The sequence below is a fragment of the Oncorhynchus mykiss genome, chromosome 1, assembly GCF_057628025.1.
Source record: "Oncorhynchus mykiss isolate SJ-2025 chromosome 1, ASM5762802v1, whole genome shotgun sequence".
Taxonomy (NCBI): domain Eukaryota; kingdom Metazoa; phylum Chordata; class Actinopteri; order Salmoniformes; family Salmonidae; genus Oncorhynchus; species Oncorhynchus mykiss.
Window position 1 is genome coordinate 6,914,672 of NC_143022.1, and position 72,089 is coordinate 6,986,760.

The following is a 72,089-nucleotide window of genomic DNA, read 5'->3' on the forward strand; positions in this document are numbered from 1 at the left end:
ATAGTAATACAGTGTTACAGTAATACAGTGTTACAGTTATATAGTAATACAGTGTTACAGTAATACAGTGTTACAGTTATATAGTAATACAGGGGTACAGTAATACAGTGTTACAGTTATATAGTAATACAGTGTTACAGTAATACAGTGTTACAGTTATATAGTAATACAGTGTTACAGTTATATAGTAATACAGTTATATAGTAATACAGTGTTACAGTTATATAGTAATACAGTGTTACAGTAATACAGTGTTACAGTTATATAGTAATACAGTGTTACAGTTATATAGTAATGCAGTGTTACAGTAATACAGTGTTTCCCCCTGTCCTCAACAGTGATTATGACTTGACTGCATTGCTCACCTTCTAACCTTAACCCTTCTCCCATGGCCCTGTCCTGAACCGTGATAATGACTTGACTGCATTGCTCACCTTCTAACCTTTAACCCCTCCCCCCTGACCCTGTCCTCAGCATTGATAATGTCCCCGGGTTTACAAGCCGGCCCAAGATTCCCCGCACGCCGGAGAGTGATGCACCAGGCGTGGATCCTCGGAGGGGTCGCGTTGTCCCGCCACTGGCCCCCCAGTTCTCCCAGTCTGAGCCCCAGCAGAGCAGCAGCCGACCTGGATCAGGGGCCTCCGTCACAGTGGGAGGGCCAGGGGGCGGCAGACAGAGTGAGTGTGAACTGTGAAGTCTTAAACATCACAGCTCTCTTTCTAACTCTCTCTCTCTCTCTCTATTTCTGTCTTTTTCTCTCTCTCTCTCTCTCGCTGTCGCTCTCGCTCTCTCCGAGCCATGGGCAAGCCAAACATTGCCAATAAAAAATACTAAATTCACAATTAATAAGGCCTAAAAAAAGACATTGAATTATTAGAATCAAATATGAAAATGAAACAACTTATTTTGAATAAGCTGTGGCTAATGCCACAAACACAACATAATAGTTATAAGGACTTCAGTTTTAACAGCATTTTACCCTCTCATAAAATGTAGGCATTACTTTTCACAGACAAGATGCAGATGTGTACATGAAATGATCATACAGATTTGGATGCAGTGTGCCCAAACCATGTCTAAATATGTGGGCGCACACAAAACATTACAAACAGTTACCAGCCAAGTAGAGGAGTAACAAAAGTCAGAAATAGCGATAAAATTAATCACTTACCTTTGATGATCTTCATACGGTTGCACTCACAAGACTCCCAGTTACCCAATAAATGTTTATTTTGTTCGAAAAAGTCCCTCTTTATATACAAAAACCTCAGTTTTGTTGGCACGTTTTGTTCAGTAATCCAATGGCTCCAAGGCGGTCACAACAGGCAGACAAAAAATCCCAAAAGTATCAGTAATGTTCGTAGAAACATGTCAAACGATGTTTATATGGAAGCTATAGAAATTGCAATTTGAGTCCTAAGTCATTGGATACTGTAAAGGCAGTCAATGGAAAACTACAAACATAAAAAAGTCCCACTTCCTGGATGGATTTTTCTCAGGTTTTCAACCAACACAATGCAACAGATTTATCAAATGAAGGGAGTGTGCAATTGGCATGCTGACTGCAGAAATTTCTGCCAGAGCTGTTGCCAGAGAATTGAATGTTACGTCCAACCGGCCTCACAACTGCAGACCACGTGTAACCACGCCAGCCCAGAACTTCCACATCCGGCTTCTTCACCTGCGGGATCATCTGAGACCAGCCACCCAGACAGCTGATGAAAATGTGGGTTTGCACAATCGTAGAATTTTTGCACACACTGTCAGAGACTGTCTCAGGGAAACTCATCTGCGTGCTCGTCGTCCTCACCGGGGTCTTGACCTGACTACAGTTCAGCTTTGTAACCGACTTCAGTGGGCAAATGCTCACCTTCAATGGTCACTGGCACACTGGAGAAGTGTGCTCTTCACGGATGAATCCCGGTTTCAACTGTACCGGGCAGATGGTAGACGGTGTGAATGGCGTCGTGTGGGCGAGCGGTTTGCTGATGTCAACATTGTGAACAGGCATAAGCTACGGACAACGAACACAATTGCGTTTTATCTTTGGCAATTTGAACGCACAGAGATACCGTGACAAGATTCTAAGGCCCGTTGTTGTGCCATCACTGTCACCTCATGTTTCAGCATGATAATGCACAGTCCCATGTTGCAAGGATCTGTACACCTGGAATACCTGGAAGCTGAATATGTCCCAGTTCTTCCATGGCTTTCATACTCACCCAGACATGTCACCCAATAGTTTGGGATGCTCTGGATCCACATGTATGACAGCATGTTCCAGTTCCCACCAATATCCTGCAACTTCACACAATTCCACAGGCCACAATCATTAGCCTGATCAGGCAAATGGTGGTCACACCAGATACTGACTGGTTTTCTGATCCACGCCCCTACCTTTGTTTTAAGATATCTGTGACCATCAGATGCATATCTGTATTCCCAGTCATATGTAATCCATAGATTAGGGCCTCATGAATTTATTTTAATTGACCGATTTCCTTTATATAAACTGTAACTCGGTAAAATATTTGAAATTGTGGCATGTTGCATTTATATTTTTGCTCAGTGTACATGCCAAGTGGTTAACTAACGTGTGTTTGACAAGAGCACCTCCTTGGTACCCATAACCCCCTGGGGGATGTTGAATGATTTGTACCAGGACGTTCTGGTGTCATTCACTACGGGCATTTTTTTTTTGCCTCTCATTCGGTGCTGGCGGTTGTAGGCCAAGCTTTTAATTGGTCCTCTTTGGTGGGTGATTTTGTTGTTGTTGTGATCCACCCTAATCACGGGCTACTGTTAACCTGGGTAGACAAGAAGTGGAATGATAACACAAACAGGTCTGCTACCCAGGCTGTTTCCCCAACATTTTGTCATTCTAAGGTGGTGCGCCCCCCAAAAAAGCAGCATCCTGTGCTATAAATGTTACACTTTTCTACTGAAGCCAATCACAGGGAAACGGATTGGGAGAAGAACCTATCGTCTGGCCCCGGTGGACTTTTAGCTGGAGGTCAGGAATCTTACAGTTGCTCCAACACTTAGTGTGTTGTGTTGTGTATTTACGTACACTATTCAGTAAATGAATTGTTCAGATCATTTCTGTGGCTGTTGTATAACACTAAGCATGATGTGACAGAATGGATATTTTAGCTCAAAGTATTCGGAACAGAATAGCTCTTTAATCTTAAAGTATTCTGGACAGAATAGCTCTTTTAACTCAGTGTTCTGGACAGAATGCCTCTTTAAGCTCAAAGTGTTCTGGACAGAATAGCTCTTTAATCTCAAAGTATTCTGGACAGAATAGCTCTTTAATCTCAAAGTGTTCTGGACAGAATAGCTCTTTAATCTCAAAGTGTTCTGGACAGAATAGCTCTTTAATCTCAAAGTGTTCTGGACAGAATAGCTCTTTAATCTCAAAGTGTTCTGGACAGAATAGCTCTTTAATCTCAAAGTGTTCTGGACAGAATAGCTCTTTAATCTCAAAGTATTCTGGACAGAATAGCTCTTTAATCTCAAAGTGTTCTGGACAGAATAGCTCTTTAATCTCAAAGTATTCTGGACAGAATGTCTCTTTTAACTCAGTGTTCTGGACAGAATAGCTCTTTAATCTCAAAGTATTCTGGACAGAATAGCTATTTAATCTCAAAGTGTTCTGGACAGAATAGCTCTTTTAACTCAGTGTTGTGGACAGAATGTCTCTTAACTCAGTGTTGTGGACAGAATAGCTCTTTTAATCTCAGTGTTCTGGACATAATGTCTCTTTTAACTCAGTGTTGTGGACAGAATGTCTCTTTTAACCTTTCTGATCTCCCCATCCCGGATCCGGGTTCGTGAATACAGACTCAAGCTCATTACCATAACGCAACGTTAACTATTCATGAAAATCGCAAATGAAATGAAATAAATATGCTAGCTCTCAAGCTTAGCCTTTTGTTAACAACACTGTCATCTCAGATTTTCAAAATATGCTTCTCAACCATTGCAAAACAAGCATTTGTGTAACAGTATTGATGGCTAACGTAGCATTTAGCATTAGCATTCAGCTGGCAACATTTACACAAAAAAACAGAAAAGCATTCAAAAAAATAATTTACCTTTGAAGAACTTCAGATGTTTTCAATGAGGAGACTCTCAGATAGCAAATGTTCAGTTTTTCCTGAAAGATTATTTGTTTAGGACAAATCGCTCCGTTTTCTGCGTCACGTTTAGCTATGAAAAAACCCCTGTATCCAGGATTGTGTAAATCTATCAGCAAGCTCATTAGCATAACACAACGTTAACTATTTATGAAAATCGCAAATGAAATGAAATAAATATGCCATCTCTCAAGCTTAGCCTTTTGTAAACAACACTGTCATCTCAGATTTTCAAAATATGCTTCTCAACCATAGGAAAACAATCATTTGTGTAAAAGTAGCTAGCTAGAGTTAGCATTTCGCGTTAGCATTTAGCGTTAGCATTAGCGTTAGCATCCAGCACGCAACATTAACAAAAACATAAAAGCCTTCAAATAAAATCATTTACCTTTGAAGAACTTCTGATGTTTTCAATGAGGATACTCTCAGTTAGATAGCAGATGCTCAGTTTTTCCAAAAAGATTCCTTGTGTATTAGAAATAGCTCCGTTTTATACATCACATTTGGCTACCAAAAAAAATCCATAAATTCAGTCCTCAAAACGCAAACTTTTTTCCAAATTAACTCCATAATATCGACTGAAAACATGGCAAACGTTGTTTAGAATCAATCCTCAAGGTGTTTTTCACATATCTCTTCATTGATACATCGTTCTTGGACACATGCTTTCTCTCCTGAATCCCAGGAGAAAATGCCCGCACCTGAAGATTACGCACAAATTTAGACAAAGGACACCGGGCGGACCTCTGGAAAATGTAGTCTCTTATGGCCAATCTTCCAATGATATGCCTACAAATACGTCACAATGCTGCTAAGACCTTGGGCGAACGACAGAAAGTGTAGGCTCATTCCTTGCGCAATCACAGCCATATAAGGAGAGAATGGAAAACAGAGCTTCAGAAATTCTGCTAATTCCTGGGTGATGCATCATCTTGGTTTCGCCTGTAGAATGAGTTCTGGGGCACTTACAGACAAAATCTTTGCAGATTCTGAAACTTCAGAGTGTTTTCTTTCCAAAACTGTCAAGAATATGCATAGTCGAGCATCTTTTCGTGACAAAATATCGTGCTTAAAACGGGAACGTTTTTTATCCAAAAATGAAATAGCGCCCCTAGAGCTCTAAGAGGTTTTAACTCAGTGTTGTGGACAGAATGGCTCAAAGGGCAGGCAGACAGGCAGGCCTATGTGTGCCTGTGGTGTGTGTCGTATTATTACACAAGCCATTGTGTCATGCCTCATCTGTCAAAAGCAAAGCCATTTCAAAACTAACAAAACATGACAGCAATATTGGCTTACGCCTTCAAACCACACACTGATCTTATTGCTAGCACAATGGCTAATGTTGGGAAAGCTTTTATTAGACTTTAAAATAAGCCGTATTGACATAATGGCTACCACGTAGATCTCGTGCTGTCTTCTCAAAGATCAGCGATTGGGCAACGTTTTAGATACTGTGTTAGCTTTATTGCGTGCTTCCTGATAAAGCTATGACACGTCTTAATTGAACATAGAGATAAGATGGATGGACAGTCTCTTGTTTGCAGTGTGATCTCTTAGTCCCGAGATAACATATTGGGTCTTTTCTCTCTCTCTCTCTGGGTCTTTTTCTCTCTCTCTCTGTCTCCTTCACTGTCTTTAATACATTTGGAAGTCATTGTTATGATTCTCTATAGGGGGATGGACCTTCTACACTGTAGTTTAACATGACTCTATAGGGGGATGGACCTTCTACACTGTAGTTTAACATGACTCTATAGGGGGATGGACCTTCTACACTGTAGTTTAACATGACTCTATAGGAGGATAGACCTTCTACACTGTAGTTTAACATGACTCTATAGGGGGAGGGACCTTCTACACTGTAGTTTAAGATGACTCTATAGGGGGAGGGACCTTCTACACTGTAGTTTAACATGACTCTATAGGGGGATGGACCTTCTACACTGTAGTTTAACATGACTCTATAGGAGGATAGACCTTCTACACTGTAGTTTAACATGACTCTATAGGGGATGGACCTTCTACACTGTAGTTTAAGATGACTCTATAGGGGGATGGACCTTCTACACTGTAGTTTAACATGATTCTATAGGAGGATAGACCTTCTACACTGTAGTTTAACATGACTCTATAGGGGATGGACCTTCTACACTGTAGTTTAAGATGACTCTATAGGGGGATGGACCTTCTACACTGTAGTTTAACATGACTCTATAGGAGGATAGACCTTCTACACTGTAGTTTAACATGACTCTATAGGGGATGGACCTTCTACACTGTAGTTTAACATGACTCTATAGGGGGATGGACCTTCTACACTGTAGTTTAACATGACTCTATAGGGGGATGGACCTTCTACACTGTAGTTTAACATGACTCTATAGGGGGATGGACCTTCTACACTGTAGTTTAACATGACTCTATAGGGGGATGGACCTTCTACACTGTAGTTTAACATGACTCTATAGGAGGATAGACCTTCTACACTGTAGTTTAACATGACTCTATAGGGGGATGGACCTTCTACACTGTAGTTTAACATGACTCTATAGGGGGATGGACCTTCTACACTGTAGTTTAAGATGACTCTATAGGGGGAAGGACCTTCTACACTGTAGTTTAACATGACTCTATAGGGGGATGGACCTTCTACACTGTAGTTTAACATGACTCTATAGGGGGATGGACCTTCTACACTGTAGTTTAACATGACTCTATAGGGGGATGGAACGTCTACACTGTAGTTTAACATGACTCTATAGGGGGATGGACCTTCTACACTGTAGTTTAACATGACTCTATAGGGGGAGGGACCTTCTACACTGTAGTTTAACATGACTCTATAGGGGGAAGGACCTTCTACACTGTAGTTTAACATGACTCTATAGGGGGATGGACCTTCTACACTGTAGTTTAACATGACTCTATAGGGGGAAGGACCTTCTACACTGTAGTTTAACATGACTCTATAGGAGGATGGACCTTCTACACTGTAGTTTAACATGACTCTACAGGGGGATGGACCTTCTACACTGTAGTTTAACATGACTCTATAGGAGGATGGACCTTCTACACTGTAGTTTAACATGACTCTATAGGGGGATGGACCTTCTACACTGTAGTTTAACATGACTCTATAGGGGGATGGAACTTCTACACTGTAGTTTAACATGACTCTATAGGGGGATGGACCTTCTACACTGTAGTTTAACATGACTCTATAGGGGGATGGACCTTCTACACTGTAGTTTAAGATGACTCTATAGGGGGATGGACCTTCTACACTGTAGTTTAACATGACTCTATAGGGGGAGGGACCTTCTACACTGTAGTTTAACATGACTCTATAGGGGGAGGGACCTTCTACACTGTAGTTTAACATGACTCTATAGGGGGAGGGACCTTCTACACTGTAGTTTAACATGACTCTATAGGAGGATGGACCTTCTACACTGTAGTTTAACATGACTCTATAGGGGGATGGACCTTCTACACTGTAGTTTAACATGACTCTATAGGGGGATGGACCTTCTACACTGTAGTTTAAGATGACTCTATAGGGGGATGGACCTTCTACACTGTAGTTTAACATGACTCTATAGGGGGATGGACCTTCTACACTGTAGTTTAACATGACTCTATAGGGGGATGGACCTTCTACACTGTAGTTTAACATGACTATAGGGGGATGGACCTTCTACACTGTAGTTTAACATGACTCTATAGGGGGATGGACCTTCTACACTGTAGTTTAACATGACTCTATAGGGGGATGGACCTTCTACACTGTAGTTTTACATGACTCTATAGGGGGATGGACCTTCTACACTGTAGTTTAAGATGACTCTATAGGGGGATGGACCTTCTACACTGTAGTTTAACATGACTCTATAGGGGGATGGATCTTCTACACTGTAGTTTAACATGACTCTATAGGGGGAAGGACCTTCTACACTGTAGTTTAACATGACTCTATAGGGGGATGGAACTTCTACACTGTAGTTTAACATGACTCTATAGGGGGATGGACCTTCTACACTGTAGTTTAACATGACTCTATAGGGGGATGGACCTTCTACACTGTAGTTTAACATGACTCTATAGGGGGAAGGACCTTCTACACTGTAGTTTAACATGACTCTATAGGGGGATGGAACTTCTACACTGTAGTTTAACATGACTCTATAGGGGGATGGACCTTCTACACTGTAGTTTAACATGACTCTATAGGGGGATGGACCTTCTACACTGTAGTTTAACATGACTCTATAGGGGGATGGACCTTCTACACTGTAGTTTAACATGACTCTATAGGGGGATGGACCTTCTACACTGTAGTTTAACATGACTCTATAGGGGGATGGACCTTCTACACTGTAGTTTAACATGACTCTATAGGGGGATGGACCTTCTACACTGTAGTTTAACATGACTCTATAGGGGGATGGACCTTCTACACTGTAGTTTAACATGACTCTATAGGGGGATGGACCTTCTACACTGTAGTTTAACATGACTCTATAGGGGGAGGGACCTTCTACACTGTAGTTTAACATGACTCTATAGGGGGATGGACCTTCTACACTGTAGTTTAACATGACTCTATAGGGGGATGGACCTTCTACACTGTAGTTTAACATGACTCTATAGGGGGATGGACCTTCTACACTGTAGTTTAACATGACTCTATAGGGGGATGGACCTTCTACACTGTAGTTTAACATGACTCTATAGGGGGATGGACCTTCTACACTGTAGTTTAACATGACTCTATAGGGGGAAGGACCTTCTACACTGTAGTTTAACATGACTCTATAGGGGGAAGGACCTTCTACACTGTAGTTTAACATGACTCTATAGGGGGATGGACCTTCTACACTGTAGTTTAACATGACTCTATAGGGGGATGGACCTTCTACACTGTAGTTTAACATGACTCTATAGGGGGATGGACCTTCTACACTGTAGTTTAACATGACTCTATAGGGGGATGGACCTTCTACACTGTAGTTTAACATGACTCTATAGGAGGATAGACCTTCTACACTGTAGTTTAACATGACTCTATAGGGGGATGGACCTTCTACACTGTAGTTTAACATGACTCTATAGGGGGATGGACCTTCTACACTGTAGTTTAACATGACTCTATAGGGGGATGGACCTTCTACACTGTAGTTTAAGATGACTCTATAGGGGGATGGAACTTCTACACTGTAGTTTAACATGACTCTATAGGGGGATGGACCTTCTACACTGTAGTTTAACATGACTCTATAGGGGGAGGGACCTTCTACACTGTAGTTTAAGATGACTCTATAGGGGGATGGACCTTCTACACTGTAGTTTAACATGACTCTATAGGGGGAAGGACCTTCTACACTGTAGTTTAACATGACTCTATAGGGGGAGGGACCTTCTACACTGTAGTTTAACATGACTCTATAGGGGGATGGACCTTCTACACTGTAGTTTAACATGACTCTATAGGGGGAAGGACCTTCTACACTGTAGTTTAACATGACTCTATAGGGGGAAGGACCTTCTACACTGTAGTTTAACATGACTCTATAGGGGGATGGACCTTCTACACTGTAGTTTAACATGACTCTATAGGGGGATGGACCTTCTACACTGTAGTTTAACATGACTCTATAGGGGGATGGACCTTCTACACTGTAGTTTAACATGACTCTATAGGGGGATGGACCTTCTACACTGTAGTTTAACATGACTCTATAGGGGGATGGACCTTCTACACTGTAGTTTAACATGACTCTATAGGGGGAAGGACCTTCTACACTGTAGTTTAACATGACTCTATAGGGCGAAGGACCTTCTACACTGTAGTTTAAGATGACTCTATAGGGGGATGGACCTTCTACACTGTAGTTTAACATGACTCTATAGGGGGAAGGACCTTCTACACTGTAGTTTAACATGACTCTATAGGGGGAAGGACCTTCTACACTGTAGTTTAACATGACTCTATAGGGGGAGGGACCTTCTACACTGTAGTTTAAGATGACTCTATAGGGGGATGGACCTTCTACACTGTAGTTTAACATGACTCTATAGGGGGAAGGACCTTCTACACTGTAGTTTAACATGACTCTATAGGGGGATGGACCTTCTACACTGTAGTTTAACATGACTCTATAGGGGGATGGACCTTCTACACTGTAGTTTAACATGACTCTATAGGGGGATGGACCTTCTACACTGTAGTTTAACATGACTCTATAGGGGGAAGGACCTTCTACACTGTAGTTTAACATGACTCTATAGGGGGATGGACCTTCTACACTGTAGTTTAACATGACTCTATAGGGGGATGGACCTTCTACACTGTAGTTTAAGATGACTCTATAGGAGGAGGGACTTTCTACACTGTAGTTTAACCTGCCTCTATAGGGTGATGGATCGTATGAACTATAGTTTAACTTGGAGTCGTCAGTGGAAGCTAATAATGACCCCTATACATCAACATGATGGTTCATTATAAAGCCTGTCTCAGTCAGCCCAGAGATGGGGATCTCGCTCGTTGTTTGAGTATGCTCATTTGAAGTAAGCTTCAAAGGGTCATGGACGTGATTGTTCCTGAGTAGTCAGGAAATCAGGAATTTCAGCATTTCGGACATACTCCTTTTGTAATTCATTGAATTGACCGTCCCTAAACCAAACTAAGTGTTTGTAAGTTTTATATTGGTTAGAGCCAACCCGGTAAGGAAGTAACGGCTCAAAATGTTTTGTTGGAGAGAGTGGTCATCAAGGACCAGGTTTATAAGGAAACACTGCTGTGACTGACAGAGCTGCTTCAGAAGGTCACTAAGAGGTGTTAGCTAGCCACCCTTGACCGGTCCACCGAGTGATCTGAGCTACAACAGCAAGGGCTGCAACGTTAGTGAGCGGACAGAGACCTGGGTCGTATTCCAGGAATCTTGGATTCCTGATCCAAGATGGCGTAGCAGTGCAAACGTGTTTCGTTCGTCCTCTCGTGTACTTCTCCATTTTAGTTAAATTATACCTTCCGGTAACCTGCCTCACCCAATGTGATACGGAACCACTATTATTTGTCATTTTTAGACCTTATAGCAAGAACCACAGCCATCAGAAGCTAACCAGCTAAATAGCTACAAGCTATATAGTCATTGTTAGCCACTGCTAGCGGCCTTTACCTTCTGCACAGCTAGCTGGCACCCACCGAGGTACCCTGTACAGAAGATATCCCGGAGGCCCACCTCCCGGCCTACTCAGTTGTTCACCCGGACTCCACCCAAAGACGGCTAGAATACACTACTCCACCGGATCCTTGCCGTAAGCTCTGGACCTTGGCACCGGATCACTGCTGCTGCCGAGTGGCTATAGTGGCTAACGCCTCTGTCCCGAAGCTAGAACCAGTTAGCCGTGAGCCAGGCGCATCTCCCGGATAGAAAACTAAATTACTACAACTACAATACTTCTTTCGCCACCTGGCTGGGATCCTTAGTCGACACAGCGCCCCGCCGCACCACCACGACAGCTCTGCCGACGAACACTCCATCCGCTGTGCCTTCAACCGGCCTCCGTCCGTCTACTAGCCCTGGGCTATTCCCACCTCCCACACATGCGGTGAGCTCACCCATTATAACCAGCTTATCCAGAGATACAACCTCTCTTATCATCACTCAGTGCCTGGGCTTACCTCCGCTGTACCTGCACCCCACCATACCCCTGTCTGCACATTATGCTCTGAATCTATTCTACCACGCCCAGAAATCTGCTCCTTTTATTCTTTGTCCCCAACGCTCTAGGCGACCAATTTTGATAGCCTTTAGCCGTTACCTCATCCTACTCCTCCTCTGTTTCTCGGGTGATGTGGAGGTAAACCCAGGCCCCACGTGTCCCCAGGCACCCTCATTTGTTGACTTCTGTGATCGAAAAAACCTTGGCTTCATGCATGTCAACATCAGAAGCCTCCTCCCTAAGTTTGTTTTACTCACTACTCACTGCTTTAGCACACTCTGCCAACCCTGATGTCCTTGCCGTGTCTGAATAGGAAGGCCACCAAAAATTCTGAGATTTCCATACCCAGCTACAACATTTTCTGTCAAGATAGAACTGCCAAAGGGGGAGGAGTTGCAATCTACTGCAGAGAGCCTGCAAAGTTCTGTCATATTTTCCAGGTCTATACCCAAACAGTTTTAACTTCTAATTTTAAAAATGAACCTCTCTAGAAATAAGTCTCTCACTGTTGCCGCCTGCTATCGACCCCCCCCCCCCACACACCCCCTCCGCTCCCAGCTGTGCCCTGGACACCATTTGTGAATTGATCACCCCCCATCTAGCTTCAGAGTTCGTTTTGTTAGGTGACCTAAACTGGGATATGCTTAACACCCCGGCAGTCCTACAATCTAAGCTAGATGCCCTCAATCTCACACAAATCATCAAGGAACCCACCAGGTACAACCCCAAATCCATTAACATGGGCACCCTCATAGACATTATCCTGACCAACTTGCCCTCCAAATACACCTCCGCTGTTTTCAATCAGGATCTCAGAGATCACTGCCTCGTTGCCTGTATCCGCTATGGGTCCGCGGTCAAACGACCACCTCTCATCACTGTCAAACGCTCCCTAAAACACTTCTGCGAGCAGGCCTTTCTAATCGACCTGGCCCAGGTATCCTGGAAGGATATTGACCTCATCCGTCAGTCGAGGATGCCTGGTCATTCTTTAAAAGTAATTTCCTCACCATCTTAGATAAGCATGCCCCGTTCCAAAAAATGCAGAACTAAGAACAGATATAGCCCCTGGTTCACTCCAGACCTGACTGCCCTCGACCAGCACAAAAACATCCTGTGGCGGACTGCAATAGCATCGAATAGTCCCCGCGATATGCAACTGTTCAGGGAAGTCAGGAAACAATACACGCAGTCGTTCAGGAAAGCTAAGGCTAGCTTTTTCAAGCAGAAATTCGCATCCTCTAGCTCTAACTCCAAAAGGTTTTGGGACACTGTAAAGTCCATGGAGAACAAGAGCACCTCCTCCCAGCTACCCACTGCACTGAGGCTAGGTAACACGGTCACCACTGATAAATCCATGATAATCGAAAATTTCAATAAGCATTTCTCAACGGCTGGCCATGCCTTCCTCCTGGCTACTCCAACCCCGGCCAACAGCTCCGCCCCCCGCATCTACTCGCCGAAGCCTCCCCAGCTTCTCCTTCACCCATATCCAGACAGCAGATGTTCTGAAAGAGCTGCAAAACCTGGACAAATCAGCTGGGCTAGACAATCTGGACCCTCTCTTTCTAAAACTATCCGCCGCCATTGTTGCAACCTCTATTACCAGCCTGTTCAACCTCTTTCGTATCGCCCGAGATCCTTAAAGATTGGAAAGCTGCCGCAGTCATCCCCCTCTTCAACGGGGGTGACCTATATCTATCCTGCCCTGCCTATTTAAAGTCTTCGAAAGCCAAGTTAATAAACAGATCACTGACCATTTCGAATCCCACCGTACCTTCTCCGCTGTGCAATCCGGCTTCCGAGCCGGTCACGGGTGCACCTCAGCCACGCTCAATGTACTAAGGTGGATCAGGGAATCTGCTTTGCTTTATCTTGGCCAGGTCGCAGTTGCAAATGAGAACTTGTTCTCAACTAGCCTACCTGGTTAAATAAAAGTGAAATTAATTAATTAATTAATTAATTAATTAGTACAAACCGGGGCAAAACATTTTGCAACAGATTAAAAAAAAAACAGCATTTCTTATTGAAGGTAATTCAAATAGTCCCTCTGTTTCAGTACCATTTTCTTCCGTTTGGTGCCTAAAAAACGTGGACTGAAAAACGTGTTATATTGTCGACCTGCAGAGCGCCCCCTGAAGACAATAACAGATCCCCTGTTGTGTCGCTATGTCGACCAGAGCAGGTGGAAGAATGTGATGATGTGCTTGCATCATATACACACACACACACACACACACACACACACACACTGACCCACTTGCTCATAGATAATCGATTTGATGATGAAATATTACTTAATTTTGCAGAGGGCCTCCATTCTTTTGATAGTCACTAGTGGTATAGAGTTCCAACCTGGTCTCATAGACACACATTAAATGTAAATCCGGGGACACTCAAATGAGTATGATATGTCACATTTGGTATGGTTACGATAGAAGTTTACTTAAGGAAATAGTAAAAAATAGGATGGATTGGTTGGCGAACGTGTAAATCAAATCACATTTTATTTGTCACATTCGCCAAATACAGTGAAATGCTTACTTACCAGCCCTTAACCAACAATGCAGTTTTAAGAAAAATAAGTGTCAAGTAAAGAATAGATACGTGAAATTGTTTCATAAAAATAACAAACAGTTAAAGAGCAGCAGTAAAGTAACAGTAGCGAGGCTATATACAGGTGGTAACGGTACGGGGTAACGGTTCAAAGGTTGCGTGTTCAAATCTCATCACGGACAATTTTTGCTAATTAGCCACTTTGCAATTACTTAACGTGTTAGCGAACTCTTCCGCTAACCTTAATCCTTTAATCTAACTCCTAACCTTAACACTAACCGCTAACACCTAGCCTAGCTAATGTTAGTGTTAGCCACCTAGCTAACATATTATACATTTAACTTTTCTTTTTTTTTTATATATATATTGTACGAATTGCAGTTTGTAATACAGTATATCATACAAAATGGATGCTGGACATCTACAAATTAATGCATAATTCGGAGTATCTCCCGGTTTTACATTTGATTATAACCCCTCGAGTCGTCAAGGTGGAGAGTTCCCAAATCCGGTTTCAGCGAAAAAAGGAAGTTCGTTTGAATTAGTTGTAATCCCTGAAAACCGGATACATCCGATTGTTGGTAACTTCGCTACGGGTGATGTATGGGTAACAGACTTGACGTGTTATGTACAACCAGCTTTTACACTATGATTTGCCTATTAGTTGTTCAATTTTTGTTTGGAAAAAAAAATGTATATTTCAAAAAAGGAACCGTTTCACTGTATTAAAACGACAGTTCATGTAACAGTGATGACCAGTGAGGGATAGATAGAAATGAATCACTAATCACAGTAAATAAATCATCTTCATAAATGACTGTCAAAGCAACACAATAACTAGGGCTTTACAATGATGGTGAAATGCTGGGTTTAAGTGGGTTAAAATCTTCCTAGATGTCACAGCTTGCACAGAGGAATGCATACAAATGCTGAATTTTGGCAATTTAGCAAGTCTTTATTCATAGAACAAAAATCTGATTTATTGAATTCTCCAGCTGGTCTTTATTAAAAAGCACTTCATTTAACATAACAGGCTTTTAAAATTCAATATTGATTCACAATATCTACTTAAAATTTGGAAGATACGCAAAAGGCACTCTTTTTTTTGTGAAATGGCCTTTGTGTGCTGATGAATATGGGAAGTCTTAACCCAATCACACATACGTTCTAACAATACTGTTGGCTATGATAATGCTCCCAGTATAACCACCTAACCCCTCACTCCTTCCCTCTTGCCACGCCCCCCCCCCCCCCCCTCTCTGCTCTCCAGGCAGCCAGTCGTACACAGGAAGTGAAAAGGACCTTTCACCACGGGGCCGCCATATCTCCTGAGGAGCCTCCAGCTTCCTGTAACTCCATCCGCAGGTTGTGATCAGGGTCAGGGCATTAGAGAGGCTAGAGGTCGGTGGAGAGGTGGAGGGAGAGAGCGAGGGGTGGAGGAAGGGGGTAGAGAAGGAGGGAGTGGAGGGAGAGGGGTCGAGAAGGAGGGAGAGAGCGAGGGGTGGAGGAAGGGGGTAGAGAAGGAGGAGGGGTGGAGGGAGAGAGAGGGGGGCAGAAGGAGGGAGAGGTGGAGGAAGGGGGTAGAGAAGGAGGGAGTGGAGGGAGAGCGAAGGCATAGGAAACAATGTGCAGGATTGTAGCTCGGGGAGGGGCCCCTTTCAAACCTCGGTATAGAACACTTTGGTAACACAACACTGCTCTCAAATAAGCACAACAACAATACGCCCTACCTACCTAACCAGCTGGCCAAGGCTTTCTTCTCTTTACCTATTTCTCTCTTTTAACTCTCTCTCCTGGAGAATAAACACCAAAGTACTCGCTCTCCCATGTCATCTTAAACACATTGGACGTTACATAACCAGCTACTGGACAAAATTCATTCATTCCAAATCTATGGTACCGTGAACATCACCAGCTATAATGTAGTAGCACTATTGCTAACCAAAGGCTGTGTCTCATCAAAGATGGTTGAAAGGGTTGATCGAGGGTTCCTTCCACCATGTTGCTTTTCCGCTTGACTGTTAGGAATTTTAAATGAGTGACCCATTGAGGAAGGAGGAAATTATTTAGTATTTATGACTAACACTATGGTTAATGGAGTAGGGCTCTTTTACAGACATCTATTTATGACGAACGCTGTGGTGAGTACATAGTAAAACAAATCAAAAAAATGTCATCAGTGTCTTATAACGTCCCTCCGTTTCCGGTGACGAGGTGGACGTAGTACAGGCTATATAACATGCTCAGGTGAAATAAAGCTGGACTTTGGCCACCTTTTCCTTTTCAGTTTAAAAGGTTTTGATTTTGTTTGGTTTTGACTCGGCCTTCCTAATCCATATCCAGTGGCTCAATGACTGATTCTGCCCTCCTGCTTTCCATCTGAACTTTAACGCCCTCCAGTTTAACGCTTAATCCTTTTAAGCCTATACTTAAATGCTTAACTAATACTTTCGTAGGAACTACATAAAACAGCTGTAGACAGTATTTTTACAACCAACCAATACACGTCACATTATGGACAAGTCTCTGTTTTGTCCAGGAATTAATTTTTCCTTCGTTCTATACGGATGCTCATAAAGAAACCAGGATTTAAATTTTTTGGGGGTCTGTGTGTTTATCGAAATCAAGTTGTTACGCTGGTCTGGATCGTCTCTTGACTTGTAAATAGTTTGTTGGTTGCTCAGCTCTTTGAAGGGAAATGTCAACTAAGTGAATATCAGCTTTGCTTTGATTTGTTATCGTAATTCACTTTGAATAGCTGCTTTCATTGAACTTTTCATTATGTTAAATTATAGTGTTTACAAGAAAGACACAAAGATGATGTACTTCTGTCAGGCTAGTGTAGATTAGACTGTAGATAATCATCTGTCAGGCTAGTGTACATTAGACTGTAGACAATCATCTGTCAGGCTAGTGTACATTAGACTGTAGACAATCATCTGTCAGGCTAGTGTACATTAGACTGTAGACAATAATCTGTCAGGCTAGTGTACATTAGACTGTAGATAATCATCTGTCAGGCTAGTTAGTGTACATTAGACTGTAGGTAATCATCTGTACATTATGAGGTTTTATTCGCGTATAAAATCAATCACATAACGTAGGCTACTTGAATCCGGGTGACATTTAACATTTCCACAGTTTCACCGATGCTTCACTGTACAGTATTTCTGTAATATGTAGCTGCATTTGTGTGATAATGTATTTTGACACAGTAGCAATGAATTGTCATATCTTTGTATACGTGAATTAAATAAACTTTTAAGTGTTATGTATGCTGTCTTACACTTGTAACCGATTTAAACCAAGTCCTCCTGAACTAAAGAGCATGTTCAATGGAGATTCTCTATTGAACATACTTCTTAGTCCAGGACTAAGCTTAATCTGTGTCTGGGAAACTGGTCTAAACCATAACAAATGATTGCAAATGTATTTTCTTAAGCGTACCTTTCAAGAAATGTTGAAAGGGACACAAGTCTTGCCCCTCATCTCAAACAATGCCATTACCATTGAGAGTTATAGACTCAGTGGCCAGTTTATTAGGTGTACCCCCACCCCGTTCACGAAAATGGTTTGCTCCTACAGACAGTGAGTCACATGGCTGTGTCTTGCTATATAAAGCAAGCAGGCAGACAGGCATCAAGACATTCAGTTACTGTTCTATTTAACGTTAGAATGGGCCCAGCGAGTGACCTAAGTGACTGCGTGTGGGTATGATCGTCGGTGCCAGGCGCGTCGGTTCCAGTATCTCAGAAACAGCCGGCTTCCTTTTTACGCACCACGGTGTCTAGTGCAGCGGTTCCCAAACTAGGGGTCGCGACCAGTTGCCTGATATGAAAATGGGGTCGTGGGAGAATTTCCAAACTCAAAAATAAACTCCCCCAGCTTATGCTCTCCAAATGGACGTTAGCTGTGAAGGACTGAGGTGCCCCATGCATTTACTTTTGTTCGCTATACATGTCAGGGGATGCTATTCACGAGGATGTATTCTTCTGTCTCGTGATACCTGAGCATGACACGGCACAGGGGATGTTTAGTGCGCTGTGTGGCTATATTAACAAAAAACGGATTCCATGGGATCGAATTTTATTTTTTATTTCGCCTTTATTTAACCAGGTAGGCTAGTTGAGAACACCTTTATTTAACCAGGTAGGCCAGTTGAGAACACCTTTATTTAACCAGGTAGGCTAGTTGAGAACACCTTTATTTAACCAGGTAGGCTAGTTGAGAACAAGTTCTCATTTACAACTGCGACCTGGCCAAGATAAAGCATAGCAGTGTGAACAGACAACAACACAGAGTTACACATGGAGTAAACAATAAACAAGTCAATAACACAGTAGAGAAAATAAAATAGTCTATATACATTGTGTGCAAAAGGCATGAGGAGGTAGGTGAATAATTACAATTTAGCAGATTAACACTAGAGTGATAAATGATCAAATGGTAATGTACAGGTAGAGATACTGGTGTGCAAAAGGCATGAGGAGGTAGGCGAATAATTACAATTTAGCAGAGAAACACTGGAGTGATAAATGATCAGATGGTCATGTGCAGTTAGAGTGTGCAAAAGAGCAGAAAAGTAAATAAATAAAAACAGTATGGGGATGAGGTAGGTAAAATGGGTGGGCTATTTACAATCATGTTGAGTGGTGAGCTTATGCACAGATGAGACTCCGTCTATGGCGGGCAGGCCTCTGCGCTCTAGTTATGAATGAGTCTCCCTCTGCCAGATGGACGCAAAAGAGAGCAACTGGCTGCAAAAGAGCTGAGCACAGAACTCAGAGATATACTGCAGCAGGTAACTTTGATTGTAAACAACATCAATGCACATCCACTGCACGCCTGTTAGCACAACTGTGTGGAGATATGGGATCAGAGCATGACAATAGTCTATTTTACACTGAGGCTTGGTGGTCGTCAAGGAGGCGTGTTGGAAAGATGTTTTTGCATTGAGAGAGGAACTGTTGTCATTCACAATGGATAGAAAATTAGCCAAGTCTTTCTGTGTGTGTGTGTTTTTTTTTTTACATCCATTGTGAATGACAAGAGTTCGATTAACCCCAGTGTGAAATCGAACTTTGTCATGTTCGGTTTCCCAAATATGTGTGTTACATAGGCAAGGAGGCACATTTTCTTTTCATTGCACAGGAAGTCAACTAAGTCCATTTTTTATTTTTACGTGTAATGAAAGGAAAATGTGTTTCCTTGCCTATGTAACAGACATTATTTGGGAAACTGAATGCAAGCATACAGGGAAAATACAAAAACATTCTACAGATGAGTGACGGAATCAGTGGATTCAGAGGAAATCATTCTTATTGGAGAGTCTTTCAAAAGCGAACCATGCCCCCTTCCCTCTGCTGTGCATGTTTCTAACAGGAAACAGTTGTGATGCCTGCACATCTCCAACGCTTGGAAGAGCACTTTGGGACATACTTCCCAATCCGTTTGGCTGTGATCCCGGCTCGGCTCAGCGGACATGCTGGTAAGTGAAATCGAACAGCTGATCGAGCTGTCATAATACCGAATGCAGACAACATAGTCCTGACTCAAAAGGAATACCCTTGCAGTCTCCCTCTGAGCATTAAAACTCACGGTACCCTTCGCCAGATCATACCTGTGTGAAGCTGTATTCAGGGCTCTTGTCTACATTAAAACCAAACAAACACTGCTCAAAAAAATAAAGGGAACACTAAAATAACACATCCTAGATCTGAATGAATGAAATATTCAGTGTAGATCCAGGTTGGAATGTGATCGCAGGGAAATACTGTTAGCATGTTTATCAATTGACTGACATAGCCCCAAATTTAAAAAAGTAAACATTGGCTGGTCTAGGGTTTACCGGCTATGGTGCGACCAAACAAAAAGCATCCAGTGAGCGGCAGTCCTGCGGGCAAAAACAGCTTGTTGATAAGAGAGGTCGAATGGAGAATGGCAAGAATCCTGCAAGCGAACAGGCAGAGGCCACAAACAGGCAAATAACAGTGGTGAGCAGAACATCATCTTGTCACGGATGGGCTATTGCAGCAGATAACCTCCCTGGGTTCCACTCCTAAAAACAAGAAGAAGCGGCTTCGGTGGGCACGCCATCACCAACACTGGACAATTGAGGAGTGGAAAAACATCCCCTGGTCTGATGAATCCCACTTCCTGTTGCGTCATGCTGATGGCAGAGTCAGGATTTGGCGTAAGCAGCGTGAGCACATGGCCCCATACCGCCAGGTATCAACGATGCGGTGCGGTGGGATGTTTTCCTTGGCGCACGTTAGGTCCCTTGATACCAGTTGAGCAACGTTTGAATGCCACACCTTATAGAATTGATGCCCCGAAGAATTCAGACTGCTCTGTAGGCATAGGTGGGTCCGACATGGTACGAAATGGGTGTACCTAATAAACTGGCAACTGAGTGTATAATACCACATTTCTATATATTAAAATGTATTAGTGGCGCACACATTGTGCAGATATATTGCGGGTGTAGCTAAATGCTTATGGTCCTACCGCCAACAGTGCAGTAATACCTAACAATACACGCAAATCAAATTAAGAAATATTAGAACGAGAAATGTCAAGAGTCCGCAATATAAATATACAGTGAGCTCCAACAGTATTGGAACAGTGACACATTACAATATTCAACGACTTGTATTTTAAAGCAAACGTCTTAATTCTGCATTCCTCCTCAGTGTTGGTGGATGAGAGAGTGTGGCGCTATGCCACACAGCCCTCATAGACGGTCCTCTCAGTGGCACACACACATGTCAAGAAAGCCAGCTATGTTGTGTCGGTGTGACACCTTATGGATGGAGTCCCTAATAAACATGAAGCATTGTTTTGCCAATTGGGGGGGGGGGGGTCTCCAGAAGAACAAAGTCTGTAGGCCAGAAGTTGCTTTGTAAATAGTACCGGTTGAAGCAGGTCTAGTTCTTGGCATTCTAAACAGGTATAGTTCTTGGCATTCTAAGCAGGTCTAGTTCTTGGCATTCTAAACAGGTCTAGTTCTTGCCATTCTAAACAGGTCTAGTTCTTGCCATTCTAAGCAGGTCTAGTTCTTGGCATTCTAAGCAGGTCTAGTTCTTGGAATTCTAAGCAGGTCTAGTTCTTGGCATTCTAAACAGGTCTAGTTCTTGGCATTCTAAACAGGTCTAGTTCTTGCCATTCTAAGCAGGTCTAGTTCTTGGCATTCTAAGCAGGTCTAGTTCTTGGCATTCTAGGCAGGTCTAGTTCTTGCCATTCTAAGCAGGTCTAGTTCTTGGCATTCTAGGCAGATCTAGTTCTTGGCATTCTAAGCAGGTCTAGTTCTTGCCATTCTAAACAGGTCTAGTTCTTGGCATTCTAAGCAGGTCTAGTTATTGGCATTCTAGGCAGGTCTAGTTCTTGGCATTCTAAGCAGGTCTAGTTCTTGCCATTCTAAGCAGGTCTAGTTCTTGGCATTCTAGGCAGGTCTAGTTCTTGGCATTCTAAGCAGGTCCAGTTCTTGGCATTCTAAGCAGGTCTAGTTATTGGCATTCTAAGCAGATCTAGTTATTGGCATTCTAAGCAGGTCTAGTTCTTGGCATTCTAAGCAGGTCTAGTTATTGGCATTTTAAGCAGGTCTAGTTCTTGGCATTCTAAGCAGTTCTAGTTCTTGCCATTCTAAACAGGTCTAGTTCTTGCCATTCTAAACAGGTCTAATTCTTGGAATTCTAAGCAGGTCTAGTTTTTGGCATTCTAAGCAGGTCTAGTTCTTGGCATTCTAAACAGGTCTAGTTCTTGGAATTCTAAGCAGGTCTAGTCTTTGGCATTCTAAGCAGGTCTAGTTCTTGGCATTATAAACCAGTCTAGATTTTGGCATTCTAAGCGGGTCTAGTTCTTGGCATTCTAAACCAGTCTAGATTTTGGCATTCTAAGCGGGTCTAGTTCTTGGCATTCTAAACCAGTCTAGATTTTGGCATTCTAAGCGGGTCTAGTTCTTGGCATTCTAAACCAGTCTAGATTTTGGCATTCTAAGCGGGTCTAGTTCTTGGCATTCTAAACCAGTCTAGATTTTGGCATTCTAAACAGGTCTAGTTCTTGGCATTCTAAGCAGGTCTAGTTCTTGGCATTCTAGGCAGGTCTAGTTCTTGGCATTCTAGGCAGGTCTAGTTCTTGGCATTCTAAGCAGGTCTAGTTCTTGGCATTCTAAGCAGGGCTAGTTCTTGGCATTCTAGGCAGGTCTAGTTCTTGGCATTCTAGGCAGGTCTAGTTCTTGGCATTCTAAGCAGGTCTAGTTCTTGGCATTCTAGGCAGGTCTAGTTCTTGGCATTCTAAGCAGGTCTAGTTCTTGGCATTCTAAGCAGGTCTAGTTCTTGGCATTCTAAGCAGGTCTAGTTCTTGGCATTCTAAACCAGTCTAGATTTTGGCATTCTAAACCAGTCTAGATTTTGGCATTCTAAGCGGGTCAAATTCCAGCTCTGAATTTGGCTTTCCTGGAAATATTTATTTTCAGTGCCCCGTTTTAATGTTGCGCACACGGCCAGCGAGCAACGGCACAATGTGAGGAAACGTACCGCTCGTGACGGTGTGACCCACTCAAGTGGCCGCTTGAACCCAGAGCACGAGCCACGGCGGCATCGCTTAGCAGTCACTGCGACAGAGTAAGTCGGACGCTCCTTATCAAAACAAAAGTGTAGATACAGAGAGAGAGGTAATATGGAGAAAACATGGAACAGTCTTTATTATCAAAACAGCCTAACCATGTCAAACTATCAACAGTGTATCACCGATTTACGTTACCACTCTCTTCTTCTTCAGCATGAGTAGCCTGACTGGACAGGCCTACATTCATTTCTTCAGCATGAGGAACCTGACTGCACAGGCCTATATTAATTCCTTCAGCATGAGTAGCCTGACTGTACAGGCCTATATTAATTCCCGATAACTTGTACACATTTCAACTCGAACAATTAAACCATTAAATCAATCAGTTTATCCAGCCTTGACACTTCCATGTAAATATGTTTATATTACAAATTCATTAGCCTGGTTACTGATCTGTTTGTGCTGTCTTACCAACCTGGAGTGACAATGAGCATAAGAGTTAGAATGACACAGCAAACAGATCTGGGACCAGGCTATACATTCATAGGGCTCCAGAGGACATCTCTTGACATACAGGCCTGCGAGAGTTTGTTATCCTTGTAAGTTTTAACATGAGGGGTCTTTCTGAGTTCTCCCTGCTGTTGCAACAGTTGTTTTGTGAGCTTCAGGTGTTCGCTGAAGAAAGACCCACAGAGATCTCCTGCAGGGTCGCCATCTGAGGGCCCCTCCATGACACGAGGCTCACTAACACTCACTGACACTCGCTGACTCTCCGTCAGCTGTGTTTATCTCTAGACAGCCAAAGTGTTGCACTGATACAAGAGGACGCCAGGCGAGAGCCAGCTTTTCTGTCTCTCCAACTGTTTTACTATCCTAACCCCCCCCCTTTTCCTGGACCCACAGCAGAGAAGTTAGGTTCCAAGACTCCATCCACCCATCCCCAACGTTGCTCGTCTGACTTCACCAACGTTTGAAATTGATCAAGTGGCTGGTTTCTTTAAAGACGCGTTTTCAGTGATTGATTGTCACGTTTACCAACTGAAGATGTGAATAGCAATGCCATGGAATGAATGCCCTGTTTTTGTTTTTTTGTCATTATGTGTTATGTAACTAATTTTACGTGTCATAGGATTTGAAGTGACTTTCAGTCAAAACCAAAACTGAAAAGTTACACTAACACCTTCGACACTTTCAACATTTCACTTCATTTCATTCAACATTTTCTAATAATCCCCAGTTTACAAGTGGCTCATTAATCCCCCTCCTCTCCCCTGTAACTATTCCCCAGGTCGTTGCTGCAAATGAGAACATGTTCTCAGTCAATTTACCTGGTAAAATGACAAATAAATAAATACAAAAATTCCCCTTATCTAATGTACCATTAATGTTGTCGCCAATTAAGGACTTTAATCACAGATTATACAATGTTTAATTTTACAGAAATGTCCTCAGAAAGTCCTCTAAACCTCAGAAAACCACCCTTATATTGTTGAAGGCCATTTTATACTGTGGTTTTAGCCTGGTCTCATATTTTATTTCTTTTTGTTTTACTAGGCAAGTCAGTTAAGAACAAATTCTTATTTACAATGACGGCCTAGGAACACTGCCTTGTTCAGAGGCAGAACGACAGATTTTTACCTTGTCAGCTCGGGGATTCGATCTAGCAACCTTTCGGTTACTGGCCCAATGCTCTAACCACTAGTCTACCTGCTGCCCCTCATAGACTATACGTAACATAGTAAATGTTCATCCGAGACAATCACGTTAGTATATGTTATGTTTGGTATGGTTACATAAACCACTTACGGACTCATCACGGACAACTTTAGTATTTGAGCTGATTAGCGACGCATGTTAGCTAACCCTTCCCATAACCTTAAAACCTTTTGAATTAACTTTTAACCCTAACCCCTAGCCTTGCTAACGTTAGCTACCTAGCTAACATTAGCTACCTAGCTAACGTTAGTCACAACAAATTAGAATTCGCAACTTATCATACGTATTTGAATTCGTAGCGTATCGTACTAAACGGAGTGACCGATTTACGTTGAATATGTTACGCCTACCGCAGGTGGGTGGTTTGGGTGTATGTTTTACTTCATTTACATGTTAGTCATTTAGCAGACGCTCTTATCCAGAGCAACGTATTACTGTCTGTTAGCCCCTTACACACTCACGTTGTACAACTGATGTACAACGCATTTGATTTTTCTTCACAAAGATAATTGCGCAAGCATTGTGGAGATACCGCACAGTTTTGTCAACATTTTTGTGCAGACAAAACTCTCTGTTGTCATTCAAAAATATGAGTTATATCACTGTGTTGGTCATATCATAGTGTTGGTCTAGGGAAGGCAGTTCTCAAACGGTACAGGACCGTAGTGTTGTTCTGGGGGGGATGGTTCTCAAACGGTACAGGACCGTAGTGTTGGTCTGAGGGGGATGGTTCTCAAACGGTACAGAACCGTAGTGTTGTTCTGAGGGGGATGGTTCTCAAACGGTACAGGACCGTAGTGTTGTTCTGGGGGGGATGGTTCTCAAACGGTACAGGACCGTAGTGTTGGTCTGAGGGGGATGGTTCTCAAACGGTACAGAACCGTAGTGTTGTTCTGAGGGGGATGGTTCTCAAACGGTACAGGACCGTAGTGTTGTTCTGGGGGGATGGTTCTCAAACGGTACAGAACCGTAGTGTTGTTCTGAGGGGGATGGTTCTCAAACGGTACAGGACCGTAGTGTTGTTCTGGGGGGGATGGTTCTCAAACGGTACAGGATGGTAGTGTTGTTCTGGGGGGGATGGTTCTCAAACGGTACAGGACCGTAGTGTTGGTCTGAGGGGGATGGTTCTCAAACGGTACAGGACCGTAGTGTTGGTCTGAGGGGGATGGTTCTCAAACGGTACAGGACCGTAGTGTTGGTCTGAGGGGGATGGTTCTCAAACGGTACAGGATGGTAGTGTTGTTCTGAGGGGGGTTGGTCTGAGGGGGATGGTTCTCAAACGGTACAGGACCGTAGTGTTGGTCTAAGGGGGATGGTTCTCAAACGGTACAGGACCGTAGTGTTGGTCTGAGGGGGATGGTTCTCAAACGGTACAGGATGGTAGTGTTGTTCTGGGGGGGATGGTTCTCAACCAGGAAGGTTGAAATTGTGTAACTGCCTTAATTTTGCTGGACCCCTGGCAGCAGCTAATTGGGATCCATAATATATACGAATAGAAATCGGTCTGCATCGTTTGAAAAGTGAGCAACGCTGGGTGCCTGCCTCCGGTCCTTCCTGTCCAGCCTCTGGGTGAAGTCAGCACACACACACACACACACACGCACACACACACAAAGACACACACAGTTACAGGGAGATATCTGTGATCTCTGTGGTAATATCGTCTGCTATTATCTCTGTTAACAGTGCATATCGCATGGTTCTTCTGGCACCTGAAGGACATATCTGTAAATAAGTGGCACCTTAATCTATTATAAAGCTGATGAGGAAGTGACACGCTGAGTTAGAGAAACAGCCAAACACAAAAACACTTACCCGAAACTCAAGAAAGCTAGAAAAAAAAAGACATCTGCAGCTTCCAGTATATTCCAGTCTCAGATTGCTTTTGAAAAACGCTGAGGTCTACGCTTGTGTGTTGATTTATGGTAACCTTAGAGTGATGTTTACTAAACGATGGGCTTTTGAATGGGTATGGGGGAGCTGTTTACCTTGAGCCACAGCTGACAGGTTTCATAGCACACTTTTGTTCCATCTGCATTTTACACAGGAACATCCTCAGTTGACATGTGGAAAAGAGAGAGAGAGAGAGAGAGGCAAAGTTGACCTCGGCCCACCTCCTTCCCCAGCAGTGAATTATTTCATGGTGAGAGTGACGTGTGTTTGACTAACAGGGCCACTCACTTCTCCTAGGAGTGACAAAGGTGTATTCTTGAGAGAGAGAGAGGAAGAAAAAATATATATATATACATATATAGAGAGAGAGAGAGACAGAGAGAGAGGATTATGGCTTCATACCATTTTACGTGTGAAACAAGCTCTCACATTTCCTGGTTTGTAAAGTTAAAATCAGAATTAGCCCAGAATTAGCCCTTTTCAACTTGGAACTGAGTTGACTTTTCGTCATGGACGCTTTTATTCAAGAGTGGAAAAGGGGTTGGTTCATCATTTCCAACCAATGTCTAATCGCTTGGGCGTGGCTACTGACTTAGTTAAACTTCAAAATGAGATAATTGGTCTCCCATGCAAAGGTTAACATTACATAATTTCGCAAATAGTTTAATATTTACTCATTCATTTTATACAAGATTTAGATGCAAGTCTCATAACTGAGGCACCTGTATAAACAGAGTTAGGGTTAATGTGGCTGTATTGTCTTTCATGAGGTCACAAACATGAAATTACACACATTAAAATACAAACAGGATTATGGTTTCCATAACAAAAAAAGATGGAGACAATGGCTGCTAGGTTTCTATTTCTTATTAACAGTCTGTTTCATAGCCCCCCCCACCCCCCAGCTCTCTTTTACTTCCTCATTCCTGAGAGATGACAGAAGGGGGGGGGGTATAGGTACAAGTTGTCAAGGGTGTGTACTGGTGGCGAAGTCAGGTGAAGGAGAGCAGAGTGTAGTGAACAGGCGCACACATTATTCCGGTAAAGTGAAAGTACCAAAAGCACATCCACGTGCCCAAACACGGAACATAGACATATAGCCTGGCGTGTAACAATCACCAATTAACAAAATACAATTTCACACAAAGACATGGGGGGGGGACAGAGGACTAAATACATGCAGTGTGAATAGGGAACAAGACAAAACAAATGGAAATATGGAAAATGGATGGCTAGAAAGCCGGTGACTTCGACCGCCGACCGAACAAGGAGAGGAGCCGACTTCGGCGGAAGTCGTGACACAAGTAGTCTTGGAACAGCAGATTTATGGTACTCAATAAACATAGATAGTGGAATATGGGGGGGGCAATATAATTTCACCTTAGCACATAACTTCACACACTCTCTCTCTCTCATATATACCGAGTGTACAAAACATTAAGAACGCCTGCTCTTGAGACATGGATTGTGCATGTGTGCCATTCAGAGGTAGTAGGTGCCAGGTGTAACAGCATAGCTTCCGTCCCTCTCCTGACACCAACCTGGGCTTGAACCAGGGACCCTCTGCACACATCATCAACAACAGCCACCCACGAAGCATCGTTACCCATCACGCCACAGCCCTTGCAGAGCAAGGAGAACAACTACTTCAAGGCCTCAGAGCGAGTGACGTCACCGATTGAAACGCTATTTAGCGCGCACCACCGCTAACTAGCTAGCCATTTCACATCGGTCACACAGGCGCACCAGTTTGTGTCAAGAACTGCAATGCAGCTGGATTTTTCACACTCAACAGTTTCCCGTGTGTATCAAGAATGGTCCACCACCCAAAGGACATCCAGCCAACTTGACACAACTGTGGGAAGCATTTGGAATCAACGCTTTCGACAACTTGTAGAGTCCATGCCCCGACGAATTGATGCTGTTCTTGAGGGCACAAGGAGGGCGGGGTACAACTCAATAATAGTGCATCATTATTGCCACCCTTGATAACGATGAACAAAAAAGACTATAAAATAAATAATACAAGTACTGAGCTTTATTGCATGCTAAAATGTTTATTTAATATATTTTATACTAATACAATTGTTCAAAGAAATAGATTTTGTTTAACAAGTAATTTTAAAAAGAAAATTGCAAAAAGATAGGATTTGAAATTATTGGCACCCGTTTTCAATACTTCAGCACGCTACTTGTGAGGATAACGACTGTGAGCCTTTTTCTAAAATGCTTTATGTGATCGGAGAACACATTGGGGAGGGATCTCAGATCATTCCTCCATACAGAATCTTCCCAGGTCTTTGATATCTTTCCTCTGCGCTTGTAGACTGACCTCTTCAAATCCAATCGCAGGTTTTCAATGACTATTTGCAACATTTGGATTTTGTGGTAAATTATTTTCTTTGTCAAATCAAATCAAATCAAATTTTATTTGTCACATACACATGGTTAGCAGATGTTAATGCGAGTGTAGCGAAATGCTTGTGCTTCTAGTTCCGACAATGCAGTAATAACAAGTAATCTAACTAACAATTCCAAAACTACTGTCTTATACACAGTGTAAGGGGATAAAGAATATGTACATAAGGATATATGAATGAGTGATGGTACAGAGTGGCATAGGCAAGATACAGTAGATGGTATCGAGTACAGTATAGTATACAGTATACAGTACATATGAGATGAGTATGTAAACAAAGTGGCATAGTTAAAGTGGCTAGTGATACATGTATTACATAAGAATACAGTCGATGATATAGAGTACAGTATATACGTATGCATATGAGATGAATAATGTAGGGTAAGTAACATTATATAAGGTAGCATTGTTTAAAGTGGCTAGTGATATATTTACATCATTTCCCATCTATTCCCGTTATTAAAGTGGCTGGAGTTGAGTCAGTGTCAGTGTGTTGGCAGCAGCCACTCAATGTTAGTCGTGGCTGTTTAACAGTCTGATGGCCTTGAGATAGAAGCTGTTTTTCAGTCTCTCGGTCCCAGCTTTGATGCACCTGTACTGACCTCGCCTTCTGGATGATAGCGGGGTGAACAGGCAGTGGCTCGGGTGGTTGATGTCCTTGATGATCTTTATGGCCTTCCTGTGACATCGGGTGGTGTAGGTGTCCTGGAGGGCAGGTAGTTTGCCCCCGGTGATGCGTTGTGCAGACCTCACTACCCGCTGGAGAGCCTTACGGTTGAGGGCGGAGCAGTTGCCATACCAGGCGGTGATACAGCCCGCCAGGATGCTCTCGATTGTGCATCTGTAGAAGTTTGTGAGTGCTTTTGGTGACAAGCCGAATTTCTTCAGCCTCCTGAGGTTGAAGAGGCGCTGCTGCGCCTTCTTCACAAGGCTGTCTGTGTGAGTGGACCAATTCAGTTTGTCTGTGATGTGTATGCCGAGGAACTTAAAACTTGCTACCCTCTCCACTACTGTTCCATCGATGTGGATAGGGGGGTGTGTTTGTGGATTTTGATGTATGCTTGAGGTTATTGTCCTAACTCTGGGATAAAGTTTTACAAACGTTGATGCCAAAGACACACCAGAATGGCTTTCCAAGAGGTGTTGAGTGTTCCCGAATGGTCTAGTTTCAGTCCTGACTTAAATTTGTTTAAAAATCAGAGACATGGTTTGATTATTGCTGTCCATCATTGATTCCTGACCAAATTTAATGAGCTTGAGCAATTTTGACTAAAACAATTGATATATGCTGCCTCAAGAGTTTAAGAAAGTCGGAAAAATCTTATTCAACATGATTCACATGATTCATTTTTATGCCTTTTCCTCACCTTTCCTCACCTAATTTGCTCACATTGTATATAGACTTATTGTATATAGACTTATTGTATATAGACATTTTTCTACTGTATTATTGACTGTGTTTGTGTTTTATTCCATATGTAACTAACTATATGTTGTTGTTTGTGTCGAAATGCTTTGCTTTATCTTGGCCAGGTCGCAATTGTAAATGAGAACTTGTTCTCAACTTGCCTCACCTGGTTAAATAAAGGTGAAATAAAATAAATAAATCAAATTCACAGCTGTAATGGCATTCCACCAGGTATTAACTCTGGGGTGTGAAGATACTGTATATGAAAACAAGATATCTTCGGTTATTTCTTAAATGTATTATTCCTTTGGAAAGTTTTCTATAATTTTCTTTCACTTTTAAAATGTGAAGTAGGTTGTGTGGATATGTCGTGGGGGTATAGACTTTGACTAGACACTGTATATATCATGCATGCATGCACACACACACACGCACACACTGTCATCATAATCGGTTTGTTTGAAAGGTGGGTCAATTTCTGGTAAGGAAATAAATAACGTAATCAAAGCATATCAGGTTTCCTCATTTTGTTCTCGTTAATGTTTTCTACAGTACACCAAACCTGTTGAGAGTCGACAAGCCTTTTTAACAGCCATGACGAAGAGAGGCAATCCATTTGGGGGAAGAGAGAAAACTGAAAAAATAAAACCAGGAAAACGACAGGATGCACATGGCCCATGGAGAAGGACGGTTGGTTGAATCCAGGAAATGGAACCGAGAAGGAGAGGAAGAGGGGATTTTGGAACACAGCTGGCTTCAGATTTTTAAAAAATCCTGTTTTGGAGCACATCTTTTTTTCTGTTCTTTCTCTATAGGCCGTTCAGGGACGGGGAAGCCTCGGCTTACTGTGGGTTAAGCACGGCTGCAGTGTCATCTGTACTGTTCTGTCAGCATATAAACAATCGTAAAAGAGAGAGACAGCACATCAAAAAACAATCATCAATTATCAATGTACTGCTCTACACGGATACATTTTGACTGCAGCCTTCTTCAGTGTACAGTACACATTGACTGCAGCCTTCTTCAGTGTACATTGATAACAGTCTTCTTCAGTGTACAGTGTACATTGACTACAGTCTTCTTCAGTGTACATTGACTACAGACTTATTCAGTGTACGTCTTCATTTGCTGTTCTTATGCTATTACACATAACATCAATGTGTAAAGGATACTAGAACAGTGGTTTCTGCCCTAACACCTTAGTACCCTATTCAACTATAGTGGTTTCTGCCCTAACACTTTAGTACCCTATTCAACTAGAGTGGCTTCTGCCCAACACCTTAGTCCCCTATTCAAAGCGTGGGTTCTGCCCTAAAACCTTAGTCCCCTATTCAACTAGAGTTGTTTCTGCCCTAAAACCTTAGTCCCCTATTCAACTATAGTGGTTTCTGCCCAACACCTTAGTCCCCTATTCAATGCGTGGGTTCTGCCCTAAAACCTTAGTCCCCTATTCAACTAGAGTTGTTTCTGCCCTAAAACCTTAGTCCCCTATTCAACTATAGTGGTTTCTGCCCTAACACTTTAGTACCCTATTCAACTAGAGTGGCTTCTGCCCAACACCTTAGTCCCCTATTCAAAGCGTGGGTTCTGCCCTAAAACCTTAGTCCCCTATTCAACTAGAGTTGTTTCTGCCCTAAAACCTTAGTCCCCTATTCAACTATAGTGGTTTCTGCCCAACACCTTAGTCCCCTATTCAATGCGTGGGTTCTGCCCTAAAACCTTAGTCCCCTATTCAACTAGAGTTGTTTCTGCCCTAAAACCTTAGTCCCCTATTCAACTAGAGTTGTTTCTGCCCTAACACCTTAGTCCCCTATTCAACTAGAGTTGTTTCTGCCCTAACACCTTAGTCCCCTATTCAACTAGAGTTGTTTCTGCCCTAAAACCTTAGTCCCCTATTCAACTAGAGTTGTTTCTGCCCTAACACCTTAGTCCCCTATTCAACTAGAGTTGTTTCTGCCCTAACACCTTAGTCCCCTATTCAACTAGAGTTGTTTCTGCCCTAAAACCTTAGTCCCCTATTCAACTAGAGTTGTTTCTGCCCTAACACCTTAGTCCCCTATTCAACTAGAGTTGTTTCTGCCCTAAAACCTTAGTCCCCTATTCAACTAGAGTTGTTTCTGCCCTAACACCTTAGTCCCCTATTCAACTAGAGTTGTTTCTGCCCTAACACCTTAGTCCCCTATTCAACTAGAGTGGCTTCTGCCCTAACACCTTAGTCCCCTATTCAACTAGAGTTGTTTCTGCCCTAACACCTTAGTCCCCTATTCAAAGCGTGGGTTCTGCCCTAAAACCTTAGTCCCCTATTCAACTAGAGTTGGTTCTGCCCTAAAACCTTAGTCCCCTATTCAACTAGAGTTGTTTCTGCCCTAAAACCTTAGTCCCCTATTCAACTAGAGTTGTTTCTGCCCTAAAACCTTAGTCCCCTATTCAACTAGAGTTGGTTCTGCCCTAAAACCTTAGTCCCCTATTCAACTAGAGTTGTTTCTGCCCTAATGGCTTCTATTCAATCAGCTGCAGAAACTGTCTCTCCAGGGTGTGTTTGATTTGCACTACAGCGTGTCCCGGATGACAATTGACAGTTAAAATTCTGATGGCTTTCCTGGCTGAAAAGTCCATTCATGGTATACAACCAGACTGACCATTTATATATCAAGTGTTATCAATCAATAAAATTTGTGATATAGTGATATCGGATCATTCTCCTGTATCATGCGGAAATTGAAAAAGGTGTGTGTGTGTGTGTGGGGGGGGGGGGGGTAGCTTTAAGAGCTTAATTACACTTAATTACACTTAGTGACAGAATTTGGAGAATGAACAGAACACATCTTCTGAAGCCAAAATGTATTTAATACGTAAATTAGAAAAATAACCTTTACCATAACAAATGTAAACATAGAGGACAGAGAACAGCCGACCCTAGATAAAATTTGGGATGCCTTTAAGGACTACATCAGGGGAATGATAAATCTCATACTCTGCAAAAGCTAAATCTGATTTAAAAACAAAACATTTAAAAAGCCCATAAAAATCCTTTACAGGGTAAAGAAGAAAATACAATTTCTGAACTTAAACAGGAATGTAATATTATACTTTTGAAGAGAGCCAACAAATACAGGTTAAACTTAAATAAAGCCTGCTACTTAGTGGCAAATAAACCTGGTAAATATCTTGCAGCTCTCAAAAAAATGTATTCATGCTAAATTAGTTATAATTTTAAAAGATTAAGATACAAATGTATCTTTTAGAAAAACGAATGCGATTAACCCCCTCGGGTCGATGTCCGCCCACGTGGAAATCTAATTAGCATAATACAAAAATGATTTTTTTTTTTTTTTTTGCATTGGATGCGTCTCAATCCACCTACAGTATGTTGTCCTTCCGCGTCTGCAGTGAAAGGTGACAGAGCTAGATGTTTGTCAGACAATGAGACGTCACAAAAATTGGTCATCTCACAACATCTGTCTGTAGCGTCCGAAAGGCTTGGCCTACGAAACTATTGGATGAGACTCTCACGAACACAACAGTGTTCTCCATTTTGCTCTATAACCCCTCACAAGCATCTTGGGATTCGTCTGAAATCGGTACCCCCAAACTGCCAACTCCTGTCTGCAGCATTCAAACAGTTTGGCCCACACACCAATATGACCCCTGTGTGTAAAGGGGAGACTCACACGAGCATACACAAGTCAATTGTTTTGCCCTAGGATGCCCACAGGCCTCACAAGACTCGTATCGCAGATATAGGACGGACACTTCAGAACAAACTTCCTTTAGATGTTGTTTTCGGGACTATATGTTGTTCCATATAGTTCATCTGTTATTCAATGCGTTTGTATGTGAAAATAGCAGTAAGGCCAAAATGTATTTTACATATAGCTTAGTAGTAACCCTCCCCATTATGGGTTAATGACTCCTATGGGTTAATGACAATTTTAATGACAACAGCGTCGATGAAAATGTATTTACACTGAACAAAAATATAAATGCATCAAGTACGTTCCATGAGCTGAAATAAAAGATCCCATAAATGTTCCATACTCACAAAAAAGCTTATTTCTCTCAAATTTTTCTTGCACAAATTAGTTTACATTCCTGTTCGTGAACATTTCTCCTTTGTCCAAGATAATCCATCCACCTGACAAGTGTAGCATATCAACAAGCTGATTAAACAGCCTGATCATTACAAAGGTGCACCTTGTGCTGGGGACAATAAAAGGTCACTGTAAAATGTGAAGTTGTGTCACAAAACACAATGCCACTGTCTCAACTTTTGAGGGAGTGTGCAATTGGCATGCTGACTGCAGGAATGTCCACCAGAGCTGTTGTCAGATCATTTAAATGTTATTTTCTCTACCATAAGCTGCCTCCAACGTCATTTTAGAGAATTTGGCAGTACGTCCAACTGGCCTCACAACCACAGACCACGTGTAACCACGCCAACCCAGGACCTCCACATCCGGCTTCTTCACCTATGGGATCATCGTGGGGACGGGAGGAGGGTGCTGAGGAGTATTTCTGTCTGTAGTTAAGTTTTTGTGAGGAAAAACTCATTCTGATTGGCTGTGCCTGGCTCCCCAGTGGGTAGGCCTAGCTCAAAAGTGTCTGGGCCTGTGCCCTCCCTGGCCAAGCTATGGCTGTGCTCCTGCCCAGTCATGTGAAATCCATAGCTTAGGGCATAATTAATTTATTTAAGTTAACTGATTTCTTTATATGAACTGTAACTCAGCAAAATCCAGACGCTCATAGATGACCAGCAGGGTCAGATAATAACCACGATGGCTATAGAGTGGGCAACAGTTCAACACCTTGAGTCAATTTTATGTTTTGTTCTCAGTTGAAGCTGACATTTATCTCAACTAGTAGCATCTCAAGTACAATGAAAATAGAACTACCAAATCATCTAGTCATTTCTGATTTTGTTTTTAACATATCAACAAAATAGACTGTCCAATCGATGATCACTAGACAATCAGTGCTGAACATAACATTTCCCCCCTCTTTTAAACAAGGCATGAAAGGAGGTGATAAAGTCTTGAAGGTGAGCAGGGACCCTTACAGGACACAGAATGGGTGCTGCAGCTACAGGTGCCTGTAGGGCTGGTACTTCAGTCTTCAGTTGAGGCCAAGGGAGTGTGTGCCAATGGTAGTGAACCACTCAGGGTGGCATCAATGGGTGGGAACATGCAGGAGGTGGCACCTTCCTCAATCGTCTGGCATACCAGCGAGAGCCGTCAGTCAGTTGAAATGTTGCTGGGCCCAGCTGAAGTTGAATTTGACACAGTGTTGACAAGAAGGTGCAGAGCTTATCTGCACGGTATGGTCGTTGCACCCTGACCCAATCCATCACTTGGATTCCAGGAAACCATGCTCTCTTTGTTGTTGTTGTAGTGCTCCTGACTTTTACGCTGTTGGCTTTGCTCTGCTGCTTTGACTGTCAAGGCTGTCGGGTTGCCAATAGATGGACGGAGTCTGTAAGGGCCGCTCTAGTTCAAGTCCTAACATCAGCTTAGCAGGAGCGACTCCGGTGGTGGAGTGGTGAGCAGCTCTGTAGTGCAGCAGATTTTGCGACAAGGACTCCGTGAAGGAGCAACCCTGAGCTAGGTGAGCTAGTCCGTTGGCCAAGGAGTGGTAGAAGGCTGTTCTGATGTGCTTGATTCCCTTGCTTTTGATATAAGAGCTGAACTAGGCCCGAGATTAGCTGAGGGGCGTTGTCCGTGGTCAGAGTTGCAGGCAGTCCCCAGTGAGAAAAGAGCATATCCAGGAATTTTATGATGGCCCCTGATGTGACAGAACTCATGTGTGTGACCTCTGGCCATTTTGCATGTAGGTCATACGAAACCACCAGGAAGCGTTGGTGATGTGGCACATTGTAAAGAGTTCACTGCAGATGACCAGTTGGATTTGTTCCCACGGGAGGGCCAGGCCAGTAGTTGCGGTGGTGGTTGCGGAGGTGGGCCTGTCTTTCCACTGACAAGGCATGGAGCACAGTCGCGTACTAGCTCTTTGATATCATGATCAATGCCAGGCCACCACACCAGGTCCCGGCAGTGCTGCTTTAGCTTCACAATGCCAAGGTGGCCTTCATGAGTCATAGGCAACACTTGTCCTCTGAGGCGGCTGGATATGACTGTGCTGTTTCTCTCGAGCCGTGTCATTCCAGCGTGACAATCATTTGTTCGAACCTGTATATATGGTTGGAGTTCTGACGGGAGCTGTGCCGGCCAGCCATTGGCTAAGTATTCCCGCAAGGTTGTGAAGATGGGGTCGTTGGCTGAATCGTGGGTCAGCTCCTTGAGCGACCCTGTGCCTTGGAGAGGTGAGTGTAGGAGCTGGATGGGGCCCTCATCAGAGTAAACCTGGGCACAGGTGGAGTCTGGGGGAACTGAGTGTGAAAGGAGGCCTGCCACCACGTTGTGCCTGCCCAGCGTAAACTGCAGCTTAAAGTTATACTGCTGGTCTGATCAGCAACACATGCAGAGGGGCTTGTGACCTGACCCAGAGGTAGATATCAAGGCTGTGAGGACCTGGTGGTTGGTGCGCAGGGTGAAAGAACGTCCGTAGAAGTAAATGTGCCACCGCTCACAGGCCCAAACGCATGCTAGTGCCTCCCTCTCTCCAACGTACTTCTGTTCGGTGGGGCTCAATGCACAAGAAGTGAAAGCCACCGGCTTCTCAACACCGTCCTGAAGCTGAGAGAGTACCGCTCCCACTGCTGTGGCTGACACATCACAGGTGACCAGAGTTGGGTTGGTGAGATTAAAGTGGGAAACGTGAAGTGGTCAGCAGTTTTTTGAGAGAGAGGACAGCCTGTGGACAGTCGGGTGTCCAGGCCACTCCAGAAACCCTGGCAAGGATGGTAGACATTATCTTCTGGAAACAGCTTTGGGATGAACTGAGACCAATAGGCATCCTTGTGTAGTGAAACACCCCGATATGACAGACGAAGGCTGTCGGGTTCCTACTCTCTGGGTGTATGGGAACTTGGAGGTAGCCCTTGCGAATGTCCAGCTTTGTAAAGACCGTCGACTGTGAGTGGTCAATTCCTCCATGGTCGACAGTGGGTACCGATCAGGTATGACGGCCTTGTTGGCCACTCTCAGGTCCAAGCAGATCCGCAGCTCTCCAGATTTATTTTTAGTGATGACCAAGTTGGACACCCATGGGGAGGTGTCCACCGGCTTGATGAATCCATCCTCCAGCTGCTTCTGTATATCCTTAGTGACCATTTCACGTAAAGCCAGTGGAATATGGTGTAGAGGTTGAGTGACTGGAGTCACCGTAGAGTCGAGGAGGGGCTTATGTGTCACGCCCTGACCATAGAGAGCCCTTGGTTCTAACACCTATGGTGTTGTAGGTCAGGGCATGACTAGGGGGTGTTCTAGTCGCTTTATTTCTATGTTTGCGTTTGAGTATGGTTCCCAATTAGAGGTAGCTGATTATCGTTGTCTCTAATTGGGGATCATACTTAAGGTGTCCCTGTTTCCACCTGTATTTGTGGGATATTGTTTTGTTGAGTGCTGATGTACGCTCTGTTACTTCACGGTCGTTGTTTGTTTATTGTTTTGTTTAAGTTTCACTAATAAAAGATGTGGAATTCGAATCATGCTGCGCCTTGGTCCGTCTATCATAACAACCATGACAGAATATCCTACCAAGCAAGGACCAAACAGCGTGTTCATGAGGTAAAGGAGTTTTGGACAAGGGAGGAGCTCATGAGTGGATGCGAGACCCTGCCTTGGCGGGAGTCGCAGAGGACTCAGGAAGGACAGCAAAGACGCCGGGGACCGTGGCCACAGAAACCCCAAGATTGTTTTGGGGAGGGCACATGGAACTCTCGGCTGAGCAGCGGAGAGTGCAAGAGCCCAAATGGCAGACGGTGGAGGAATTCAATGAGGGATACCTGAGAGAGGTGGAGGTGAGGAGTAGGCTGCAGCTCAGGCGTGCTGAAGAGCGTGTCATCAGTCCGGTGCCATTTGTGCCGGCTCCACGCACCAGGCCACCAGTGCACCTCCCCAGCCCGGTATATCCTGTGCCGGTTCCTCACACTCGCCAAGAGGAGCGTGTCTTCAGTCCGCTGCCACAGAAACCCCAAGATTTTTTGGGGGGAGGCACATGGAGCTGGCACATGGAGCTGGCGGCTGAGCAGAGGGAAGAGCCAGAGACCGTCAGGGAGGCGATGGAGAAGTTGGGAGAGAGAGAGAGGAGAGAGATGTTGGTCAAGTGTGTTCTGCTCAACATTCGCCCTGAAGTGCGTGTCACCAGTCCGGTGCCACCTGTGCTGGCTCCACACACCAGGCCTCCTGTGCGCCTCCCCAGTCCGGTACGTCCTGTAATCTAAGATGGCGTAGAGTCTTTGTCTTCATCTTGTCATGTGTATATATCTTTTTATATCTTTTTTCTTTTTTATATTTTTCTTAACCTCAACTTCAACGTACTCTCCTGCAATCCGCCTCACACAATGTGGTATGGATCTGCTATTTGCTATAACCAGAGCATATCGGACTTGTTTTTCTCCATAGCTCCGGATTCCTACCGCAAGCTCTGAACCTTTTCACCTGGATTATCGCAGCTAGCTAGCTGAGTGGCCACGTTTCTGTCCCGAAGCAAGCACCAATTAGCCTGGAGCTAGCCTATGCTAGGCCCAACACCCGGCTAGCTGAAGAGGTCCATCAGCCACTCTTTGGGCTACAATACCTATTTTGCCAATTGGCCTGGAGCCCTTTTTCTGCCAATACGGAGCCCCGCCGATCCATCACAACTGGACTACTGACGTAATCTGCCCGAGGTGCAATCTGGTTTCCGAGCTGGTCATAGGTGCACCTCAGCCACGCTCAAGGTTCTAAACAATATCATAACCGCCACCGATAAGAGACAATACTGTGCAGCTGTATTCATCAGCCTGGCCAAGGCTTTCGACTCTGTCAATCACCACATTCTTATCGGCAGACTCAACAGCCTTGGTTTCTCAAATGACTGCCTTGCCTGGTTTACCAACTACTTCGCAGACAGAGTTCAGTGTGTCAAATCGGAGTGCCTGTTGTCCGGACCTCTGGCAGTCTCTATGGGGGTACCACAGGGTTCAATTCCCAGGCCGACATTCTTCTCTGCATACATCAATGATGTCGCTCTTGCTGCTGGTGATTCTCTGATCCACCTCTACACAGAGGGCACCATTCTGTATACTTCTGGCCCTTCTTTGGACACTGTGTTAACTAACCTCCAGACGAGCTTCAAATCATACAACTCTCCTTCCGTGGCCTCCAACTGCTCTTAAATGCAAGTAAAACGAAATGCATGCTCTTCAACTGATCACTGCCCGCACCTGCCCCCGCCCGTCCAGCATCACTACTCTGGACGGTTCTGACTTAGAATATGTGGACAACTACAAATACCTGGGTGTCTGGTTGGACTGTAAACTCTCCTTCCAGACTCACATTAAACATCTCCAATCCAGAATTAAATCTAGAATTGGCTTCCATTTCGCAACAAAGCATCCGTCACTCATGCTGCCAAACTTACCCTCGTAAAACTGACTATCCTACCAATCCTTGACTTCGGCGATGTCATTTTCAAAATAGCCTCCAACACTCTACTCAGCAAATTGGACTCAGTCTATCACAGTGCCAGCCCCATATACTACCCACCACTGGGACCTGTATGTTCTCGTTGGCTGGCCTTCGCTTCATATTCGTCGCCAAACCCACTGGCTCCAGGTCATCTATAAGTCTTTGCTAGGTAAAGCCCCGCCTTATCTTAGCTCACTGGTCACCATAGCAGCACCCACCCATAGCACGTGCTCCAGCAGGTATAGTTCACTGGTCACCCCTTGTTACGAATCCCTTTGGCCCGGGAGTCTAGGGGGGATGGTAACGAGACCCGTAACATAACTCATGCAAAGTATAATAGTGAAAAAGTAACAGTGAGAATGAAAAACCACAGACAACCAAATTACCGTCAAACACTCATGGTTTATTTTTAAACACACGGTAAAGGGGGACGGGAAAAGGGGTTGAGCTGGACCCAAGGAAATAATAAGTATCCAAAAACACCCCTAAGCTAGTCTACCTGCTTCAACAACAGCTAGCTAACTAACCAAAAATACAGTGGGTGGTCAGCCCAGTTCTAACTAGTGTATTTAGACAAAGTTTACCTACGGGTAGTGTATGCCCATGGGCAACTTGTCTTGGTACCCCCTTTTCCCACCATCAAACAAACAGTCTTGAAGCACAACAGTACATACTCACATAATTCCGGATGTGAACAAAAACCAAAAGAGAGCTCAACCCAAAGAGAGAGTGAGACAGAGATTGAAACAGAGAGATCGAGCTCCAGAGAAAACAACTGAATGAGGTTTTTAAACCAAGGGAAAGGGGATGTGATTGGGTAATGGAAACAGGAGGAGGTGTGTCTTCAGATTGATGACTGATTGGGGAATGAGGATTGCCACCTGTGAGGAGGGGAGCATGAGAGAAAATAAATACACACACAGGATACACACTCAGGAGACCTGTATCCGTAACACCCCCAAAGCCATTTCCTACTTTGGCCGTCTTTCCTTCCAGTTCTCTGCTGCCAATGACTGGAACGAACTGCAAAAATCACTAAAGCTGGAGACTCATATCTCGCTCACTAACTTTAAGCACCAGTTGTCAGAGCAGCTCACAGAACACTGCACCTGTACATAGCCCATCTGTAATTTGCCCTTCCAACTACCTCATCCCCATGCTGTTATTTATTTATTTTGCTCCTTTGCACCCCAGTATCTCTACTTGCACATTCATCTTCTGCACATCTATCAATCCAGTGTTAAATTGCTATATTGTAATTATTTCACCACTGTGGGCTATTTATTGCCTTACCTCCCTTATCCTTCTTCCTTTGCACACACTGTATATAAACTTTTTTTCTATTGTATTATTGACTGTGTGTTTGTTTATTCCATGTGCAACTCTGTGTTGTTGTCTGTGTCGCAGTTGTAAATGAGAACTTGTTCTCAACTGGCCTACCTGGTTAAATAAAGGTTAAATAAAAATAAATAATACAATTAAGATCACAGTTATGAAAACTTAGGACACTAAAGAGGCCTTTCTACTGACTCTGAAAAACACCAAAAGAAAGATGCCCAGGGTCCCTGGTCATCTGCGTGAACGTGCCTTAGGCATGCTGCAAGGAGGCATGAGGACTGAAAATGTGGCCAGGGCAATAAATTACAATGTCTGTAATGTGAGACGCCCAAGACAGCGCTCGCAGTGGCAGACTACCTGTAACAACACCTGCACAGGATCGGTACATCTGAACATCACACCTGCAGGACAGGTACAGGATGGCAACAACAACTGCCAGAGTTACACCAGGAACGCACAATCCCTCCATCAGTGCTCAGACGGTCCACAATAGGCTGAGAGAGGCTGGACTGAGGGCTTGTAGGCCTGTTGTAAGGTAGGTCCTCACTAGACATCACTGGCAACAACGTTGCCTATGGGTACAAACCCACCGTCGCTGGACCAGACAGGACTAGCAAAAAGTGCTCTTTGTCTCACCAGGGGTGATGGTCAGATTTGCGTTTATCGTCGAAGGAATGAGCGTTACACCGAGGCCTGTACTCTGGAGCAGGATCGATTTGGAGGTGGAAGGTCTGTCATGGTGTGGGGCAACATCATCGGGCTGAGCTTGTTGTCATTGCAGGCAATCCCAACGCTGTGTGTTACAGGGAAGACATCCTCCTCCCTCACGTGGTACCCTTCCCGCAGGCTCATCCTGACATGACCCTCCAGCATGACAATGCCACCAGCCATAGTGCTCGTCTGTGCGTGATTTCCTGCAAGACAGGAATGTCAGTGTTCTGCCATGGCCAGTGAAGAGCCGGGATCTCAATCGCATTAAGCACGTCTGGGACCTGTTGGATCAGAGGGTGAGGGTTAGGGCCATTCCCCCCAGAAATGTCCGGGAACTTGCAGGTTCCTTGGTGGAAGAGTGGGGTAATATGTCACAGGATGAACTGGCAAATCTGGTGCAATCCATGAAGAGGAGATGCACTGCAGTACTTAATGCAGCTGGTGGCCACACCAGATACTGACTGTTTCTTTTGATTTTGACCCCCCCTTTGTTCAGGGACACATTATTCTATTTCTGTTAGTCAAGTCTGTGGAACTTGTTCAGTTTATGTCTCAGTTGTTGAAACTTGTTATGTTCATACAAATATTTACACGTTAAGTTTGCTGAAAATAAACGCAGTTGACCGTGAGAGGACGTTTCTATTTGTGCTGAGTTTATATAGGGAATGTAATCAGGGATGTGATGGAGTCCAGGTGAGTATGATGACACACAGGTGCGTGTAACGATGGTGACAGGTGTATGCCCTAACGAGCATTCTGGTGACCTAGACGCCAGAGAGGGAGCACACGTGACAGTAGAAATACTTTCATCCATCCTCGTTCGCCAAATTTTATGTTTAAAAAATATATATACATTGTTGTCAGTTGAGGCTGACATTTATCTCAACGAGTAGCATCTGAAAATAGAACTAAAATAGAACTACCATAACTACCATTTTATCATTTCTGATAAAAACATATCAGGGGGGGGTGCTCTTATTGCAATTATAAAATGGTTTGCCAATGTAATTACAACAGTAAAAATGAATGTTTTGTCAGCCAATCAGCATTCAGGGCTCAAACCACCCAGTTCATAATAGACAATCAGTGCTGAACACAAGACAACAAATGTCAAGGGAAGGGGGGTTATGAAGTGTCAACTCCCTCCACCCGATGACTCACTTCGGTTCAAATCAAACACAGTTTTTTTTAAAGTGCTATCAGGAAAATCACTAAGCAACTGATTGAGTCTGCTGACCGCTGTCCGTTTTTTTTTTATTTATTTTTTTATGATCATGGAGAGAAATCGGTTTCCAAGTATCTGAAAGTCACAAATGAAGTGCTTTTGATCCAACACCAATCCCTGAACGGCATGTGTCGAAATACCCGGCTATATAAACACAACACTGTTGACCGTTTTTTTTTTAAATATCACTTAACACGCCGCTGCTAAGCGATAGAAATGTATATGTCACAGACCAGCATTGACTGACCACATGTTTAATACGCCTGGATGACACATCTTTGAACAAATAAGAGACGTCCCTGAGTACACGACGCCTGTGTGCACCATAGACCTATAGGCATGCACACATTAGGAACAGATTAATATAATTTGCTTGAGGACAGCTCGTTAACCTCCAGAAACACATTGTTGACGTCAGATACCCTTTCTCAATCCAGGTAGCGTACCTGCTTGTATCCTGTTAGAGCAGGGACTTTCACGTTATTGCTATTGACCAGATTAAGTGTGCTATTATCCAAAGGTCGACGTGACGCCCTCGACTCACAATTCAAATGAAGCACAGACACACCTGTCTACAAAGAAAACTTCCACCTACGACCATTGCTCCACGAGGCAAAGTAACTACCAATGTTTTACAATAGAAAACAATGGATAATAGTAATATTATTAATAATAATAATAATATACATACTAATATAATAATAAATATATAATAATAAATAACAAAAGTAATATTAATCATTTCAAGATTATTAATATCATTATGAACATCATAAACCATTATAATAAATAATAATTCAAAACCAGCACAAGAATATTAGTATTATACTACATGGATATAATACTACACAATAACATAATTACTGTTATCATGTAGCAAAAACAATCGTAACAATATTCATTATTATAATTATACAGCTATGCTTATATTATTATGTACTATGAGTATTAGTATTGATAACATTATTGTTATTATTCCATTGTTGTTAAATTGATTATTTAAATATATATATATATATATATATATATATATATATATATATATATATATATATAATAAATGCAACATTGTAATAATATTTTTGCTGCAGCCTCAGATCACATCTGTGTCAATTAAGTTACATCTGGAGACAATTTTGCCAAATCTGTGAAGAAGAGAAAAAAAAACACATTTGCCTTGTAGGTCTTATTTGTTGATGGAGATGTGATGAAATAAAAACATGATATCAAGACAACTCTTGTGAACACAACTGATGAATACATTGCAAAAATTTGAATTGAGAGATTTTTTTTTGGGACGATTTTAGGGATGGGCGGAAGGACTACTCTATCATGCATATCCTCCCACTATTTGCATACCGCCTCGGTCATGCTTTTAAAGATGCAGAGCTGTCGAGAGTAACCACTTGATGGCATTGATCCCAACGTACGCTTCAGAGAAATACGCGACCGGAGGCAAAGTAACGTTCTCTGGTTTCTTTGTTCACTTCCAAAAAAAGAGAATGGACTATTTCTTGGCATCCATTTGAAAGGACCGTACGCAAGCAAGCCATCCCTTTTAAGGCACAGTAAGGTGATATTCAGTGACTTTACTTGCACTTGGAATCAGCATTCGAAGAAAATGTAAGTATAATATGTTTTTAAATGATAGCCTACCGACCGTGTAATGCTGTGCGTTGTCCTTGTGTAGAAACAGGCTATTTTATAATATTATTATTATTCTTCTTCTTGTTTATTATAAGGTTATAGAAATTATTATGAAGAATATATCCGTGTGTTCTTCACCTTTGCAATTGTGTAATAAGGACAACGGTAATGCCTTATTGAGACAAATAAATACGATACATTGCCGCCCTATAACTATAATAGCACGTGTCACCATTATTTTCTTCTATGGTGACGTTAATTTAATAATGCGTTAAAGGCATATTTTATATTGAAGTGTATTAGCCCTCATATAGGGAGAATCGACTCTCATGAGGTTTTTGATGACAGCCTTGTCAGTTGTCATCACACATCATAGTAGACCACTAAAGTGACTAAAAACGATCTAACAACTGAAATAAAACAGTTTTAGGGATTAGTCGACTTTCTAACTGTGTTTTGAAATGGTTTTCACAGGCTACTCCGTGCAAAGATTTCACTGCGTCTGACTGGGACTGTCTCGAACTAGTTCCAACTGCAGGGTATAGTGACGTTACATTTTAGTCATTTAGTAGACGCTCTTAGCCAGAGCGAGTTACAATTAGGGTAAAGTGCCTTGCTCAGGGGCACATCGACAGATGTTTTTACCTAGTCGTCTCGGGGACTCGAACCATGCCGTTTTGGACCAACGCTTTTAATCGCGAGGCTACCTGCTACCCTAGAGAGGCAAGACCTTGACTTTATCACCGTGTAGAATTGGCATAGTTTGTTCTTACTCAATCTTTCAACATAAGGACTAGCTAGGCATTCACAAATGACAATTGGTTACAGAGATCAAATGATAATGGGTTAACAGAATTTACAGAGATCAAATGATAATGGGTTAACAGAATTTACAGAGATCAAATGATAATGGGTTAACAGAAGTTACAGAGATCAAATGATAATGGGTTAACAGAAGTTACAGAGATCAAATGATAATGGGTTAACAGAAGTTAGAGAGATACAATTAAATGATAATGGGTTAGCAGAATTTACAGAGATACAATTAAATGATAATGGGTTAGCAGAAGTTACAGAGATACAATTAAATTATAGCCTATTTACAAACACAATGACACACAGAGTAGACCTATCAGAGTATGACAAAAATACTATCCAACAAACACAATTGTATACTTTTTATCCATCATGTAATTATTTAAACAAAGCATCATAAGAAGTCAAACTGAAGTTACATGCTGTCTTTGAAGAGAACATCTTGGCTCAGAACAGAAAGAGACAACAGTGGTGTTACTGTATCAAAATATCCGTGACAACAGTAACAATCCCAGGCAAAACATTAAAGTCCCCCTCCCCCCTTGATGGCTGAGATACAAATTTGCAACTTTAAAGTTAAAGGGACAGGTCACTCAAATGACAAAATTACTTGTTGGAAACTGAACACCCTCTCCCTCATAGAAGTAACTCAAGATCATGTTTACGACCACAAATAACACCACCCTGTGTTTATAAATGTGGGTATTGACTTTGCCACTTCAGCACGCTTTTGTGGCACAGTCGATTCCACGCATGGCTACAGGCCAGTAGGTTGAGGGTTCGCCAACCACCACGGAAGAGCTCACTCTCCCTGCCTGTCTTATTACACAACGATCAGAGCCAGCTGCAGACAGTGATCAGCTTGGGAAAAATCTGATTTTCAACATTTGGATGCCATATTTATAATTACAGTGCATTCGGAAAGTATACAGACCCCTTCTTCCACTTTTTGTTACGTTACAACCGTATTCTAAAATGTATTAAATAAAAAAAAATCCTCATCAATCTACACACAATACCCCATAATGACAAAGCAAAAACAGTTTTTTCTGTAGGGATGTTTTTCAGCGGCAGGGACTGGGAGACAAGTCAGGTTCGAGTGAAAGATGAATGGTGCAAAGTATGAAAACCTGCTCCACAGCGCTCAGGACCTCAGACTGGGGTAAAGGTTCACCTTCCATCAGGACAACAACCCTAAGCACATAGCCAAGGCAAAGCAGGAGTGGCTTTGGGACAAGTCTCTGAATGTTCTTGAGTGGCCCAGCCAGAACCTGGACTTGAACCCGATCGAACATCTCTGGAGACACCTGAAAATAGCTGTGCAGCGACTCTCCCCATCCAAGCGTCGCTTGGGAGGATCTGCAGAGAAGCATGGGAGGAACTCCCCAAATACAGGTGTGTCAAGCTTGTAGCGTCATACCCAAGAAGACTCGCGGCTGTAATCGCTGCCAAAGGTGCTTCAACAAAGTACTGAGTAAAGGGTCTGAATTAGGGATGCACAATATATCGGTGAGCATATCGGAATCGACCGATGTCTAGTTTAACGCTGATGTGCAAAACCAGTGTCAAAGCTGACGTTCATACCCATATAACATAGGTACATGACGTAATGACAGAGTAATGACACAGCATTCCTAAACTAGCCGACAACGTCTGCTGTGTGGATCAGGCAGTCAACAAGTCGAGCAGTCATTTGAAAGAGTGTCGATCGAGCAGTCAACAAGTCGAGCAGTCATTTGAAAGAGTAACAAAATTTCAGCGAGACAACTCAAAGGCAAAATCCATTAAAACCTCTTGGCGCACCGATCCCTGAATTGCAGAGCGCCAAATTCAATTTAAATTACTAAAAATATTTAATGTTCATGAAATCAGAAGTGCAATATAGCAAAACACAGCTTAGCTTGTTGTTAATCCACCTGGTGTGTCAGATTTCAAAAAAGCTTTACAGCGAAGGCAAACCAAGTGTTTATGTTAGGACAGCTCTCTCAGCAGACAAAACATTACAAACAGCTAGCAGCAAAGTAGATTGTTTTTCTGACTTTCGTGACCAATCAAATTAATCGCTTACCTTTGATGATCTTCGGATGTTTGCACTCACGAGACTCCCAGTTACACAATAAATGTTTGTTTTGTTCAATAAAGATAATTTTTATATCCCAAAACCTCCATTTGGTTGGCACGTTTTGTTGAGTAATCCACAGGCTCGTACAGGTCACGACGGGCAGACTAAAATTCCAAATAATATCCGTAAAGTTCGTAGAAACATGTCAAACGTTTTTTATAATCAATCCTTAGGTTGTTTTCACAATAAATAATCGATAATATTTCAACCTGGTGGTAGCCTTTTCAATAGGAGAGAGAGAGAAAAGGTCTGCTCCAAACCATACCATATAAGCTCATAATTAATAGTTGCTAATACAAACTTGTCTCTGCTAGGCGGAGTTCAGCGTATTGTTAATTGCAGTTAGTTTCCCAATCCTTCTTCCTCCTATTGCTACAGTGGTACCTCCTTTTAAAAGTTGCGAGCTTGCACAGCGGGACTTAGAGGTACCCAGTGACACGGCTTCATTGCTCCAGACCACCACAAGGGGGAGTTAGAGGTTCCCAGTGTCACTGCTTCATTGCTCCAGACCACCACAAGGGGGAGTTAGAGGTACCCAGCATCACGGCTTCATTGCTCCAGACCACCACCAGGGGGAGTTAGAGGTACCCAGTGTCACGGCTCCAGACCACCACCAGGGGGAGTTAGAGGTACCCAGCATCACGGCTCCAGACCACCACAAGGGGGAGTTAGAGCACTCATTATACATTTGGGTCCCAAGGTTTTTATATGACCAATCATATCGAGTGGTTCCAATGACGAATTTTGACGCGGGGCCACCGTTGCCTGGTGACTTTCTTCAGCAAAGATGGCTGACAAAACATTATGGAGGATGCAGATGTAAATTCTTATAAAAATAACGAGTCAAGCAAAAAGAAATTACACTTGAGAGGAATATGTTAGTTAATGTAGAGACAAACGTTTATGACAACAAAAAAATATGCACAAAGTTAATTTACGAAAATCGCTATTTAGCAAGTTTATCTGACTAGCTAACATTAGCCAGCTAGCTAGTGTTAGGAGAATGAATTTGTAATTCGTGCTGTTTAATGTTTTAGCAACTCCTGAGAAAACCAGCAAACCAGGCTGTCGTCTTGTGAAACAGTGGATGTAACGAATCTAGCTAGCTAACGCATTTACTGCAAATGTAATGTACAATTGTGTATGCTTGCCTTGCAATGCAGCTGAAGTAACATAGCTAGCTCACTATTTACTTGCTTATTGTCTAGTGGAGGATAAAAATAACTGTGTGCCTATGGATGTGTAACTAGCTACACAGTATGTAGCCGATCTGTGTATAGACGCTAACACGTTAGGTTCTGAACTAATATTCATACCAATCCATGAACCTCAGCTATCATAGTTGTTCTATCAACTTCAAGTCTGAAAGGCATTAATGATGCTTATGGACAGAGTAGAATATAATAACTTTAATGTGCCAAGGATGCAAGTCCTATATACACATGTACTGTAGTTATTACCACGCATGAGATCCCCACATTGTAGCCTGTACATTGAATATATTCACTGATCGTGTATTCTTCCTTGGCAAATAAAGGTGCCGTTTCAGGTTTGAATCTCTGTGACATTCTTTTTTCAGTCATATCAAACCTCATGATTTGAATGATGCTGTGTCTGCATGTATGTACTACAATTACACACTTCAACAGTGTTTACCTCTCCTGCTCCAGGGACATCAATGATTACATACTGTAACTATGCAATAGACTAGAAACATGATTGATTTGTAATTCATATATACAGAAAAAAAACAATGCATATCTAACTCCCATCATCCGCATTAATCTGAGGACACAGGATAGTATTTCAATGAGATACTTAATTTCAACCAGTGGAGAATGTGAAACGTTTTATTGAAAGAAGTTCATTATCCAGGTGTTATAACTACATAAATGCATTATAATTATGATAATTATAATATTATAAATACAAGTTAAATCTGTACTTCAATGCACATATGGTGTGCATTATAAAACGAGGAAGAAAGACGAGGTGGGGAGAGAGGTGTAGAAGACAGAAAGGGAAAGAGGTAAGAACAGCAGCAGACAGCATATGATTCATGAATTACAGTGCTACCCTAATATTCTCTCAGTTCATCACATTTGTGGTGTCTCCTAACCAGCCTTGGGCACCCAGTTGGCCCGAAGGTTACCTTAAGAGCGGGTGAGGTGGCAATGACGGGACTGGCTTCCTCTCTCACATCAAAACATACCTGCAGACGAGAGACAGATGGATAGAGAGAGAGCATGGTTAAGGTTATCTTAAGAGCGGGTGAGGTGGCGATGACGGGACTGGCTTCCTCTCTCACATCAAAACATACCTGCAGACGAGAGACAGATGGATAGAGAGAGAGCATGATTAAGCCTTGTGTTTTTTATTCTAACACGGTCAGTCATCATAATCATCAGGAGGTGAAATGCAAAACTGACCTCGGATCATTAACTCTGGGACAACTACATCTCTTTAATAATACTTCCTGCATAATATAAACTGACATGGGATCATTAACTCTGGGACTACTACATCTCTGTCTGTATTTCAATGTAAAGCATCTATTTAATAATACTTCCTGTTGACCCGACCAAGTGACCTCTCACCTATGATCATGCTGTGCCCTCTGTGTCAGCCAGTTCAGATGTGGGAGGGGTTCACCAAAACAGCTGATATGACCTAGAATATTTAGGGAGAAGGGGGAGAGGGATGAGGTGAAGAAGAGAGACTGTTATTGTGTGTGTTTGGTCTCACCTGGTGTCCACACTAAGTGGCTACAGAGTACTTTATGCTGAAAAACAGACACATGAGGACAAACAATAGAAGATATTGTCAATAGAAGATAGTGTGACGCAGACACCTATCGGAGTGTACCTGAAGCATTTAAATACAGAGGGCTATGTGTCTCATCACTTGGTTATTGCAAGGCTAACCCCCAGGGAAATCATGACTTGGCAGCAACAGATAGACCAGTGAAAATGGCTGTGTTTATGTGGTGTAAATCTGAAAATTAGCAGCTGACATCTTAAGGGTTTTTTAATGAATGCATTTGAGCCAGGTTCCATGTACAACAAGGCAGGCAGAGATGGAGAAAAAGAACACAGAACAGTTTAATTACCTCTGGTTATGGACACCTTTCCCAGCAATAAAGGTTCCACGGCCTGTTCCTCGGACAGTGAACATCTGGCAGCAATATCTACATTTTCGACCCCTTGGTCAGCTCGCTCTCTGAAAGTAAAGAAAGCATCTTATTTTTTTATAGATATGAAAACAATAACTGAGATATGGTCGTTCCATCTAAAGCAGCAGATGTCATTTTTAGGATACGTCAATACAGCCCAGTGCTGCTTACCTGAGATGACATCATCAATACAGCCCAGTGCTGCTTACCTGAGATGACATCATCAATACAGCCCAGTGCTGCTTACCTGAGATGCCATCTTCAATACAGCCCAGTGCTGCTTACCTGAGATGACATCATCAATACAGCCCAGTGCTGCTTACCTGAGATGACATCATCAATACAGCCCAGTGCTGCTTACCCGAGATGCCATCTTCAATACAGCCCAGTGCTGCTTACCTGAGATGACATCATCAATACAGCCCAGTGCTGCTTACCTGAGATGCCATCTTCAATACAGCCCAGTGCTGCTTACCTGAGATGACATCATCAATACAGCCCTGTGCTGCTTACCTGAGATGACATCATCAATACAGCCCAGTGCTGCTTACCTGAGATGACATCATCAATACAGCCCAGTGCTGCTTACCTGAGATGACATCATCAATACAGCCCAGTGCTGCTTACCTGAAATGCCATCTTAGTAGGTGTCCGCTTTGACTTCCTTTGTGTCAGAGATTAAGGGGAACAACTACTTCAAGGTCTCAGAGCGAGTGACATCACCGATTAAAGTGCTATTAGCTCGCACCCCGCTAACTAGCAAGCCATTTCACACCGGTTACACACAACTTAAAAAAAATACAAATATACACATTGCAAGATTTTTGGCGAGATAGACAGACATGCCTATATTTCCCCCAGAGGAAACAATGGGAAGACCGCAGTGTTCCAATATTATTTTTGTTGTTTACATTTTAACTATAAAACAACGTGAGCAGGTCTCACTACCAATAATAGCGAAGCAGGCATTGTGACGTTGAACAATAAGCTGGGAATAGAACGTTCGTAAGGCGAGTGTGCTCAATAGAACTAATAGGAGCTGGCAGGGTGAAAAATGCCCTAAAATAAGGCCTGTTTTTTCGCGATTACTTCAAAACGACGGCAAGCAGCTGGGAAATATGGTCATATTATGAAACTGGGCTCCACGGTGGATGCAATGAACTAGTTTTTTTTCATCAGAAAAGAACGTTGTTAAAAATGTAATGTTTCTAGCCTACTATCTACACGGATTTCAGAGCGCAGAATAATTACTTTACGAGCGCTCAACACCCATTGAATATGGCCGGTGTCAGTAAACTTAGGAAAAAAACGTAATTTAATTGTTTCCAGCAGCACATTTACAGTCACCAACGCTCTGGTTAACACGAAAACCAGCTCTGCTAGGGTGAGTAAAATGGTCAGAGTGGTCTCATTTGTGTCTGGAAGTAGCTAGCCAATGTTAGCTTGGGTGCTTGACTGCCGTTGTAAGGCCAGAACGCTCAAACCAACCCTACTCTTCGGCCCGAACGCCCAGTGTGCGCTCCGAGAGCGAAACGGTCTGAATTTACAAAACTGACAGTTTTTCTCTGAATGGAAACATCATAATATTAATCAAATTAATTGAGCCAAATTTCTTCAAATCAATCCCATATACTATGTTATTACGTTAAAAAAATTAAATCTCTGGTAATGCCAATACGGAATACAATTAAATGCTTCTCAAAGATCCCTTCTGGTGGTCAAACTAGAAAAGAAGAAATGGCTGAGAATTAAATGACGTGTCACAGAAGGCTGCAGCAGCACGCAGGGTGTGCCGTAGTATGATGCAACTTTTAAAGGAGGAACCACTGTATCATGTGCTAGCAGAAGTAAATCTGGAACATAGTATCAACAGGAATTGAAAGTATAGTTCCAACACACAGACATCAGATTTTTGTAGAGAAAGCAGAATGACAGGCTTTCGTGATCAAAGTTAGTCGATCATTTGAAATGGTAGATGACTTTCATGCCCTCTTCATCTGACTAACAGTTCCTTTCCCTCTGTCTCTCTTCAGGATGACCAGTAGGGATAAATGGAGGGTTTACAAGCGGGTATGTGTTGTGTTCTTTCTGGCTGCGGTGACGTTGACGGTGGTCCAGAGAGGGGCTCCCTTCCAAATCGAGAGGCAGGGTCGCATGGAGGCCCCCTCCGAGGGAGGGGAGAACAGGGCCCAGCAGCAGAATACGGGCCTCTACCCAGGGACCAACACCTTCTGGAAGGCTAGCAAGGGCAAACAAGCCGAGTCTACAGCCACCGCCACTGGCACCACGGAGGAGTCCAGCATCACCCAGGAGCGAGCTGGCTCCCGGACCTGGGACGTGTCCAGTGCCAACTGCAGTGCCAACCTCAACTTCACCAACCAGGACTGGTTCAGGGGCTTGGAGGAGAACTTTAAGCAGTTCCTTCTGTACCGCCACTGCCGCTTCTTCCCCATGCTCATCAACCATCCGGAGAAGTGCTCCGGGGAGACCTACCTGCTCATGGTCATCAAGTCCATCGCTACGCAGCACGACCGCCGCGAGGTGATCCGCAAGACGTGGGGCAAGGAGCAGGTTGTTGACGGCAAGAAGGTGAAGACGGTGTTCTTGCTGGGGACGCCGTCCAACGAGGCTGAGAAGGCCAACCATCAGAAGCTCCTGGAGTACGAGGACTACATCTACAGAGATATACTCCAATGGGACTTCCAGGACAGCTTCTTCAACCTGACCCTCAAGGAGACCCACTTCCTTAAGTGGTTCTCCACCTACTGTGCCGACGTGCGCTACGTCTTCAAGGGCGACGACGACGTCTTCGTCAGTGTGGAGAACATCTTCGAGTACCTGGAGGCCAGCGCCCAGGTCAAGAACCTCTTCGTTGGTGACGTGCTCTTCAAGGCCAAGCCCATTCGCAGGAAGGAGAACAAGTACTACATCCCACAACCACTTTACAACAAGACCCACTACCCTCCATACGCCGGAGGCGGTGGGTTCCTCATGGATGCACCCCTGGCCAGGAGGCTCTACTGGGCCTCAGACTCTCTGGAGCTGTACCCCATCGACGATGTGTTCCTGGGCATGTGTCTGGAGGTGCTGCAGGTCACACCCATCAAGCACAATGCTTTTAAGACATTTGGTCTGGTCAAGAACAAGGACAGCAAGCTCAACCAAGAACCTTGTTTCTTTAAGAGCATGATCGTGGTTCACAAGCTGCTACCATCAGAGCTCATACACATGTGGAACCTGGTGAACAGTAATCTCATCTGTTCGCAGAAAGTGGAGATCTTATAGCCTTGGTGGGAACTCTTAACTAGGCGAGGGGAGAAGAGTTGGGATGTGTGTGAGCGGGCCGGGAGGCAGATGTTTTGACATCCAATTCAAGTTCTCCTTTGTTCATAGTAGGACCCAGACAATATTTGATTTATTACATTTCAGCAGACATTCTTATTCAGAGCAATTGGGGTTAAATGCCTTGCTCACATCGGCAGATTTTTCACCTAGTCGGCTTGGGGAGTCAAACCAACAACATGTTGGTTACTGGCCCAACGCTCTTAACCGCAGAGGCTACTTGCCTCTACTGCATCACAGTGGACGTAAATTATCTGGTGATGTTTTTTTATGTTCTGGTGGCGTTTTTAAATGTCAGCAGGCACATTCAGAGATGCCAAACCAAAGGGGTTTGAGGTGCTGGCAGATAGTGTTGCAAAGAGGACAGCGAGCTGCCCCACGTTGTCATGCATCCCGTTGACTGTGTACCGAAAGTCAAACGCCTTGTTCATTTGGACCAGGCTTCACCTACACTGTAGTAACATGGACCTTATAAAATAGCAAGAAACAAAGTGTCTCTCTACCTCACTAATGTAGTTAACATTCTCTTTTCTCGTTTAGGTAGTCATTTGAATATAATTTTGGTCAAGACAAAATGTCTTGTAAGCATGTTTAACCACGTCAATAGTCAAATAAATAATAATGTCATTTGTTTTTCTTTACATCAAACCCCGCAGTCCAACGTAGAGAGAGAGAGACCGTTTGTTATGGGTCACTGCACTTCACTAAGATTGTTCAGTTTTCATAAAGAATTTGGACTGTATTACTGTATGTGTCAATGGATTTGAATGTGCTGATATACTTGATATGAATTGAGTTGAGGGTTTATGAGAGGCTCCCGAGTGACGTAGCGGTCTAAGGCACTGTGTCTCAGTGCTAGAGTTGTCACTGCAGACCATGGTTCGATCACGGGCTGTATTGTAACCGGCTGTGATCGGGAGTCCCATAGGGTGGCGCGCAATTGGCCCAGTGTCATCCTGGTTAGGGGAGGTTTTGGCTGGGGTAGGCTGTCATTTGTTTTTATCTGACTTTCCTAGTTAAATAAAAGGTAAAATTACATTGAAACTGTGAAACAAATAAACTACTGCTGATACATATATCGCAATATGTTAATTTAATAGCCCCACAGACAAAGGGGGCAAAAGAGGTTGTTTGATATGAAATTAATTGCAAGGAAGGTATTGGAATTAATGAAAATGTGCAAAGATTATAGTTCCTCATGTTTAGAGGGCAGTGAATATGTGTGGATGATGTATATAAATGTTTTTTTTTAAATCTAAATATATATATATATAGGTTTAAAAATCACGTTTGTAAATAAATGTTTAAAAAAAATCATATGTGGGTCTTATCCTTTTATTTATTTATATTGTACCAGTTCGACTAATTGTCGACAAACTGTGACCAACGATCCAAACAAGTTCAGATGACAAAGGCTCACATGGTATTTGATCTTAACGTTGATAGTAGGACCAAAATGTTCATTGTTCATTTGATTTCAATGTTCACAGGTTATAGGTCAACGGGATTATTTTAACCTCAAAATGTTATCCTTTTATCCTCAACATTGTTGATGTTTTAATATCAAAACATGTCTTTATACATTCACGGCTGATTTACCACTTAAACCAATGTAAATACATGACTTAATTTATGCCTTAAGGTAACATGTATTATAGTATCATTTGTATTAGTGTTTCACTTCAAATGTTACATTTTTTTTGTCACAAATTATATGCATATGACAGAACCGGAAAGACATTTAAAAGAACATTAACAGAGTTTTTTAAATCAGTGTTTTTTACTGGTTTCAGAGGCAGTTTATAGAGTCCTGATTGGTGTTCCCATGGTTTTATGTTCTCCTGCTGAATATCATATCAACTACAACATTTTCAGACAAGATAGAACTGCCAAAGGGGGCAGTGTTGCAATCTACTGCAAAGATAGCCTGCAGAGTTCTGTCCTACTACCCAGGTCTGTACCCAAACAATTTGAACTTCTACTTTTAAAAATCCACCTCTCTAAAAACAAGTCTCTCACCGTGGCTGCCTGCTATAGACCACCCTCTGCCCCCAGCTGTGCTCTGGACACCATATGTGAACTGATTGCCCCCCATCTATCTTCAGAGCTCGTGCTGCTAGGCGACCTAAACTGGAACATGCTTAACACCCCAGCCATCCTACAATCTAAACTTGATGCCCTCAATCCCACACAAATTATCAATGAACCTACCAGGTACCTCCCCAAAGCCTTATACACGGGCACCCTCATAGATATCATCCTAACCAACTTCCCCTCTAAATACACCTCTGCTGTCTTCAACCAAGATCTCAGCGATCACTGCCTCATTGCCTGCATCCGTAATGGGTCAGCGGTCAAACGACCTCCACTCATCACTGTAAAACGCTCCCTGAAACACTTCAGCGAGCAGGCCTTTCTAATCGACCTGGCCGGGGTATCCTGGAAGGATATTGATCTCATCCCGTCAGTAGAGGATGCCTGGATATTTTTTTTAAATGCCTTCCTAACCATCTTAAATAAACATGCCCCATTCAAGAAATTTAGAACCAGGAACAGATATAGCCCTTGGTTCTCCCCAGACCTGACTGCCCTTAACCAACACAAAAACATCCTATGGCGTTCTGCATTAGCATCGAACAGCCCCCGTGATATGCAGCTGTTCAGGGAAGCTAGAAACCATTATACACAGGCAGTTAGAAAAGCCAAGGCTAGCTTTTTCAAGCAGAAATTTGCTTCCTGCAACACTAACTCAAAAAAGTTCTGGAACACTGTAAAGTCCATGGAGAATAAGAACACCTCCTCCCAGCTGCCCACTGCACTGAAGATAGGAAACACTGTCACCACTGATAAATCCACCATAATTGAGAATTTCAATAAGCATTTTTCTACGGCTGGCCATGCTTTCCACCTGGCTACTCCTACCCCTGTCAACAGCACTGCACCCCCAACAGCAACTCACCCAAGCCTTCCCCATTTCTCCTTCTCCCAAATCCATTCAGCTGATGTTCTGAAAGAGCTGCAAAATCTGGACCCCTACAAATCAGCCGGGCTGGACCCTTTCTTTCTAAAATTATCTGACAAAATTGTTGCCACCCCTATTACTAGCCTGTTCAACCTCTCTTTTGTGTCGTCTGAGATTCCCAAAGATTGGAAAGCAGCTGCGGTCATCCCCCTTTTCAAACTGCTACAGACCTGTATCTATCCTACCATGCCTTTCTAAGGTCTTCGAAAGCCAAGTCAACAAACAGATTACCGACCATTTCGAATCTCACCATACCTTCTCTGCTATGCAATCTGGTTTCAGAGCTGGTCATGGGTGCACCTCAGCCACGCTCAAGGTCCTAAACGATATCTTAACCGCCATCGATAAGAAACATTACTGTGCAGCCGTATTCATTGATCTGGCCAAGGCTTTCGACTCTGTCAATCACCACATCCTCATCGGCAGACTCGACAGCCTTGGTTTCTCAAATGATTGCCTCGCCTGGTTCACCAACTACTTCTCTGATAGAGTTCAGTGTGTCAAATTGGAGGGTCTGTTGTCTGGACCTCTGGCAGTCTCTATGGGGGTGCCACAGGGTTCAATTCTTGGACCGACTCTCTTCTCTGTATACATCAATGAGGTCGCTCTTGCTGCTGGTGAGTCTCTGATCCACCTCTATGCAGACGACACCATTCTGTATACTTCCGGCCCTTCTTTGGACACTGTGTTAACAACCCTCCAGGCAAGCTTCAATGCCATACAACTCTCCTTCCGTGGCCTCCAATTGCTCTTAAATACAAGTAAAACTAAATGCATGCTCTTCAACCGATCGCTACCTGCACCTACCCGCCTGTCCAACACCACTACTCTGGACGGCTCTGACTTAGAATACGTGGACGACTACAAATACTTAGGTGTCTGGTTAGACTGTAAACTCTCCTTCCAGACCCATATCAAACATCTCCAATCCAAAGTTAAATCTAGAATTGGCTTCCTATTTCGCAACAAAGCATCCTTCACTCATGCTGCCAAACATACCCTTGTAAAACTGACCATCCTACCAATCCTCGACTTTGGCGATGTCATTTACAAAATAGCCTCCAATACCCTACTCAACAAATTTGATGCAGTCTATCACAGTGCAATCCGTTTTGTCACCAAAGCCCCATATACTACCCACGTCGCCAAACCCACTGGCTCCATGTCATCTACAAGACCCTGCTAGGTAAAGTCCCCCCTTATCTCAGCTCGCTGGTCACCATAGCATCTCCCACCTGTAGCACACGCTCCAGCAGGTATATCTCTCTAGTCACCCCCAAAACCAATTCTTTCTTTGGCCGCCTCTCTTTCCAATTCTCTGCTGCCAATGACTGGAACGAACTACAAAAATCTCTGAAACTGGAAACACTTATCTCCCTCACTAGCTTTAAGCACCAACTGTCAGAGCAGCTCACAGATTACTGCACCTGTACATAGCCCACCTATAATTTAGCCCAAACAACTACCTCTTTCCCAACTGTATTTAATTAATTAATTTATTTTGCTCCTTTGCACACCATTATTTTTATTTCTACTTTGCACATTCTTCCATTGCAAAACTACCATTCTAGTGTTTTACTTGCTATATTGTATTTACCTTGCCACCATGGCCTTTTTTGCCTTTACCTCCCTTCTCACCTCATTTGCTCACATTGTATATAGACTTGTTAATACTGTATTATTGACTGTTTGTTTGTTTTACTCCATGTGTAACTCTGTGTCGTTGTATCTGTCGAACTGCTTTGCTTTATCTTGGCCAGGTCGCAATTGTAAATGAGAACTTGCACTAATTTACTAAGTGGGGAGGTGTGTCATAGGTGATGAATGTGTAGGGCACATCTGAATTTCTACAGATGTTGTGTTACAGCAAAAAGATCAGCATACCTCAAATCTAGAGGTTGAAAGTTCAAATCACCAGGTGGGGTCATATTGAAAAGTCAGTACTGAGTGATCATGTCAACTGTAATCATGTTGGTCATTTGATTAAAGATTTTATCTGAACAGCGTACCACTTACCTTAAAACCCCTATACCATTTTAATTACCTTACTTAGAATTATTTGGGACACCTGGAACCATCAAGTCCCAAGAACCTTCAGGGGACCATGACAACAACATCCTAAGAACGTCATAAATACATCCCCGGGAACTATAAGAAGGTCCCTCAGAGAACGCTCCCTTGAGACGATCATGCGACACCCTAAGGACTAGTAAAATGAAGGTCCTGAGAACGTCCTAAAAAAGGGTCCTGACATGGTCCTCAGCAACATCCTGGAAAATAACAGGGAACTAGACAAAGGGCCACCAGAGAACGTTCCCTTGGGACATGTGCGGTCGAGCCAGCTGTTGGATTTTAACAGTGAAGAGGCTGACAATGAGGATCGTTTTTCTTGCCCAAAGTGAGGCTTTTATTACCAATGTAAAGAATTAGAAGCAAATGTACAATATGTACAAACAAAAATAACAAACAGACAATCTGAATCTAAATAAGTAGAGCTATCAAAGACCACCTGGGGCGGCAGGTAGCCTAGTGGTTAGAGCGTTGGACTAGTAACCGAAAGGTTGCAAGATCAAACCCTCGAGCTGACAAGGTACATTCAGCCCCTGAACAAGGCACTGTTCCTAGGCTGTCATTGAAAATAAGAATTTGTTCTCTACTAGCTTGACTAGTTAAATAAAGGTTCAATAAAAAGGAGAACCCCTTCAAATATGCCTGATCAGTAAATACATGTTTATAAAGAGAAAAACACTGCCTTCAGAAAGTATTCATACCCTTCGTCTTATTCCACGTCTAGTTGTGTTACCGCCTGATTTCCAAACTGATTACATTTCTCACCCATCTACACACAATACCCCGTAATAACAAAGTGAAAACATGTTTTTAGACATTTTTGTAAATGTATTATAAACGAAATGCAGAAATATATAATTTACAAATGTGTTCACACCCCTGGATCAATACTTTGTAGAAAGCACCGAGGGGGAATTACTGCTTTGAGACATCTTGGGTATGTTTGTATTATTTTATTTAACTAGACATGTCAGTTTAGAACAAATTCTTATTTACAATGACGGCCTAGGAACTGCCTTGTTCAGAGGAAGAACAACAGATTTTTTTTACCTTGTCAGCTCAGGGATACGATCTAGCAACCTCTTAATTACTGGCCCCACACTAGAACCACTTAGCTACCTGTACAAGCTTTGGCTATATGGATTTGGGGATTTTCTCCCATTCTTCTTTGCAGATTTTCACATAGTTAGATGGGGAGTGGAGGTGAACGGCAATCTTTTAGTCTTTCCACAGGTTTTCAATGGGATTCAAGTCTGGGCTTTGGCTGGGCCACTCAATGACTTTCACATTCTTGTTCTGAAGCCATTCCAGTGTTGCTTTCGCTGTATGCTTGGGGTCATTGTTCAGACCACAGAATATTTTTGCTCTCAGAGTTTTTTCACGTTCCTTTTTGCAAACTCTAAACATGCTGTCATGTGACTTTTTCTCAGGTGTGGTTTCCGTCTGGCTACACTCCCATGAAGCCCAGATTGGTGAAGTTTTGATGAGACCGTTTCCTTCTTCTGGCAGGTTCTCCCATCTCAGCGAAAGAACTCTGTAGTTCTGTCAGAGTGGTCATTGGGTTCTTTGTCACTTCCCTGACCAAGGTCCTTCTTGCCCGGGTTGCTTAGTTTAGTCGGACGGCCAGTTACGTATTTTTTGGTTAGTTCCATATTTTTTCAACTTCCAAATGATGGAGACCACTGTGCTCTTGGAAACTTTCAATACTCTATAAGTTATTTTATACCCTTCCCCAGATATACAGTTGAAGTCGGAAGTTTACATACACTTAGGTTGGAATCATTAAAACTCGTTTTTCAACCACTCCACAAATTTCTTGTTAAACTATAGTTTTGGCAAGTCGGTTAGGACATCTACTTTGTGCATGACACAAGTAATTTTTCCAACAATTGTTTACAGACAGATTATTTCACTAAAACTCAATGTATCACAATTCCAATGGGTCAGAAGTTTACATACACTGAGATGACTGTGCCATTAAACAGCTTGGAAAATTCCAGGAAATGATGTCACAGCTTTAGAAGCTTCTGATAGGCTAATTGACGTAATTTGAGTCAATTGGAGGTGTACCTGTGGATGTATTTCAAGGCCTACAGTCAAACTCAATGCTTCTTTGCTTAACATCATGGGAAAATCAAAAGAAAACAGCAAAGACCTCAGAAAAAAATTGTAGACCTCTACAAGTTTGGTTCATCCTTGGGAGCAATTTCCAAAAACCTGAAAGCAGCACGTTCATCTGTACAAACATTAGTACGCAAGTATAAACACCATGGGACCACGCAGCCACCATACCCCTCAGGACGCGTTCTGTCTGCTAGAGATGAATGTACTTTGGTGCGAAAAGTGCAAATAAATCCCAGAACAACAGCAAAAGACCTTGTGAAGATGCTGGAGGAAACAGGTACAAAAGTATCTATATCCACAGTAAAACGAGTCCTATATCGACATAACCTGAAAGGCAGCTCAGCAAGGAAGAAGCCACTGCTCCAAAACCGCCATAAAAAAAGCCGGACTATGGTTTGCAACTGCACATGGGGAAAAAGATCATACTTTTTGGAGAAATGTCCTCTGGTCTGATGAAACAAAAATAGAACTGTTTGGCCATAACAACCATCGTTATGTTTGGAGGAAAAAGGGGGAGGCTTGCAAGCCAAAGAACACCATCCCAACCGTGAAGCACGGGGGTGGCAGCATCATGTTGTGCGGGTGCTTTGCTGCAAGAGGGACTGGTGCACTTCACAAATTAGATGGCATCGTGAGGGAAGAAAACTTCCCAACAACCACTCTGTCTCTGTCTCTGACATGCATTGTGAACTGTAGGACCTTACATAGATGTGTATGTGTTATTTCTAAATCATGTCGAAACAAGTGAATTGGCCACAGGTGGACTGCAATCAAGTTGTAGTGACATCTCAAGGATGATCAAAAGAAATTGGATGCACCTGAGCTGAATTTGGAGCATCGTAGCAAAGGTGTGTGAATACTTACAGGATGTCAATGAGATATTTCTGTCTTTCATTTTCAATATGTTTGCCAGATTTTCAAAAAACATGTTTTCACTTTGTCATTATGTGGTATTGTGTGTAGATGGGTGAGAGAGAAAAAACAAATAAACTATTTAATCCATTTTGAATTCAGGCTGTAACACAACAAAATGTGGAATAAGTCAAGGGGTATGAATACTTTCTGAAGGCACTGTGTACCTGGCGATGCACAGAAATAGGTTTTGAGCGCAGAAAACCTATTGGCGGCGTGCAAACACAAACTGTCACACGCCTCCTCTCGTTTGCAGACGATCAACAATCAAGACATCAAAATACATTGCTAATCCCACATTATATTACAGAAATACACGCCAAGGGCATAACTTTGTGTTGCATATTGGGGGGGGGGGGGTCAAGGTCAATGGGTTCTGGCGAGAGAGAGAGAGAGAGAGAGAGAGACAGAGACAGAGAAAGGAGAGAGAGAGAGAGAGACAGAGAGAGAGAGAGAAAGAGAGAGAGAAAGAGAGAGAGAGAGAGAGAGAGAGAGAGAGAAAGAGAGAGAGAGAGAGAGAGAGAAAGAGAAAGAGAGACAGAGAGAGAAAGAGAGAGAGAGAAAGAGACAGAGAGAGAAAGAGAGAGAGAGAAAGAGAGAGAGAGAAAGAGAGAAACAGAGAGTACATCACACTCAAGTCATCCACCACCAATTCATGACAGCTGCAAGTAGAGAGGAACTTCATGCTAGGAGTGGCAGTTCACTCAAGTGTGGCCCAAGTGTGATGCAATGTGGCAAAGGCAACAGAGATATTTAGTGGACATTGAAGTATACAGGCATAGGGATGACCATTTTGGTATACACAGGCCACCCTACAGTCCTGTAGTAATTTAGGAGCCGGTTGTTCGTTGTCAGACCTATTGATGTCAGCCCGGTCAGTAGGAAGATTGTGACGGCTGAGGTCTTCACACCAGCCCTCTACTGACTTCAAAGGGAAGGTCGGGAGCCATCTTGGGTAATGTAGCTCTTTGGGAAAGGAAAGAAGAAAACACTCATCCCCGACTCCCTGGTCCCTTCTTCGGTCTGCAGACTATCTGCACATTCACTCCTGGTACTGTGTATTATATTTCCATACTGTAATCGCACCAGAAAAAGAGAGAAAAGCTCATTTGCACAATTGATTTGATTGGTTTTAATTCGGATCGCCCATTAGCTATTGACGAAGCAACAGCTATTCTTCCTGGTGTCCACAAAATAAAAACATAAAACACGACAATTAACAAAACACAGGTACACTGATAGACATGAACAGAAACACATTTAAAATTCAACAATATACAAACACAACAAAATAATAATGTGTGTGTAGATTGTGTGTGTTTTACGAGTCTGATAGAGTGTGTCTGTGTGTTTGTGTGTATCCTTTTTCAGTCCATATTGTGCCATGATTAATTAATTAATTTTGTTATTTGCTTGAGTAATTGGAGATGGAAGTGAGTTCCATGCGATCATGGCTGTGTATAATACGGTGCGTTGCCGTGAATTCATTTTGGACTTGAGAACTGTGACGAGACCCCTGGTGACATGTCTTGTGGGGTATGTATGAATGTCTGAAGAGATCCCTGGTGACATGTCTTGTGAGGTATGTATGAATGTCTGAAGAGACCCCTGCTGACATGTCTTGTGAGGTATGTATGAATGTCTGAAGAGACCCCTGGTGACATGTCTTGTGAGGTATGTATGAATGTCTGAAGAGACCCCTGGTGACATGTCTTATGAGGTATGTATGAATGTCTGAAGAGATCCCTGGTGACATGTCTTGTGAGGTATGTATGAATGTCTGAAGAGACCCCTGGTGACATGTCTTGTGAGGTATGTATGAATGTCTGAAGAGACCCCTGGTGACATGTCTTGTGAGGTATGTATGAATGTCTGAAGAGACCCCTGGTAACATGTATTGTGAGGTATGTAAGAATGTCTGAAGAGACCCCTGGTGACATGTCTTGTGAGGTATGTATGAATGTCTGAGCTGAATGTTATTTGATTATGCAGACAATCTGGAATTTTCATCACAGTAATATTTATCATAAAAACTAGAAGAGAAGCATTTAACCCTCAACCAGGAAAGACTGGCATGCATGTTGTTGATGTTAGCTCTGTTTGTGCAGTTAAGGGCAAGGGGTGCTGCTCTGTTTTGAGCCAGCTGCAGCTTTGCTAGGGATTTCTACACTGAGGAAGCCAAGCCAAGCCAGTAAAAAAAAAAATCTGCATTACAACCTGTGTTGTGATAATTGCGTTCTTTGCTCTATAACCTATTCTTTCATACGCCACCGTGATATACAATAAGGCCATGACAACAAAAAGACAACAGTCGAATAGTGGCAGAATAAATTCAACTACACATGCCAAGAGTGTGCAAAGCTGTCATCAAAGCATAAAAGGTGGCTACTTTAAAGGACCTCAAATAGAAAAGAAAGAAAAAATGTTTGACTGGTACTGTACGTGTTTGACATCTTCAACAAAAATGATAATTTTATATGATCTCTGATCAATTACTTTAGGCCCAACCTTTCGGCATTTTGGCTTCCTCCGTTATTGCCACAATGTTATGGTCACTACAGCCAATGGGAAGTGATGTTGCTTTGGAGCAAAGCTCTGCAGCATTAGTGAAGATATGATCTATACAAGTGGATGTCACAGATACAACACTATTGGTATCCGTTCTAGTTGGTTGAGTGTTATCCTGGGTTATCTTACCGGCATTAGTCACAGTTAGAAGCTTCCTCTTGAGAGGACAACTAGTTGCTAACCAGTCAATGTTTAATATACTGCCATGAACACTACTCACACTAGAGTCTGTGACATAACATTTGCATGTACAGAAATTCTGACCCAAACAAAGAGGAAATTCAAATTAAGATGTGTATGGCAACGACATCTCACAATATTTCTTCCTGCAGTCACTGTGGAATCAGATAAAACAACAGAGAGCTAGCAACTCCAGCTACCGACCTGTCTAGGGGCTCCACTTCCAGAGTAGACATCACACTAATAACAGGAACTGACAGCTAGATAGATGTTTGTGGAGCGACAAACTAAAATAACAGGCCTCAGAATGACTGTAAGTTGTGTTTGTCTTTAATAAGTAAAGCAGAAAGAGGGAAACAGAAGGTAAGATCAGGGGGAATTGAGCCAATCAGAGAGGAATCTATGGTGCATTCGGAAAGTATTCAGACCCCTTCCCCTTTTTCCACATTTTGTTACGTTACAGCCGTATTCCACACACACAACACCCCATTATGACAAAGAAAAATTGTTTTATAGATTTTTGTCGGTAATTTATTTACGTAAGTATTCAGACCCTTCTCTATGAGACTCGAAAATGAGCTCAGGTGCATCATGTTTCCATTGGTCATCCTCCAATCAAGTTTCTACAACTTCCACCTGTGGTAAAATTGCATTTATTGGACATGATTTGGAAAGGCACACACCTGTCTATATAAAGGTCCCAAGTTGACACTGCATATCATAGTAAAAACCAAGTATTGAGATCGACAGAATTGTCCGTAGAGCTCTGAGACAGGATTTTGTCGCGGCACAGATCTGGGGAAGGGTGTCAAAACATTTCTGCAGCATTGAAGGTCCCCAAGAACACTGTGGTCTACATCATTCTTAAATGGAAGAAGTTTTTAGCCCCCAAAACTCTTCCTAGAGCTGGCCGCCCAGACAAACTGAGCAATCGGGAGGAAGTGCCTTGGTCAGGGAGGTGACCAAGAACCTGATGGTCACTCTGACAGAGCTCCAGAGTTCCTCTGTGGAGATGGGAGAACCTTCCAGAAGGACAACCATCTCTGCAGCACTCCACCAATCAGGCCTTTATGGTGGAGTGGCCAGACAGAAGCCACTGCTCAGTATAAGGCACATGACAGCCCGCTTGGAGTTTGCCGAAAGGCACGTAAAGGACTCTCAGACCATGAGAAAAATGATTCTCTGGTCTGATGAAACCAAGATTGAAGTCTTTGGCCTGAATGCCAAATGTCACATCTGGAGAAAACCTGGCAGCATCCATATGGTGAAGTATGGTGGTGGCAGCATCATGCTGTGGGGATGTTTTTCAGAGGCAGGGGCTGGGAGACTAGTCAGGATTGACGGAAAGATGAATGGAGCAAAGTACAGAGAGATCCTTGATGAAAACCTGCTCCAGAGCTTTCAGGACCTCAGACTGAGATGAAGGTTCACATTCCAACAAGACAACAACCCTAAGCACTTAGCCAAGACAACGCAGGAGTCGCTTCGGGACAAGTCTCTGAATGTCCTTGAGTGGCACAGCCACAACCTGGACTTGAACCCGATCGAAGAGAGACCTGAAAATAGCTGTTCAGTGACACTCCCCATCCAACCTGACAGAGCTTGAGCGGATCTGCAGAGAAGAATGGAAGAAAATCCTCAAAAACAGGTGTGCCAAGCTTGTAGTGTCATACCCCAAAAGACTTGAGGCTGTAATTGCTGCCAAAAGTTCTTCAACAAAGTACTGAGTAAAGGGTCTGAATACTTATGTAAATGAACAAACATTTCTAAAAACCTGGTTTTGATTTATCATTATGGGGTATTGTGTGTAGATTGTTGCGGAAAAAAGTAAGGATGCCGGTTAATGTATTAACTTGCCAGATAACGTAATAAAATGTTGAATGGTTAACGTAATATATTTTTTCCAATTAATGTAGGCTACTAAGTTATTACATTATCTGGTGGTTATTACGTTATCATGTGAGTCACAACTTTTTTGATGAATGAAGTAAAAACTTCAACCAATCATGTAATAACAATACCAAAATAAAATAACTACGTATCACATCGCTCTCAGTGTTCAGTGTCTGCCGTCTCTCTGCTCTAACATTCTCTACGTCTTCCCCACATACAGTTGAAATCGGAAGTTTACATACACCTTTGGCCAAATACATTTAAACTCAGTTTTTCCACAATTCCTGACATCAAATCCTAGTAAAAAATACCCCGTCTTCGGTCAGTTAGGATCACCACTTTATTTTAAGAATGTGAAATGTCTGAATAATAGTAGAGAGAATGATTTATTTCAGCTTCTATTTCTTTCATCACATTCCCAGTGGGTCAGAAGTTTACATACACTCAATTAGTATTTGGTAGCATTGCCTTTAAATTGTTTAAATTGGGTTGAACGTTTCGGGTAGCCTTCCACAAGCTTCCCACAATAGGTTGGGTGAATTTTGACCAATTCCTCCTGGCAGAGCTGGAGTAACTGAGTAGGCTGTAGGTCTACTGTGATAAAGATTCCAACTGTAGGCCTCCTTGCTCGCACACACTTTTTCAGTTCTGCCCACACATTTTCTACAGGATTGAGGTCAGGGCTTTGTGATGGCCACAACAATACCTTGACTTTGTTGTCCTTAAGCCATTTTTCCACAACTTTGGAAGTATGCTTGGGGTCATTGTTCATTTGGAAGACCCATTTGCAACCAAGCTTTAACTGATGTCTTGAGATGTTGCTTCAATATATCCACATCATTTTCTTCCCTCATGATGCCATCTAATTTGTGAAGTGCACCAGGCCCTCCTGCAGCAAAGCACCCGCACAACATGATGCTGCCACCCCCGTGCTTCACTTGCAAGCCTCCCCCTTTTTCCTCCAAACATAATGATGGTCATTATGGCCAAACAGTTCTATTTTTGTTTCATCAGACCACAGGACATTTCTCTAAAAAGTATGATCTTTGTCCCCATGTGCAGTTGCAAACTGTAGTCTGGCATGTCGATATAGGATTCATTTTACTGTGGATATAGATACATTTGTACCTGTTTCCTCCAGCATCTTCACAAGGTCCTTTGCTGTTGTTCTGGGATTGATTTGTACTTTTCGCATCAAAGTACGTTAATCTCTAGGAGACGGAACACGTCTCCTTCCTGAGTGGTATGACGGCTGTGTGGTCCCAATGGTGTTTATATTTGCGTACTATTGTTTGTACAGATGAACGTGGTACCTTCAGGTGTTTGCAAATTGCTCCCAAGGATGAACCAGACTTGTGGAAGTCAAAAAAAAAAAAGGTATTGGCTGATTTCTTTTGATTTTCCCATGATGTCAAGCAAGGAGGCACTGAGTTTGAAAGTAGGCCTTGAAATACGCAACTACATAGGGCAAACAGGTACAAGGAAAGAGTTTCATAATTTTAAAAAAAATGTAAGTATTGACCTTTGGAGAATTGATGTAGTTGGAGCTGAATTCCACAAAGCCGGGTCTCTGCTAAAATCATTTAGTGGAGTTCATATGAAATTTCCTTCACCACGGAGTGGAGTTTAGTCAGCTATTCGACTCTAAAACTTGGAGCCGGTTCAATGGGGCATTGTTCACGGAGAAGATACTGACACTCACTTTGACTTGTTTGTTTGAAGGCTGGTCTGAATGGGTCCTTTTAAATGGGGTCACACTGCTCTATTTCTGATTACAATGCGTGTTTGTCAAGGAACATGGTGTCCAATAGCACAGTGACATAAGAAAGTACATCCAAGGGCCCCATTCCTACATGATGCAGACAGACACTGTTCTCAGTTTCTTCTGACAGAGAAAAATGCAATATTCAGCCCAAAACTTCTTGACACACACACATCCAATGGAGTGCACTAAATACAACATGATTGACTGTCATCTTGACCCACTACGATCAATATAGTGCCTTCATTCCAATATACTGTACCCACTACGATCGATATATTGCCTAAAATTCCAATATACCCACTACAAATAATATAGTGCCTTCATTCCAATACACCCACTACGATCAATATAGTGCCTTTATTCCATTATACCCACTACGATCAATATAGTGCCTTCATTCCATTATACCCACTACGATCAATATAGTGCCTTCATTCCAATATGCCCACTACGATCAATATAGTGCCTTCATTCCAATATACCCACTACGATCAATATAGTGCCTTCATTCCAATATACCCACTACGATCAATATAGTGCCTTCATTCCAATATACCCACTACGATCAATATAGTGCCTTCATTCCAATATACCCACTACGATCAATATAGTGCCTTCATTCCAAAATATCCACTATGATCAATATAGTGCCTTCATTCCAATATACCCACTACGATCAATATAGTGCCTTCATTCCAATATACCCACTACGATCAATATAGTGCCTTCATTCCATTATACCCACTACGATCAATATAGTGCCTTCATTCCAATATACCCACTACGATCAATATAGTGCCTTCATTCCAATATACCCACTACGATCAATATAGTGCCTTCATTCCATTATACCCACTACGATCAATATAGTGCCTTCATTCCAATATACCCACTACGATCAATATAGTGCCTTTATTCCATTATACCCACTACGATCAATATAGTGCCTTCATTCCAATATATCCACTACGATCAATATAGTGCCTTCATTCCATTATACCCACTACGATCAATATAGTGCCTTCATTCCATTATACCCACTACGATCAATATAGTGCCTTCATTCCAATATATCCACTACGATCAATATAGTGCCTTCATTCCAATATACCCACTACGATCAATATAGTGCCTTTATTCCATTATACCCACTACGATCAATATAGTGCCTTTATTCCATTATACCCACTACGATCAATATAGTGCCTTCATTCCAATATACCCACTACGATCAATATAGTGCCTTTATTCCATTATACCCACTACGATCAATATAGTGCCTTTATTCCATTATACCCACTACGATCAATATAGTGCCTTCATTCCAATATACCCACTACGAACAATATAGTGCCTTCATTCCAATACACCCACTTCGAACAATATAGTGCCTTTATTCCATTATACCCACTACGATCAATTTAGTGCCTTCATTCCATTATACCCACTACGATCAATATAGTGCCTTCATTCCAATATACTGTACCCACTACGATCGATATATTGCCTAAAATTCCAATATACCCACTACGATCAATATAGTGCCTTCATTACAATATACTCTACCCACTACAATCGATATATTGCCTAAAATTCCACTATACCCACTACGATCAATATAGTGCCTTCATTCCAATATACTGTACCCACTACGATCGATATATTGCCTAAAATTCCAATATACCCACTACGATCAATATAGTGCCTTCATTACAATATACTGTACCCACTACAATCGATATATTGCCTAAAATTCCACTATACCCACTACGATCAATATAGTGCCTTCATTCCAATATACTGTACCCACTACGATCGATATATTGCCTAAAATTCCAATATACCCACTACAAATAATATATAGTGCCTTCATTCCAATATACCCACTACGATCAATATAGTGCCTTCATTCCATTATACCCACTACGATCAATATAGTGCCTTCATTCCAATATACCCACTACGATCAATATAGTGCCTTCATTCCATTATACCCACTACGATCAATATAGTGCCTTCATTCCATTATACCCACTACGATCAATATAGTGCCTTCATTCCATTATACCCACTACGATCAATATAATGCCTTCATTCCATTATACCCACTACGATCAATATAGTGCCTTCATTCCAATATACCCACTACGATCAATATAGTGCCTTCATTCCAATATACCCACTACGATCAATATAGTGCCTTCCTTCCATTATACCCACTACGAACAATATAGTGCCTTCATTCCAATATACCCACTACGATCAATATAGTGCCTTCATTCCAATATACCCACTACGATCAATATAGTGCCTTCATTCCATTATACCCACTACGATCAATATAGTGCCTTCATTCCAATATACCCACTACGATCAATATAGTGCCTTCATTCCAATATACCCACTACGATCAATATAGTGCCTTCATTCCAATATACCCACTACGATCAATATAATGCCTTCATTCCAATATACCCACTACGATCAATATAGTGCCTTCATTCCATTATACCCACTACGATCAATATAGTGCCTTCATTCCATTATACCCACTACAATCAATATAGTGCCTTCATTCCATTATACCCACTACGATCAATATAGTGCCTTCATTCCAATATATCCACTACAATCAATATAGTGCCTTCATTCCATTATACCCACTACGATCAATATAGTGCCTTCATTCCAATATATCCACTACGATCAATATAGTGCCTTCATTCCATTATACCCACTACGATCAATATAGTGCCTTCATTCCAATATATCCACTACGATCAATATAGTGCCTTCATTCCATTATACCCACTACGATCAATATAGTGCCTTCATTCCATTATACCCACTACGATCAATATAGTGCCTTCATTCCAATATACCCACTACGATCAATATAGTGCCTTCATTCCATTATACCCACTACGATCAATATAGTGCCTTCATTCCATTATACCCACTACGATCAATATAGTGCCTTCATTCCAATATACCCACTACGATCAATATAGTGCCTTCATTCCAATATATCCACTACGATCAATATAGTGCCTTCATTCCATTATACCCACTACGATCAATATAGTGCCTTCATTCCAATATACCCACTACGATCAATATAGTGCCTTCATTCCAATATATCCACTACGATCAATATAGTGCCTTCATTCCATTATACCCACTACGATCAATATA

At 42.7% G+C, this 72,089-nt stretch overlaps 2 protein-coding genes across 6 annotated transcripts in view; both read left to right on the top strand.

The window, feature by feature from the left end:
- armc9 (armadillo repeat containing 9) overlaps positions 1-17,691 on the top strand; it is an 89,954-nt gene extending 72,263 nt beyond the window's left edge. For 3 of the 5 annotated variants that reach the window (XM_090234194.1, XM_036985001.2, XM_090234246.1), the window contains 2 exons: positions 475-677; positions 15,691-17,691. In XM_090234194.1, the coding sequence (XP_090090320.1) occupies positions 475-677; positions 15,691-15,752 (265 nt within the window). In that variant the 3' untranslated portion in view covers positions 15,753-17,691. The remainder of the gene's footprint in view (positions 1-474; positions 678-15,690) is intronic. The other 2 variants (XM_090234151.1, XM_090234035.1) reach the window with 1 other exon arrangement.
- Positions 17,692-44,604: 26,913 nt separating this feature from the next.
- b3gnt7 (UDP-GlcNAc:betaGal beta-1,3-N-acetylglucosaminyltransferase 7) lies at positions 44,605-55,102 on the top strand. Its single transcript, XM_021609413.3, has 2 exons — positions 44,605-44,884; positions 53,052-55,102. Coding segments are annotated over exons 1-2 (1,254 nt in total). The 5' UTR covers positions 44,605-44,882; the 3' UTR covers positions 54,304-55,102.
- Positions 55,103-72,089: the final 16,987 nt, after the last annotated feature.